This window comes from Monodelphis domestica, chromosome 4 (assembly GCF_027887165.1).
Source record: "Monodelphis domestica isolate mMonDom1 chromosome 4, mMonDom1.pri, whole genome shotgun sequence".
NCBI lineage: Eukaryota > Metazoa > Chordata > Mammalia > Didelphimorphia > Didelphidae > Monodelphis > Monodelphis domestica.
Genome location: NC_077230.1, coordinates 223,504,816 through 223,565,763, shown reverse-complemented (window position 1 = coordinate 223,565,763; position 60,948 = coordinate 223,504,816). Strand labels below are relative to the sequence as shown.

Genomic DNA, 60,948 nt, shown 5'->3' with positions numbered 1-60,948 from the left:
ATCATAAGTGATGTTTGAGATGTGGGGATCATAAAAGTAGGTAAATTATCTTGAGGAAACTAATGTGTCTGAGATGTAAACAGGAGGTATCCCCTTATGTTCAGACCTTTATCTTAAGGCTAGTGTAAATTTAGAGGTAGAAGATTCCATGTTTGTTCAGCTGCCAACACTGCAAGGTAACTCTTCACATAATTTTTGAAATGTGGTGTCTCCAGGAATTTGGGGTGGACTGGGAAGCCCTAGGACCCTCAAGATATTCCTTTCATGTAGATGACAGAAATTACTATTTGTCTTATTTTCCATCCATCTTCACTCCTTTGGACTTCTCCATCATGTTCCTAGGAACTTCACCGTCCTGAAAACAATATAATCCCCTCTGTTTGAAGAGCAAAAGTTTCCTCTCCAAACCTCCAGGTAAAAAAGGTACCCAGGCCAGCCAACTCTTCATTTATCCTTTGATGGATTTCTCCATCACATTCAATGTGCTGTCTTCTTTTCTCCCCAGGCTTCCTTTTTCCCCCCACCCAAATTATATTATAAACTCCTTGAGGGCAGAATCTCTCTCTCTGTCTCTCTCTCTGTCTCTCTCTCTCTCTCTCTCTCTCTCTCTCTCTCTCTCTCTCTCTCTCTCTCTCCCCTCCCCCTCTGCAACAGCAAAGTGGTCGACATAAATGCTTAATAAATGTGCGATTATATTCGAAATTAATTCCTAATTTTATGGAAAAGAAATTTTGATTGAAGTTTAGGAAGAAACCTGGCTTCACACAGCTAAATATTTGGAAAAGGGAGGGGTATTTTAATATACAAATGTATTAATTTCATCACAAAACAAGCGAGCTGGAGGGCCCCCTAAAAAAAAGATTTAGGGAACTCTAGGGCTACACAGACCACACTTTTGAGAATCCCTGAAGGGCTTTGTACCATAAGGCGAACATTTGAATTTGGGATGACTAATTTGTAGACAATCCCTTGAAAATGGATCCCGTGGTTTTTACTGTAAGTAAAGGAGGGAGGGACCTTCTCGGAAACCGAAACCACAGCTTCTTTCACTATGGCGAGAAACTAGAAAGGCCGAAGGACTTCTGAGCAGGTAACTGACCTCCATCCTCAGAACCTGAAATTCTTATAGGAGTTTTCTTCCCACCTTACCCCCTCTCAACCCCGACACTTCCCAGGGACTCTCCTCTAGAACGTAGGGGGCTAATTTGACGATGTGCACTAATTCTACCCCCTCCCCGCCCCACCCCATACGTCCCCCAAATTTCCCTGCAAGCCTCTTAAATTTAGGGTTCAATTTTGGGTCCATCCTTTCAGGGAAACCCCGGGAGGCTGTGAGGTATAGAGCAGCTTATTTTCTGCTATTCCTGGTCTCTCACGTCTTTCTGTATTCCATGCCCCCTCCTTCCCTGTCAGCGCTGGGGCTGAAGCAGCTTCATCTGTCAGGCTGAGCTTCTGGAAGCTAGGGAGGCTTACAGGCATGATTCTCTTAAAGAGACCTCGGCCCCTGCTTGTGCTATTACGCAAGGCCTACATGTCTCTTGGTTAACTCGTCCCTCCCTGCCAAGAGTCCCCCTTAAAAGGATTGGCACAGGCTCCTGGGGGCACTGACTGATTCACCCCTGCAAAGTAGGGAGGTTGAGGCCCTGGATGCAAGGAGAAAGCCCCCAATTTGGCCTTCCCTGTGAAGGTATAGAATCAGAATTATTTCCTGTCTTTGAGACCCAGTGTTCTCCATTATATGCCTTCCAAGCAGGGGGGGGAAGGGCTTGCATACTGAAAAGAATTCTGCATAGAAGCCTGCTTGAATCTTTTTTGGGGACGTTATCTCTGTGAGCAAATCACGTCTGTCTGGGCCTCAGTTTTCCTCTGCTAAGCTTGTGATGGAAGCTTCCAGCTCTCACATTCTGCCTTGATGAGAACCTGTCATGGAAGCCTTCCATCATTCAGCCATTTCTGTCAGTTGCCCATCCCACTGTTATTCTTGCGCAGAGATGCCACAGGGTCAGAGCTCTCCCCCCAGCCTCCGCAGGCAGGATTTTCCTATGGGGCCTCTTCTGGTTCTGATGCCATTTTGTGGGCCCAACTCAGTCTTTAGGACAATTTGGCTGATTGTTCCTGGTCACATTCTTGCTGAAGCTGGGGTTTGGATGTTTACCATTTGCTCTGAGGTTATAACATGGAGTAGGTATAGACTTTCCCACCTGCTGAGTTCTCTGGGAGAAGCTAGGTTTGGCTGCCTTCAAGTGATAGCCCGCAAGCGTTTATTAAATATAAATTCTGGTTTGCAATCCGTTCTGCTCTTCACTTGCATTTTATGTGTGAGTTTCTATTCATAGCAGAGATTACTAACAGGCCATTTTGCTCTATCCTATTTTCTTGTATTTATTCTTCTTTCTCTTCTCTAAAGTCTGTTTTGCTTCAGAATATTGACTTTTTATTTACCTTTCTATTAATCATCCTTCCCCACTCCCTTTCTCTTATTCTCTTTACTTCCTACTTTCATGTTAGGCAAGTTAAATTTCTATATGTAATGGAGTGAAATGCTGAGGATTATAAAGAAAAGCAAAATAGTCTCTACCCTCAAGGAGCTCACAAACTGTAAGGAGAAAAAAACATGTAAATAAAGCTGTTTATTAAAATATTGATTATTTAGTAGTTTTCCAAATTGGTCTGATCCTTTGTGATTCTTTTCAGGGCTATTTTGGCAAAAATGCTGAAGAAGTTTCTTAGTTCTTTCTCCAGCTTATTTTACAAAGGAAGAAACGAGCAAACAGGGGTAAAGGACTTGCTCAAGGTCACACAGGTAGTAAGTGCTTGAGGCTAAATTTGAACTCTGGATGATGTCTTCCTGATTCTGGGCCTTGTATTCTATCCATGGCAGAAACTAGCTGCCCTAGTATTAAATATAAAATATTATTAAAGTAAAAGTTAGGCTGAGTGTGGAGAGTGAAGGAATTGTGCCGCAGGTTTACAGCATGCTAGCGACACTTCCTATGACTCTATACTCTCTTGGTATCTTTGTGAAGTTTAGTCAAGGTTAGTAATGACTTCTTGGGTCTGTTTTGACTGAATTTTCAGTTGTCTTTTATAAAGTCAATTGTTAGATTTTTCTAAAGTAGTTCATGGCAACACTATTTCCACAGTTATTAGGGTGCCAGTGGGGGGAGTCTTGTCTTACTCAGAGAGCCCCCTTGGGAGTGATACAGTCAGTGGCAGCCCATGGCTCCTGGTAGAGACCAGGCTGGGAGAAGACTTTATTTATCATGATAACCCTGACCATACGCTACAGGATTACATATTTAGAAGATTCCCTGCTTAAGCATCACACTATACCCTTTCCCCTTCTTATCCTTTTTTTTTTTAATATCCTCTGTAAAGATTGGGATGGTGATTAAGAAGGAAGAAAGTATTTGCCTTGCTTCTTCAGTGAGGGCCCAGTTAACATTAGATAACACAGATTTGTAGTAGGACTAGTCAGGGACAGTTTAGTGATTTGCTCTACATTTATTGAGCAGCCTCTAAATAGGAGTGAAGGAAGAGGATGTAATCCAGGGTTGGAGGTGAGAAAGGCATGAGCAGCAGCAGGAAAGTAGGGTAAGAGAATCAAAGGTCAAGGATAGTGTTGAACATGGTTCCCCATGAAATTGAGATGGAGAAAGGAAGAGAGAATCCAAAGCATGGATGCTGACCTGGGAAATAACTGAAGAATGGAGGTTACAGTGAGAAAGAGAAAAAGATTAGAGGTTATAAAACAAATGAAGAGACAGAATTGTAAGCAGCTGGAACTCTAGAAGTTTTAATTTATTTATGAGTGTCCATTTTGACTCCAAAGTCTATAAAACATAATATACTTGTTTGGCAACAATAAAAGCAAAAGCAAAACAGAAAAAAATAAAGATTATCTGATGAAGAAATCCAGGAATTAGATGTGAAAAGTTAGATGGGGCAAAGAATAATTTTTTAAAAATTGTATTTAATTAGTCAATTTAGAACATTTTCCCTTGGTTACAAGAATTATATTCTTTCCCTCCCCTGCCTCCACCCCTTCATGTAGCCAACATGTAATTGCACTGGGTTTTACATGTGTCCTTGATCAAAACCCATTTCCATGTTGTTGATGTTTGTACTCGGATAAGTCTACATGGGAAGAAGAATTTGATAAAGACCATAGGCAGAAGAAAAAGGTATGTGCAATATTGTTATCAGATCACCATCTGAAGGAAGAAATAAATAAGGATTTAGAGACACAGCACAAATTTGGTGCCAAAATTTCATTTTTCTAGACATCTACTGGGACCTATTTCTTCTATTTTTTCCCCCAAACAGAACAGCTAATATATAGAGATATTACTTTAATGGTCATTTTATCCCTTCAAAAAGAAGAAAAAAAGCAACTGAGGGAAGTTCTTTTCTGAATCTGATGCTCCCAAATAAGGAAGAACTGGTTAGGTGAGAAGTGGTCACTCTAGCTTAGAGTTTGTGATAGCAAAGTAGGAAACCAGACATAGTTTAAATGTTTTACATTTTTAAAGCACAGTTCAAGGGGTGTAGAGACAGAATAAATTAAATTCCATGGCTTAGATTTTTTTTTAAACTCCTACCTTCTATCTTAGAATCAATACCATGTATTGGTTTCAAGGCAGAAGAGCAGTAGGCAAAGAGTGATAAGTGACTTGCCAAGAGTCACAGCTAGAAGTGTCTGATGTCAAATTTGAACCCAGGACCTCCCATCTCTCCCTAGCTGCCCTCATGGCCTAGATTTCCACAAGCTATCCAAAGAAATAGGAAATCTCTCAAATTTGTTGGAGCTTCCTATTAGACTGAGCCCCTTAAAAGACTATCATGCTTTCTAAACTTGCTAGCATAGGGCTTTGCACACAGTAAGTGCTTTATAAATGCTTTGTTGGGAAGTTAGGTGGCTTAGTGGAGAGAGAGCCAGACCTGGAGATGAAAGATCCTGGGTTCAAATCAGAATTCAAGCCTTTCCTATCTCTGTAACCCTGGGCAAGTTACTTAGTCCAATTGCCTAGTCCTTACTGCTGTATGGCCTTAGAACAAATATCAATTCTAAGACAGAAAGTAAGGGTTTAAAAAATAAATATAAAATAAAATGCTCAGTTTTTCAAACAACTAACAGTTCTAGAATGCTCTAAAAATGAAATTCTTCAGATATTCTCTTCAGGAAGAGAAAGGGGAGAAGCCCAAAGTGAACCCGGCTTTTAGTCCTTGAAGAACTCAACAGGCAACTTAGATTTTTTCATAGATGTACCAAAGGAGAAAACAAAATCAGGTAATGAAAGATGAATTCAAAGTTATGCTTTTTTCCTGTAAGAATAATATAAATTGTGCTGAAACATGGAATGAGCTATGGCTGGTAATGAAACCTAAGGACCATAAAATAGAATCTGGCCTTAGATCTAAGATTTAGATCACAGCTTGGTTAAAACATGGAAAGGATATTTCATCAATGTCACACTCTTCTTGGAAACAGTGCAGTTTCTAACACAGCCCCTACCTACCAATAGAAAAAATCCCTTTTGTTGACAATTGTTCCTCCCTGAATAAAGGAGGAACTGCTCACTTACATCATCAATCATCATCTTTCCCTTTAATTTACCTGTTCTAGGGTTGTAGGAACCTCTTTTCTTCTAGTGTCTGTGGGTTTCAGATGTGTAGAATTTAGTAAAATGATGGCTGTAAGTAAAATTGGCTTGGGGTCACTACCCTAAGGCTAAAGGAACTTGACTCACTTGGGGTCTCAGACAGAAAGAAGACATTCCTATTCTCTTTGATCACTTTTGTTCTGGTCAATTACCCTGCCTTCGATTCATAGATTGTTTCTGGCTTTGAATTCTAGTTCCACTAAAAAGTCAATTTGACAAGGGTGTTGGTACAGCATCTATGGATTTCTGTGAAATTTCAGTTTTCTTCCCTTTCTTTATTTAATAGATTACCAGCATGGAACAACCTTGTGGTCTTCTCACCCTCTCTAAGCAGCCAGGTAAGTCTACCATGAGTACAAACAAGGAGAAGAGAAAGTTGAGATAAGTTTAGAACTCTATAACCCTTGGTGGAGTCTTTGGTCCTGAGAATTAAGGGTTGATGTACATTTTCCTCCTCCAGTTCCTCTCAAGAGCATCTCAGTAGATGTGTCTATCAATCAGTTTGTGGCAGATGTGTCTGCAACCCTGGACTACAAGAATGAGGAAACAAGCCCTGTGGAAGCATTGTTTGTGTTCCCCATGGATGAAGACTCTGCTGTTTATAGCTTCCAGGCTGTGGTGGATGGGAAGAATATAGTGGGAGAAATCCGAGAAAAGCAGAAGGTAGTAGGAATGGGACCCCAGTGCTCCCCTTTTTCTTCCTCATGTTGGATTGGTAATTTTTGTTTAGTATCAGCTGGAAATGGTAAGTTACATTTGTTCTCTCTTGAGCTGCTGTTTTACCCGTAGGACTATCTGCTGAAAAATGAGAGAGTTGACCTAGGTAATCACTGGGGGACTTTCTGATCCTAAATTTCTGATTCTTGACTGAAACCATTTGGAGAGAACTCAGCCTGAGGGGCTGTTACCTCTATCCTTTGGCTTTTCTCTCTAGCTGCCTCCTCTAACTTCTCATTATTTCTGCCTTTCCCCTTCTCTCTAAAAGGGTTTTTCCTCTTCTTCTACTTGCTCCCAAGTCCTCCTCATTCCTGTTCTTCCTCTTTTCCCCCAGGCCCAGGAGGATTATGAGAATGCCATCTCTCAAGGCCAGGAAGCCTTCCTACTGGAGCAGGATAACAGCTCTAGGGACATTTTCAGATGTAGTATAGGAAATCTGCCCCCTGGCCAGAAGGCTACTGTCACCCTGAGCTATGTTCAGGAACTGTCCCTTGAAGCAGATGAGGCTGTTCGATTTGTGCTCCCAGCCATCTTGAACCCACGCTACCTTCTCCAAGGTGAGGAGTTGGGCTTCTCCAATAGCAGTGGCAGGAGCTTGAGGATGGAAGGACAGTGGGGGCATTGGAGTCCTACTAGGTGTTGTGGCCAAGGTGAGAAAAGGGACTTCAGCTCCTCCCCACATCCTCACTGTACTGAGAGTTACTTGGCTTCTCACAGAATCAGCTGAGACTGACAGCATCACCTCTCACATTTCCCGGATTCCTGGCAAGGAGCTGCCCTACACATTTAGTGTCAGCGCCAATATCTGCTCCTCTAATGGCATTGAGAAGGTCCATTCCAGCTGTGCCCTGAGTCCCCTGAAGTACTTGGCAGATGACAAGACAGTTGCCCAGGTAACTAACTAGACAGGGAGCACCATTGCCTTTGGTGCCTCTGCCCAGTACCCTCACCTCAAATCCCTCCTTGTTGTCTCATGGCTCACCCATAGAGCATCATATTGATGCTCTCCCCATCCTTCCTGAAATCTACAGGTAAGCCTTTCTGTTTTCATACCAACACCATCCCTGAGTATTATTCACCAATGGGAAGTTACTCTTTAGCCCCTGGTTCTCATCTGGGTAGAGAGTCCTGGAATTTCTTTCTCTTCCCATCATTCCTCTGCCCTCCTTCATCCTCCCTTAGGTTTCCTTGGCTGAAGGGCACAAATTTGATCGGGATGTTGAGATTCTGGTTTACTACGGGGGAAGAAACACTCCCAGTGTCTCCTTGGAGCTTCCCCAAGCTGGTGCCAAACCAGGTGAGCCAATCTCAGGAGGTCGACTTGTAGACATTGATCTGTACCTTTCTGTCACTTCTCTTCCTGTGAAATAGAGATTTCAGAGAGGTTTTGAAACAGTTGTGGGGTGTAAAAATGTCTGTCTAATTGTATTGTTATAATTGTGTGTGCAGCGGTGCTCTCAGGAATGCAGAGGGAGATTCATTTCCTTATTAAGAGGGAACTTGTTAAACTGAAATCATCTATTCAGGTAGTTTACAGTTAAAAGGAGTATAAAGAAGGAATTCATTATTATGCCCAATGTAGAAATGGAAAGGCTTTGATGCATGTATTACGCAGTGGAACTGCTTGTCAGCTTCCGGAGGGAGAGGGAAGAGGTGGGAGGGGAAATCGTGAATCATGTAACCATGGAAACATATTCTAAATGAAAAATGGAGGAAAAAAATGAAACAAAAACAAAGAAGAAATGGGGAGGCTTAAGATGCCATTCTGACTGTTGAATATTACACTTTGATACTTTTTTCTCCAGTATGATTTTATATTAGACCCGGAATGCCAAAATTGGAAGAGAGAGCTGTTTCTCTATAGCCTTTTTGCTATGTACTTATATAGTTCATTTTTTGATAGAACCTTTCATTTTATCCACGTTCAATTTAAGGTGATGAGATTGAGTGAGCACATAGCTCTAGCTGAATGCATCTTTTTATTTTCAGTCTTTCATGTGACTTTTTACTTATCTCTTCTGTTTTTGGGCCAGCCATTCTTTCCTCTAAGTCATTGATTTAAAAATATTGAACAATATATGGCTAATTACATATCCTTGGTTTGCTTCATTTGAAAACTCTCTGGATTTTGACCCTCATCCACTAATGACTATTTTGGGTACTGATCATTGATAGGATTTAGAGACAGGACTAACCAGTTATGAATGCATCTATCTACTATCCTGGAATGTGTAACTCTATTTTGTACATAGAGAAATCACATGAGAGGCTTTGAATTCTCTTGTTGAAATTCTGGGATAAATGTGTATGAGATTTCCTCTGATCCTCTGGCCTGTAGGCCTTTCTTTCTTTTCCAATTTGCCAAGGTTTTTCAATGAATACCAACTCTAGTTCACCTGTCAAATGTTAGTTCTTCTAATACCTTGTATGTATTACAGCACTCCCTACCTCACTTTCTTCAGCTATAAAATGGATATAATTATCTATCTCAGGGTTGTTTTAAGGATCACATGACAGAATATTTGTAAGGTTTTAGCACTGTTCTTGGCCCATAGTAGGACCTTAATAATTACTTGTTTTCCCAGCTTCTTCACCATACGATAGCCATCCTCTAGTTGCACACTTCCTTTTTGATTTTAGGGTAGTTTGTTTAGACCTGGTGATTTGCCCTATTTGAAATCAGCCAGGTGGCCCTTTATTTATCATTGAATTTTATTTGTTGATAAGTATTTTGTTCTATACTTTCTTAGTTCAAAATCATTCACGGAAATGAAAATGAAATAATACTTTGAGTGTAGCATTTTTTTTTTGTTCATTATCTTCAATTTATTCACTCTGAGTAAACCTTCTTTGGTCACTTTGTGTAGTAATCTTGTTCCTTCCCTCCCAATAAAGTTTTAAAAAGCCATTCCTATTTAAAAGCCAACAGAGTAGAATGGACCTATATGCATCATTTTAGTGACAAAATGGTATTGCTTCCATTCCTCCCCTAATCAGAGACCTGCCATACCCAGGAATTACTTGTAAGGCATTTCAGTATGGTCCAGTCTTAATGGTGAGGGATTAGATTGAACAAGTTCAGCTGTCCCTCGGGGCTGTAGGGTTGGCTTTAAAACCTGCGAGCCTTCTAAGAACCGGAACCAGCTTTGGTGACTGGGAAATACTGGTTCCATTTGCAAAAACCCTCATCCTCTTATGATGTTATTGGATCTGTACTCTTTGACAAAAAAATAAAAAGGCTCTCTATTTATATCTTTACATTAATTTACCATTACTGCCCCAAACTGAAATCTTGACCTCTTTTATGATGGCCACATTATCATATGGTCTGAGTTTTCATTTACCTAGTCTATTTCCCATTGAAGGATTGATAACTGAAAGTTGGAACTTAACATCCATCCTAGTGCCTCACTCTCCCAGACACCAGATGTAGGTGACTCTTTCCTCCCCAAAGAAACTAACTCAGCATGTAATAGCCTCTGTGAGACCCTGAGCTAGAGATTAGGTCTGTAATTTCATTCATGTAAATTCACTCCTAATTGAGAAAATTCTCTCCATTAATAAAAGATGAGGACATTGTCAGTAACCTAGTCTTAGAGAAAATTCTAGAGCATGGAGAGGTTCAGTTCATATATCTCTGAGGTGAGACTTGAACCTTGATCTTCCTTCTTCTGAGGACAGGTCTTTATCTACTACATTGTACTGCTTGTAAAACACTTATATAGTGGTTCTTTTTTTAAATATACTTAGAAACATTCCATTTGAACAGTGTTCTCCATGTGTTTTGCAAAAGTAATGTAAAACTAATCTTTGCGTTGTTCCATTTTTTTAATGCAAAAATCCATAATTTATTTCTCCTTGACTAGTTTCAGGAAAATATTTCTCTAGTTGTATAAATTAGGATAGACTTTGTGTAGGCACATAGATATGGCATCCAACTTAATTTTTTTAAATGTAGTCTATCAAGGAAACTGCAGGTAGATTTAATGCTCAATTGACTTATCTCAGATTCCTGGTGACATCTAATAATATAGTTGGATGCTCTTTCTTCTTTTATCCCTAATATTAAAAGTTAACATGAGGTTTACTTTTGTATTTCATGGATAATTGAACAGTGATATCATCAATATGGCTGCTCTTTCTGCTGATATTTATTAAAACCTTTTCATTTCTTCTCATCTTGGGTGACCCTTGTCCATTGACTACAAATACATCCATCCTCCACTATCTACTCTTTATTTTTAATGTTACTTTGTGACCAGCTCATTTTATTTTAGTCCTAAATAGCTCTCTGATGATATATTTAATGTAATGTCAATTTATTTAGAGGTATGCCCAGGATCTGATGGCTCCTTTTCCTATACAATTCTTTTTATTTTTTAACCCTCAACTCAATAATAAATCTTGATTCTAAGGCAAAAGTATGGTAAGGGCAAGGCAATTGGGATTAAGTGACTTGCCCAGGATCACACACTAGGAAGTATCTCAGGCAACATTGAAACCCAGGTTTTCTGGTCTCCAAGCCTGACACTCTATTCACTGGGCTACTTTATCCTTCCCTTCTCCAGAAATTTTTCATAGGTAAATTTGTAATTTTTGTAAGACCTCTTGCAATTAGGACAAAAATCCAAACCAAAAATAAAAACTTTAAGGTGTGATAATTGAACCCTCAACCCTCACCCTTCTCCCTTTTCATATCATTTTGTATACTACAGGACCCAAGGAGACATACATACATGCATGCATATGCATGCATGTATGTATGTATGTACTGATGTGTGAATGTATGTAGGTATGTATTTTTTTTTTTACTTTTTTCACCTCTGGGTAGGTTCCCTGATGGGAGACACAGCTATGATGGTGAGTTTCTACCCTAGCATCCCTGTGGCTGAGGGAGAGAGCACTTCTGGTGAATTTATCTTCCTTGTGGACCGCTCAGGGAGCATGGCCTCACCACTGAATTATGAAATGGGTTCCCAGTTACGCATATCAAGTGCCAAGGTACCAGCTTCTTTTCTCTTGACATCTCTCTTGCACATGCCTTTTGTCCAAAGTGCAAGTGGAACTTTGGGGATTCAGTTGATCTTGTACCATCGTGACCATTTCCTTCTCATGGGCTAAATCTGAACGGGACCACCTTGAGGGTAACTCACTGGGCTCAGAATCATGGAGGGAAGAACAGGTGAGAACTAAGTATCAGCAGGATGGAAAAATGACCCTTTTTTGGTAATATCTTCTCTGCCTTCTCACTCAGGAAACTCTGATCCTGCTGCTGAAGAGTTTGCCTCTTGGCTGTTATTTCAATATCTATGGATTTGGATCCTCTTTTGATTACTTCTTCCCGTGAGCCTCTGGATAGTGTCACAGAGGTTGGGAGGAGGGTGGAGGTTGAAAGAGAAAACTGGGAGGGAGATATTGCAAAGGCTTCAGCTTCCCAGTTAGTGAAGAGGCAATAGAAGGCCTGTCTTTGGAGTTGGGGGTTACGGGAGGGAGGGGAGTAGGCTGGAGTTCCTGAGACAGAGACTATCCCTCATGGACCTCTTCTGTGTGTGTATGTATGTGTGCATCTCAGAGAAAGTGTGGAGTACACACAGCAGACCATGGAGGAGGCTGTGCAGAGAGTAAAGTCTCTTGAAGCTGACCTGGGAGGGACTGAAATCTTGGAGCCACTGAAGAGCATTTACAGCAAATCCTGCAAACCAAACCACCCCCGGCAGGTGAGGGAAAGGGAGCCACAAGGCTTGCTTGGTTGATGGGTCCCCAGTACTAATCCTGGGTGCAGTCAGCAGTGATCAGCTTTGTGTTGTAGCAGGAGAAAGTTAGATCCATTGTAAGAGCAGAATTGGCAGGTTTAATGGAGTCTGTCCTCGCCTAAGAGGAGTCTCATCCCTTGCACTAGGAAGGAGGCCTTTGGTTCTCATCACAACTGAAAGTTCACTTAGTGATTGATATCATTTGATTCTTGCAACCACATGGTGAGGTGGATTGCCATGTTATTATCTCCCCTTCAGAGCTGGGCAAACTTGGGTTTGGACTGGCCCATGGCTAGGGAACCAGTGAAGTGAGAGATGACTGGGAAGCCAGGTCTTTGGTCCTGACACCCACATCCATCATTCTTTCTGGTAGCCCCCACTGCCTCTGCCCATCTGCAGGGCCCCAGTGCGAGGTCCCACTCACAGAAGCCCCTCACTGTGCTGTTTAGGAGGCTCTCACACCTCCCGAGTGCCTCAACGAACCACCTAGCTCATAGCTGTGATGATCAAACGAGAGTGTTTTTGTAGTGCTTAGCCCAGTGTCTGGCACATAGTAGGTGCTTCATAAATGCTTGTTCCCTGTCCTGCTCCCACACCCATGTCAAAATAGAGGTTCCTGGATCCTGGAGAGTCACCAACTCTGAGCAGGAGGAGAGGGAGATCAGGTGAACTTCAGGATGGGTTGAAGGCAGCAGCCAGAGCCCTTGGGAGGGATTTGGGTGTTTCTGTAGAATCTTTGGGTCATAAATTCAAGATCTTTCCAGTTGTACAAGTTCTTATGTTCAAATCCTTCATCGTACTGGTAAATCAACTGAGACCTGGAGAGATCAGTGACTTTCTAAAGTTCACACAGGTAATCAGTGACAGAAATTGAATCTACATACTGGACTTTTGACTCAAAATCCAGCCCTCTTTTCACTAGAATGCTCTGTCTCAGAAGAAGCTCTCAAGAATCAAGTACTTTGGGTGCAGTAAGAGTCAGGTGGGAGATCCTGGGTTCCAATCTGGTCTCAGTCACTTTTTAGCTGTGTGACCCTGGACAAGTCAGTTAATCCCCATTGCCTAGCCCTTACCACTCTTCTGTCTTGGAACCAATACACAGTATTAATTCTAAGATGGAAGGCAAGGGTTTAAAAATATAATTAGACAATCTTTTTTTAAAATAAAAATTTCCCCCTAGTATTTCACATACCCTCCACCCCTCACCATACCACAGAGAGGGCCAACCACCAAAAACAACGTGTGTGTATGTGTGTCTGTGTCTAAAATTTTTATCTTTCACATTTCTATTTATCAGTTCTTTCTCTGGGAATGGACTTTCACATGTTATTCTTTCAATATAAGTTCTTTATTCAAATATAAAATTTTCTTGCTCCTTCTTGTTTTGATCTTCATTATTTCATGTAGGTCTTTACAAGTTTTTAAAAAAATTAACCAGATAATCATTTCTTATCTCATGGTAGTATTCCCTTATAATCATATATCACAGTTTCTTCAGCCATTCCACAATTGATGAATATCCCCTCAATTTCTAGTTTTTTGCTACTTCAACAAGAAACGTTAGATCACCTTGGGAACAAACCTAAGAGTAGTATTACTGAGTCCAAGTATATACATACTTTTATAAATATGGGCATAATTACAAATTGCTCTCCAAAAAGGTTAGATCATTTCACAGTTCCACCAACAATTTATTAGCTCCCTGTTTTTCCACATCTCATTCAACATATGCCATTTTGCCTCCTTTTCAGTTTTTGCCAACATGATAGGTGAGATGATATCTCAATTGTTTTGATTTGTATTAGTGTTTTGATTTGTATTTCTCTAATCAGTAGTGATTTAGAGCAATTTTTTCATGTATCTTTATATATATTTGATTTTTTCATTCAAAAATCACATGTTCATATCTTTTGAGCATTTGGAGGATGTCTCTTATAAATTTGACAAAATTCTCTATATATTTGAGATATGAGACCTCTACCTAAAAAACTATCTATAAAAATTTACCCAAGTTTTCTGCTTTCCTTATAATCTAAGTTATATTAATTTATTTGTACAAAATATTTTTAATTTAATGTAATAGAAAGTATCCATTTTCTTTCACAATTCACCTTCTTAGTTATTCATAATTTCTTCTCCTATCCATAAATCTGACAGATAATGTGTTCCATCTTTTAATTTTTTTATGATATCTTCTTTTATGCCTAAGTCATGCATTCAATTTGATCTGATCTTAGTGAATGGAGTAAGTTGTTGTTTTATAAGTAGTTTTGGCCCTAGCAATTTTTACCAAATAGTGATATCTTACCCCTGTTAGGGGTAGAAATTGAGGGGGTTTATATAAAAGGTTGGACTGTATTATTTAAGAATAGGGTTGCCAGGAATTTAATTAATTCCAAAGAGATTTATTTATAAAATACAGAAAGAGTGAAAGTTAGAAAAATCAGAGAGAGGATAGGGTAAGACATCTAACCTACATACTAAGTATTTTGCTCCCACCCCTGGCTCAACCCAGGCAAGGCTAATTAGTTCTTAGATGGAGAGGCCTCAGCTTTGAGCCAAGGACCAGGGGATGCAGAAAGCATCTCTCAAGAGGGTAGGCCTCTCCTGAGGCTAATCCCTTCAGAAAATCCAGAAAAGGAGTCAGCCTTTTTCACTCACCACATGTCAGTCCAAAGGGAGAGATTTAAGAACAATCTCATCAAGTCCAAAGTTTCAAGTCCAGTGAGCAGATTCATCATCAGCCTCGAACTCGAACTCAGAACTCCGAAGAATGAGAAGTTGTAACTCCTTTTAAAGACGCTTCTTTGCGTCATTTCCTATGCCTTCCTCTACTTTTTATGTGGACAAATTATAGTCTATAGTTTTGCTTAGGACTGCCCATGGGACCGTCAGTTGATTCTGATTCATCACCCACTTTCACACATGTGGGTCATAGACCTTCCCCTCCCACTTAAAGATTAAGTGGGATATGTATACTTTTGGTGATTAAATCTAAAAATGGGCAGGGGAGTTAATTTAATCTTCACAATCAGGGGAGAGTTAATTTAATCTTCACACCCCAAATCCTTGAATCTGTACTTTTGTCAAATACAAGGTTATGATAATCTATTTTTTTAATGTTACCATAATCTTTTCCACTGTCTGCTTTTTCCACTGATCTACCTTTTGTTTATTATACTGTACCAGATAATTTTTTTTTAAACCCTTACTTTCCGTCTTGGAGTCAATACTGTGTATTGGCGCCAAGGAAGAAGAGTGGTAAGGGCTAGGCAATGGGGGTCAAGTGACTTGCCCAGGGTCACACAGCTGGGAAATGTCTGAGACCAGATTTGAACCTAGGACCTCCCATCTCTAGGCCTGGCTTTCAATCCACTGAGCTACCCAGCTGCCCCCTATACCAGATAATTTTGATAATTACTAATGTATAATAGAGTTTAATGTCTGATACTGCTAGATCTCCTTATGTTATATTATTTCATTTATTCATTTGTTATTTTGATCTTTTGGCCTTACAAATGAATTTTATTATTTTTAGTTTAATAATTTTTTTTGGTAATTTAATTAGAAGGGCATTGAATAAGTAAATTAGAATAGGCAAAATTGGGCTCTGCCTACCCAGGAACAAATAATTTCTCCAATATTTTAAATATAATATCTCTTTCCATCTCTTCTTACAGATTTTTGACAGTAATATCTAGGATTGCTGATAACTTATGTGGATTTATATTATATATACTGCTACTTTGCTATGATAGTTTCCGCTAACTTTTTAGTTAAATCTCTAGGATTTTCCATATATAATCTCATATCCTCTGCAAAAAATAGGGTTTTTTTTGCCTATTTTGATTCCTTTTATTTTTTTCTTCTTTTGTTGCTATTGCTAGCATTTCTAATACAGTATTTAAATAGTATTGGTGGTAATGGGCACCATTGTTTCAGTCTTGATCTTAATGGGAGGGCTTCTAGCTTATCCTTGTTACAAATAATGCTGATTGTTTTAGGTAGATGTTTCTTATAATTTTAAGAGAAAAATCCATTTGTACCTACATTAACAGTATTTTTTTTAATGGGAATGAGTGTTGTATAGTGTTGTTAAAGTATAAGATAGTTATGTGTGAAAGATCCATTGGGGATCCTAGTCTCCCAAAAGATATGAGGGGATAGTTAAAGGCATTTTCTTAATCTCTCCTTCTGTCTCCTTAAGAGGCTAGTAGAGAGCAGGATTTCTAAGTAGATCAGAACTAACAGTAGAGCTGAAGATTCTGTTACCTAAGAGACCAGGACCTGAGGAGAAGGAAGTAGCCTGGCCTCTGACAGGAAGTTAGGGGGGATAGTTGGTCAGTGAGGAGATAAGGAAGCAGCCACTGACAATTGGGAATCTTTTGCCTCTGGGGTCTCCAGAGAGAAGGAGGTTTGTCTCTGAGGCAAGGGGCTACTGGCAGTTAGCTGCTGACAGTTGGGTTGCTGTAGAAAACTGATTGAAGGAGTGAGTGGCTATCTGTTATTTTAGGGAGGTAGTTAGTGAATAATTTATAGACAGAGTAGGTTAAGATAGGCCTGGCATGCCAGGCAGAAGAAACTGTCCTCAGAGGACAGTTAGAGGTATGTTCATGAAATTTAGGAATTGTGGGTATATTTATAGGGTATAAGATTAATAATCTATCTTTCCTTTTTTCTATCTTTCTATCTCTACTTCTTTCTCAAATTAAACAAAGTTTCTGTTAAACTGCTCTCCTAACTTTGTCTAACTCCTTAATTTAACCCTTACAGTGTCCTTTCTTTTTGTGTTGTTCTTCCTCATAAGCCAATTTCTTGTGATCACTTCTCCACTCCTCGCCCTTCTAAAATTCCCTCTTTTGTCCTCTATCCTTACTGTCCTGGTTATAAATCAACCCACCCAGGGTCTAAGAATCAGAGGCCCTTACCTTTAAATTTACCTCAGAGATCATAATCCATATCCCAGCTGAAATTGCATCTATAATATTGCTGGCAAGTGGCTGTGGAGCCTCACTTTGTATAATGAGGCAACCTGCTCTATAGTAGGATAGCTGTCATGGACTGGGCCAGCAGAACTTTGTCTGAGGAACCTGACATGGCTCTAACAGGATGTGTGGCTTCTTGTCTCCCTCTGCAGCTCTTTGTCTTCACAGATGGAGAAGTTTGTGATACAGGTTTGGTGATTGCTGAAGTTCGACGCCACAGCCAGAATCACAGGTATGGTTTTCAGGATTCAGCTTCTGACACTTATTTACTGTGTCTCTGGGCCTCAGTTTCTTCATCTGCAAAATGAGAAGGTTGGACTAGATTGCCTCAGAGATCCCTTCTAGATCTTCATCTGTGTTTTGGTGGTGATGATCTGTTGATGGCTCTGATCTCTAACCAGGTCCCATCCCTTAAACTATTTGTACTCTTATTTCCCCAGTGAATCAGGAGTTAGGAAGCTCGTTCTAAAACTGCTTTGGCCAGCCTGTTCTGTTCTCTTTATAGGTGTTTCTCTTTTGGAATTGGAGAAGGGGCTTCTACCAGCCTTATTAAAGGCATTGCACGGGCAGCTGGAGGCACTGCAGAATTCATCACGGGCAAGGACAGAATGCAGCCCAAGGTGTCATGGTTCTTGAAAATCATCTGCTCTAGATTGAGGCAGAGTAATAGCTACCTGAACAGGGAGAACTCTTTTTTTTTTCTCATGTCCTATATTCTAGCACTATTTTATATTTAGTTACTATGGAAATGTGCCAGGGTGAGAGAGGTGGGAACTTTCTCTTTCTGGACCTTGAGACTTTGCAGCTCCAGATCTGAGAGCACTTCAATCTGATGTCTGTGAAGCAAGGGTGACCTCACTGTGTGCTGAGGGATCCAGGAGATTTTCTGGTCATGACAGATAGGTACTTAGGGGAAATGAACATGAAGGTATATTGATCAAGTCTAGCCTCAGACACCAGGACCTTTCCCTGCTTTTCTAGAGGTTCTAGCTCTACAACTTAGATTTAGCTTCGTTTTCTAATGTAAAAATCCTACTATCCCAATAGTAGGATTTTTACATTAGAAAACGAAGCTAAATCTATGTGATCTCTAAAAGGTTCTAAAAGGTTCACCATCATTCCCCTAGGCTCTTCGGTCCCTAAAGCAAGCCCTGCAGCCAATGGCCCAGGATATCTCCTTCACCTGGACTCTGCCTCCTGGGCTGGAGACCACCTTGCTCTTCCCAGCTCCTACTATCATCTTCCAGGGTCAGAGGTTAATTCTCTATGCCCAGTTGAAAGGGACCAATGCAGTAAGTCCACATTCTTACTTTTATATACTATAGTTGTGGTAGCTAATGTCCAAACACTGTCTTGGGCTTTTCCTTTTCTCCCAATGAGTGCGCTTGTGGGGTTATCAAGAGGACGAGGGCATGCGTAGGTCGCATTTCCTTTCCCTCCTGGTATTTCTAGACCTTGATAATGTTTTTTACCTGAAGAGTATTCTTTCTGATCTAGTATTGTATGTGGGAAAGAGTAGTGGCTTTGGGTCAGGGGACCTGTGTTCAAATCTCACTTCAGATGCTTATGACTTATGATCAAGAAAAATCCACCAAGCTCCCTTTGGGTCTCTGAATACTCTTCCCCCAGCATTGTGTTAGGTAAAAATGAAGGAGTGAGACTAGATGGCCTCTAAGATCACTTCAAGCTCTAGAGACATGAGATTATGCTTTTGATTTAGGCCTTGACCCTTCCCTTAATGGACTGTCTACTTCCTGATTTCTCTGCTTATCTTATTTAGCCCAAAGGAGCAGCAGGTGAGGTATGTCTTCAGTACACACTCCGTGGTAATAGCGTCAAGAGCACAGTGCCATTCTCCTTGGATCCCAAGGCAGATGACAAGTAAGAATCCTTCTTTTTTCTCCTGCCTTGCTTGTACTTAAAGCTTCTCCTTCATCCCTTTTCAGTAATCTTTCTCTTCCCTTTTTTCTCATCTGCTTTCCTTGGTTATTGAGGGAACTCTGTGGAATTAAGGGTTAAGATTGCCTGACAAGGTCTGCATAAGTAGCTCAGAAGATTCTTTCATTTCCAGACTTACCATTCACCGCCTGGCTGCCAAGTCCTTGATCCAGACCCTAGAAGGAAGTTCAGAGGATGCTGCAGAAAAGAAGAAAAAAGTGATGGATATCAGCCTCCAGTCAGGAGTTGTCTCCCCTCACACAGCCTACATTGCTATCAATAAGGAGCTCAACGAGCCCATTCAGGGGCCCCTAATTCGGAGGGATATTCCATTGGCTCAGATGGCCTATAGGCCAATGAAGTGTATGGCAGGTTAGAACAGGATGACTTATTATAACTTCCTATAGCATGAGTACATAGGGTAGATCTGAGCCCCTTGGATCCTATTAGAGATAAAAAGGTCATGGAAGATCATAGTAGGTTCTTAGGCCTTTTTCAATGTCTGGAAGTCCTATGTGTTGTTTTGAGATTTTATATTGGAGTGGCCTTCCTGTTGGGATGGGAGGAGGAGAAAAGCATCTCTTGGGTAGAGGGGAGATGGAAATTTTAGAGAAGAATTAAAGAGGATATGGGAATATTAACATTGTTAGCCGAAATCATAGCTTAAAACAGTCATAATTGCTAAAATTGCAGTCATTTTATTCCTGTATCTCATGTGCTATAGTTATATAGATGGGTACCAAATGATGTGTGGATGGCAAGTAAATAAGTATGACCTTCCAAGAGGATCTCAGGAACTCACTCAACAGTTGGCATGGGGGCCAGTTTGAGAACTGCAGAGGCAGAAGCTCTTAGGAGAGGATCCCATAACTAGAAGAGAGAGTATGCCAGGGGACACATCCCTAAAAGAATAGTATTCCTTCCTCTGGATTTCTTGGCTGACCCTGGGATCCTGAGTCTGTTCTGATCTCAATTATTGTTCTATTGGATTTCAGCTCCTAAGGCATTTCGTGGTCCTCTGATGGCTAAATCACTTTCCAATTGTGCTGGCCCTCCAGTTTTTCATTCTGGTAAGGATGATAAATGGAGTGATAGCTATCTCTGTGAATTGAACTGTTCTATTCTTATATTTGCCAGAGGTAACATTCCTTTTTAAAACTTTCCTTTGGTCTATTCTCCCTGTAGCATCTTGTGGACCACTCGTAAAAAAAAAGAAGTCTTCCAGGCATGAAAATTTTGCAAGGTCCTCACTTTTAATGCAATGTAGCATTATGGAATCCGATACAGGTGAGGTGTACTCAGCTTTGTGTTGTTACTCCTTATCTGCAGCAAATCTCTTGCTCCTAACTGTTACTTCTTTGTAGCTTTATCTCTGAAAAGTATTTGGGGAAGTTGATTTGTTTCCATGTCACCACTGTGGCCCTTGCTTGGCTGCCTTGTCCCCCAGACACATATCATTTCTTCACAGAGATCTGCTCTTCCTGCTGACTGAGCATTCAGCTCTTCCTTCCTCTCTCTTCTCTGCTCCAATATTCAATACATATTATGATTCTCAGTAAAAGGAGAGGAATCTCGTTCATGCAGATTGACACCAAACAGTCCCATCTTTTCCTAGGATCTGCTATTACTTATTCCTTAGTATTTCATGTGGGAGCTTCTAAGGAATCGGTGGAGTTTATCAAGAAGGGAAGCCATGGTCAGGCCTACATTACATGAAAATCACTTTTGGAGATGTTTGGAGGATAGACTGGAGAGAGGAGAGACTTCAGGCAGTGAGGCCAGTAAAGAGGCAATGCAAGAATGCATTCAGAGGCCCTGAATTGGGTTGATGATCATTTAGGAGGATAGAAAGGTATGAGAGAGGTATGGACCGGAGACATGATAAGATGTGACCACTGGTTTGGCTGTGTGGGGTAAATGAGAGTGAAGACTTGAGAATAGCTCCAAGATTGTAAATATGTTGACTAAGAGGATAGATATGTCATAAATGGAAATAAGCAAATTATGAAGAAAAATTGATTTTGAGAGGAAATTAATGAATTCTTTTTGGGGCTTGTTGAATTTGGTATGCCTACAGGATGTTCTGTTTAAAATGTCCACTAGACATTTAGTTATGTGTGTCTATAGCTCCAGGAGGGAGATTAGGACTAGATAGATAGACCTGGGAGTGATCAGCATGAAGAAAATTAAATACAGAGGAGCTGGTTATATCACCTACTTAAATATAAAGAGAAAATAGAAGGTCTAAAACAAAAACTTTATATATAACTGTACTTAGGGAGGTAGCAGGATATAGGTGATGGTCCTGGAAGGGAGCCTGAAAGAGGTTGGTCAGATAAATAAGAGAACAAAGAGAGAACAGTGTCACAAGAATCCTAGAGAATTGTAAGTATCCAGAAAATAGAAGTGCCTCCCACAGTATCAGTTGCCTCAGATAGGTAGAAAAAGACAAGGCCTGAGAAAAAAGTCTATTTTTTTTGGCAATTAAGAGGCCATTGGCAAGTTAGGAGAGAATAGTTCCAGATTTATAATAAGTTTAGAAGGCAAGAAGTTAAGAGGTGATAGAAGCAGGGAAATAGTGGCAGAGATTGTAAATACCTTTTTCCTCATATTTCCTAGTGAATATCTAGAAATCTAAATCCTGGTCACATACTCAATTTTTTTAAACTCCTATCTTTTGTCTTAAATATTTGTTCCAAGTGGAAGAGTCATAAAGGCTAGGCAACTGGAATTAAATGGCTTGCCTGGGGTTACACAGCTAGGAAGTATCTGAACTTGGATTTGAACCTAGGATCTCCAGTCTCCATGCTTGGCTATCTAGCTGTTAGACACCTACCTGCTCTCAGACTCATTCTTAATCTGGTGTTCGCTCCCATTTCTACTTTTTCCTCCTGAATTAAGCATGTAACAATGACTGAAACAAACAAAATACAAAAGGACTTGTGGTCCTAAGGTCTTCAGTTTCTTGCTCATTTTTTCATAATCTCAAGGAATGTATTCCTGGTTTGTTCTGGAGACATCATTGCCTCCATGGTATCAGCAGGAGTGGAAAAGGATTTTCTAGTTAGATAATCTCAGGAGATTCACCCATCATATACTTGAATAGTTTTATATTTCAGAATTACAGACAAGATTTTTATTGGTCATATTATGTGGATAAATGATTCTATAGGACAAAATTAGACTCCATAGTTAGAAGGTGCAAAGACACAAATTCAAAAATAGAATGTAGTACCTGAAAGTAGGGGGCACCCTTCTACTGGAGGTCTCTGCCAGAAGAGAAGGTGAAAATACTTGAACTCCGCAAAGAAAGGAGCCTTCATTCTTTCAAAGAATATTTCCTTCTTCATGATAAACTGAAGAACCAAGAGGCATTTTGCCAGCATTTTCACCTTCTCTTTGGGTAGAGAAATCATTTTGTCATTTATTGCATGAATATCTATTACTTGGCACTGGTAGAAAGAAAGAAAGGAAGAAAGGAATAAAGGAAGATAAATGTTTTGTTCTCAGAGGTCACTGAAAAGTTCCTCTAATCTCCATACTTGTTACTCTTCCATTCCTTTAGTAGATTTCTTGGTCAATCCTTTTCACTGTGCTAGGTATACTTTTTACCTAATTTCTTTTAAGAGCAGTTTCAAATCCAAGCTATTTAAATTTTTAAAAGAACAAAATTGTTTTCAGTGTCTACAAAAAATTACTCTCTCCCTTGACTTCCAAGATTTCTTTTCTGGTAGAGAGATCCTTTAGTCTGGCTCCTTGTGGTATTCATTAGTGCCATGGCCCTTCCCAGCAAAGCCTTGGGAGGTTGATATGGGGTGGTGCTGATTTTGGCCTCTTGAATAGGAAGTCTGAGGACTCTCAAACCAGAGATACTACAAAGGCCACCTCTATATCCCCTTCCTAATGTAGCTTGCTTTGTGGCTAGTGTAAGTGTGAAAGTCCCTACCACCTTTTATTGTGGATTTTAAAACTATTCCACCCTAATCAGACCGTACTTTAGAAGATCTGATTATCTATTTCCTGATCAATAACAATAGAGATACTTGGACTAAAAAAATCGATCTTGGAAACCCTGAATTTCTCCTTAGTTTAACAAGACTAGGAAGGTCTGCACCAAACTCTAGATTTAATTATCTGAGGAAATGGCCTTCAACAGACATGTGCAGAAAAATCGGACAGACTCCTGGCCTAAGTCAAACTAAGCTATTATTGGTACAGATCAGACACAGAAAGTGAAGTAAAATCCTCTATATAAGGCACGTCATTTCCTCTCTCTTCCTCTTTCCCTGGAGAGGGGACTCTGGCTGGCAGTGTGCTAGGGGTTCCGACAATCTTGGAGTGGTGGCAGTTAATTTGTCTGGGTTTGGTGGTGAGTTTGCCCTGGAGCTGATTTCAGGTTCAGGCATCTTGGCTTAGCCCTTTCCATTTTGGAGTTCAAGCTGACTCCTTCCTCCTTCATACCCTAAAACCTTATCTCCTAATCTCACCACTCTGTACTAGCCAGATGTGGGGGAGGAAACCTACTCCTTTCCTTCTTCCTTCTCCTTAATCTCCTCCACTATCAGTTAAATCACCATAAAATTTCCAGCTGACTTGGGTGTTTCATTAGGATTTTATAAATAAGATCCTTGGCAACCAAAATAATTATTACACTCAGTCTCAACCATAATTTTAACCTTTACAATATGGATATTAGATTTTAATGTTAGCAATAGTTTTAAGTTATAATTATACAATTATAATTTTATAATTGTGATTTTAAGATAGGTAACTAATGATATCATAAGTGATAATATTAATAGACTCTTGGTTATTTTAGTATAAGTATCAAGGATTTGATACTTATAAGTAAATATAACTAAGATAAATAAAGATAAGTAAATAACTGTTTTAGCATCAACCACCTTTAGTGTCAGCCTCACCCTTCAAAATTGCTATGTCATACACCCTCAGCAATCATGATCTTGAACTTGTGACGTGGCCTTCATTAGCATAGAGGCTTTTGCCTTGGTTAGAAGCCTAGTGACACCCCTTCACCCTTGTGTACACCCTATACATCCTAGTATATATCATCAGGCTTTTGCTCTGCTTTTAGGCCTGGTACCTCCTATTTACCCTAGTATACATCATCCTTGACATCATCAGGCTTAGAAAATAGGGTTCAGGCTTACCACTCCTCCCCTTGTCTATCAAGTGACTTCTACCAATAAGAAGTCTTTCCCAGTTGTCCTAACCAATGAACATTACTTCCCCATGCCTTTATTTTTAGATGGCTATAATTATTGTCTTGGATTATTTTTGTACTTGTATAAAAGTTCTGATATTCCTTGGGGATAAAAGAAAGTCTCTCACAGTGCTCGGGGTTTTTTGGTCTTGACCAGAAATCTGGCTTTATTGTGAAACTGGCCTTCTTGCTATAAAACTATTTTCATTTTTGGATTTGTAAAAATATAAATTTAGGGTTTGACTAAAATATATGAGAATCCTAAAGTAATATTGTGATCGCTGATTAAAAAATATTATAGCTCAAGTCAAAATGACTTTTAGTAGCTTTTATTTACAAAGGGGTAGAAAGAGTAAAAGTAGAGAAATGTAAGAAGAGGGTAGAGAAAATGTCTAGCCTTTCACACTAAATATTTCTTTGGTATCCGGCTCAGTCCTGGAAGAGCTCCTTAACCCTCAGTCAGAGGATCCAGTGGTGTCTTATGAAAAAGTTCCACTAACATAGCCTCCAGGAGAAGGAGGACTCCCCAGAATCAGTCTCTCCAGAAGCCAGGAAGGGAAGGCCAGCTACTCGCTCACCCAAGTTGAAGTCCAAAGGAGAAGATCCAGGAGCAGTCCTCCAAGAAGCAGTCCAAGAGCCAAGGTCCCAAGTCAAAGCTAGAGTCCAAATTCAAAGCCACCTCAAGAGGCAAACTACCAGCCCAAGATTCCTGGACAGGAAGTTCAGGACTTTTTATAGTCCTTTTCATGTCACTTCCTGTCCCTGCCTCCACTTTACAGGGACCAATTGCAGTCTATCAATTTGCTTAGCACTGCCCAGGGGGTGGTCAGTTGTCTCTGGAGTTGTCACCCACCTTAGTAAGTGACTTGAGAACTCCCTTACTTAGTGTTAAGTAGGGTGTTTAAGTTTTTGGTTGATTGATAGACAAAGTTTGACTCACTTTTCACAGGTTAGAACCTAAGTTTATCTTTTTTGATTTTTCTGTTAAAAAGGATTTTCCCACATTAGCAGCTCTTTAGAGAATGACATCTCCACTCTCCCCCAATTGTCTTGAGGTTATGTGTGATAGTATAATTTAATATTTTTCACCCCTCAGTTCCATCCCCTCCAGAGTCTCCACTTCTACAGCTGATTTCCCTCCAGAAGGCAGATGGTTCCTGGGAACTGGACGAAGCTCTGGCTTCAGTCCTGGGTGTGAGTGTTCAGGCTGCACTGGCTGCATTGCCTGATCAGGTGAGACTCCAGAGAGGAGAGGGGACAGGGTGAGGGGTGTGGAGAGGGAAATAGAAGAGAGAGGGAGTAAGGGAGAACAACCCCCCTCTGGGCAGAATGATGGGAGTCAGTGCCTACAGACATGGGGTCTGTGAATGAGAGAGGTTGATGGAAACCCTTTCTGGGACTTACAGCTTAGTGTAGTTTCTTATGTTTAGGTGCTCAGAAAGGGACCAGGAAGGAGAGATAGATATTCTCTCTGGGATCAGTTATTTCTTTAGCTGTGATTGGGCCAGGAGTCAGGCAAAGGATTGTCTGCTCCTTTCTGGGGTACCCTGACACTAGGGCTTGGGTTCTGTATATCCTCCAGAGTAAAGATGTCCCAAGCTGGGCCACTATCTTGGCTGTGCTGTGGCTGCACAGCAGCTTTTGGGGCCAGAGAGAAGAATGGGAACTTCTGGAAAAGAAGGCTGTGGCATGGATCCAGGCTCATTCTGGTAAGCATTTCTTCATGAATCAGGAGACTTTACTATTATACTCCCTCATTAGTCTGTGTAGGGTGAGAGATAGAAGACTGATCCTCTGATTCCCTTCTGCTCCCCCTTTTTGGTCTCTTGACCAGAGGAATGACTCAGATCATGAGGGACCTAGAGGGGACAGGAGAAGCCGGTTGTAAATACCAATGGGAAATGGCAGTGGGATAGCAAGAGTTTTAGACAGAGTGGCCTTGCCTGTCTTCACATTTCTTCTGTCAGGCTGGCTGCCTGCATCCTTCCTACTTTAGCCCCATAGATGAGCCCAAGACTGATCTTGGAGCTATTTGCTCCTCTGGCTTCAAGAATATTTACCTCAGAAGTGTTTGTGGGACCCAGGAAGGTGACAGGAGAATTTAGGAGATGCAGAGAGAGGAAAAGAGCATGACTTGGGGTAGACAGCCTGCCTGATACAGCACCTTCTGTTAAGCATAGTGAATGCTGACTGGATGTTTGCTGGAGGTCGAAATGGTTGGGGGAGGACAGAAGGGGAGAAAGAATGACTAAAGGAAGGAGGGATGAAAGGAAATATGCTACAGGCTGGGGAAGAGAACCCACTTCCCTGCTTTTCCAGCAACTAGTCTTCTCATCCATCTTCTTGTGTTTGCAGACTCCTCCCTGGGTGAATGTATTGAAGCTGCCAATGCTCTTCTGAAATCCTCTGTGGATCCTGCAGTCTTTGGCCTGTGAGAGTAGAGATGGAAGATTTTAAGAGTTTATCTCTGGCTGCTTCTCCCTTAGCCTCTCTGCTGCTGAGAGGTCTTGGTGTGCTTCCCTTCCCAGTTATGGCTCATTCCCCATAGGAAGTGGTCAGTCAGATTCAGTTTGTTTTAATTCAAGTATTTCTTTAGTGCCCTGCTCTGGGCTGGACACTGCTAGGAGCTAGCATTACAGAGACAAAGATGATAGTCCCCTCACACAAGCAGCTTGCATTCTTCTAGGGAAAGCAAGAAGTTTACAGATAAGCAAATTCCAAAATATGTGCAATAAGTAAAAATATTTCTTTTGGTGGATGGAGTGGGAAATGACAAGAAGAAATAACAATAGTTAATCAATAAAGGCTTCTTTAAATTCCCCATATTCTTTCTAAGCACTGCTGCTCTATGCAAGATCATTCTTTGTGGTTACCAGGATCTCTGGCACTGTATAACCCATTAAATTTCAGATTTGATGAACGCAGACATTATTCTAGCTTTCCCCTTTGAGATTATCTCATAGAATATTATAGAAAGAATGCTTCCCCTTCTGTTTTAGATGATTAAACAGAGGAATGGAGGGACTAGTTTGAAGTGTCTTTAATCTATGTGCTGATAGGGATTTTACTTTTGATGAGATAGTGAAAATTTAGAAGGCATTAGGACATGTATCTACCATGACATGTTATTGCATAACAATTAGAATTGCTTGTATTAAATGTCATTAACATAATTCTTCTATCACTCTTGCATGCTATCTGGAGAAAGCTAGTTAGTAAAGACCCCATGCACAGAAAGCTAGATTTAGGAGACAGATATTGAATTTAACCTGACTCTGTGCCGGAGGAATGAGTGTGGAAAGAGATACCTAAAATTCCTCACCCACAGGCTCAACTCTGCCCTGAACTGTTCTGATTCTATGTGAGGCTTTACATATTCTAATTCAACATGCACTTAGGAGCTCCTTTTGCTGCCTGTGGGAACTACTGGAGACAATTCTTGGTAGTCATGGAGGTGAAGTCCTATGATGGCTGCAGGTCCCTTTCCTTTTATGCCCTGTTCTCTGCTGAGCAACAATAATAGGAATATATAGAACTAATATAGAGATAAATACCACCCTGTCTCTGAAATGAACGGAAAGGCATTCTTTGCATTTAATGACCTGGCTCTTATATTTCCACTTGCTTTGTCATGGATACTTGAGCTTTTCAGAAAAATGTTATTTCCTGAAAATATTCTAGTAACAAGAATAAAGTGACTTGCCTATTAATACTTGTTCTATCTGGTATTTTCTTCCATCTAGTTATAGTATCTTTCTTGGTCGTTACACCCCTAATCTACTGTCCTGATTGCTGGTTTTTCCCATTGGGCAAACTCTACCCCTTCCTTCTTTTCATCTTCAGTGCTCACTTGCTCCATCTACCTCAAGTAGCACCCCTTATCTAGTCTCTCACCTCAATTTCTTTGAGTTGGAAATTCTCTTGCCAGTATCTTTGCAGAGTGTCTAAATGAGCCTGTAATTCATCACATTGCTGGTAGAGGAAGAGCAATGATATGACTTACAGTCTTAAAAATCCCTCTAGTTATCTTGGTATTGGGAGAATATTTCCAGTCTGTTTAATGGCAGTTTTACAATCCTTACTTCAGCTGTTCTCACCTATCTCATTTACTTACCTACTTAACACTTTCCTAAGACTGGGTAATATTGAACAGTCTTTTAAAATCTTAACTTTAAGTTAAGTAGTTTCTGTAACAATTTTAGGGGTTGGCAACCAGCCAATTAAAATATTAATGTAGGAGCTATATGCTAATCACAATGCTAAGAGCAGTAGGGGAATTAACATGCATAAAACTGAATTTTAACCCCTGGGATAGTTGATATTTTATTTGGAAGAGATCTCTACACAAGAGAAAGAGCAAAAACTCTGTGCTTCAGGTCATGAAATCAGAGTTATAGTCCTATTCTGCCATTAACTTATTTTGAGAAGTTATTTCATATTAAACTGTGGTGCATTGTAGGTGGAAGAAAGACTATAACAGTGAGGACAAGGGATAGGAACTGATCATTTCTACAACTTAGTATTAAAACATGATCAATGACTTAAAATTATAAGCACTTATATTTTATACATATAATCATTTGAACTTTCACTTCAATTATTATCTCACTTCCATTTTCTCTTTACTCACATTTATTGTCTTCTATTATTTGTTATTTGTTGTTATTGTTTGTTATTAGTTATTCTCTTAAGTCTTCTCAAATTCTTATTGTAATAGTCTTGTCTTAGGAGGATGAGATTCTGCCAAAGATCTTATCCCATATGAGAGCCATGGATGACAAGCAAACATGTGACTTCTATGCCTAAGCTTGATAGCTACATAAATGAATTTACCCCAAAGATGTTTCAACCTTTTAGTATAAAAATAGACTTGGGATAAAATTCTTAAAAAGTTAGGCAAATTATTCTTCATGGTATCAAATATGTTATCTATAGTCAGATACAATAAATTTCTAACCATGCTAGATATTCTAACCATAACTAGATATTTCACTCATCTAGACTAATGCTATCTGATCTTCTCTATACACTTGTATAATATGCTTATATTACAGAATACATCCCATACACAAATGTTAGTCTTAAAACTTGTTTAACAAGTCTTAGTAGAATTAGATGTCACTTAGAGACAATAAAAGATCATAAATAATTTTTTTACAAGATAAGTAACTGCACAAAATTCTAGTCTAAAACAAAAAATGTAACCTCATTAAATAGTGGAATTATACCTTGTTTTTTCATACTCCAGATCATTTTCCAATTGTCCAGTTATTCTTACAGCTCTATGAGGTACTTGAAGGACTTTAAATAATTAATGACAGATAATAAGGCCTAAAACTCATCTGTTTAATTGTGTCCAGAAGTATTAAAAGAATGACAATTTCTAGTTGAATAGCTTTGATCTTACAAATGAATAACCGACATTTTCCCCAATCTATTAGATAAAAATATAATATAATCTTTATATATTTCACTGTTCAATTGCCTTAACAAGAAATTGGTATGATAGGAAGAAGCAGGAACATAATGAAATCATCATCAAAACTTGGCCCTCAGGCCTAAATCTATGGGCACCGAATGAATGATGCCAGGCCTTAGCTCTGCTTGATTTCAGGTAAGTGTTGTAGTTAAGTTCCACTTCCATTCCTAGGGTGCCAATGCCAGACTCAGGATTTAACCAAGAGGTAAACATTCCTGTTTGAAAGGAAGCATCACAATGGGGAAATCAAGAGAAGGGAATCCTACCTTTTCCTTCACAAGGTAGTTCCCTCAGTTTCCCCAGGGACAATCCTCAGTCTGCCAGAGCACATGGCATTTCCCTTCAAAGAAGAAGTAATTTCAGACTCATCTCTAAAATCGTAATTTAGAGTAGTAGGTTGAAGTTTCCAAAAACTTTTCCTCAGAAGCAACATCTTCATCCTTTACAGCTTAGGTCTATAGTATTGCCATTTTCCCTCTATCTTAATGTCAAGCAGGGTATACTACTGATTTATCATAAGAATAATTATAAGCTAAACTTATAGTTAATAGTAGGATAAGAAATTCAGATTTGCTAAATTCTAGTTATTAACAAATACAATTAGATGATTTTTCAAGTGATCTGAAATAAATTCACTTATAATAATAATAATAACAGGGAGAAAAACCTAGTTCTTCAAATGTGACAATACAGAGTTTCACAAAACTACTGAAGGCCTGATAAGATCTGATAAGCAAGTCTAACAAAGATCTAAGAGGAATTTAATATGACTTTTTCAACATTAAATCATCAAGCATCCTCAACACTTCCTCAACTTCAAACAAAATGTACCTATTTTAAAACACAAAGCAGCATCATATGACATACTTTTACAAACCAACAGCATTCAGATTATAAGAGGAAGTATCTTGAGCTAATAGCCCCAGTTAAGTGATAGCATTTACATGTTGATTTAGCATTGGCTAGACTTATATTTGCAAAGAATTTTGCCTCTTGTACTTCAAAATATTTAGCCAGATTTATTTTTAGTTATGATTTAAGTCTCTGAAACATATCAGTACATTTGTGCTTTCAATACCAATTTTAAAAGTACATTCTTAGGTGGCAGGGTATTTTTCTCCAACTGAATTCCTATAAAGTCTGAGAATTGCAGAGTTTTTGCACCAACTAGGCAGTTATACTACTTTACAAATTATAAGCTTTTCTCCAAACAACACTGGAAGATAGGTGCAGATATGTCACCTTGCTGAAAATAAGATCATATTACATTTCAGTCAAGTTATTTCTTGATTAATTACTAAAAGCAATAGTTTAACCTCATCTTTCCCCAAAGTTCCCTCTTTCTCAATTAATATACATAATAAAAAGTAAGACTGAAGTTCTTTGAGGATAAGTAATCTCTTTTAATATTCAATAGTTTACCTTACACAAAGGTGCTATCCCTTAGCAACCTAATACATAAGATGTTAATTACCTTAGCCAAATTAATCTATCTCAAAGTAACAATCCAAACATAGTTATAAAATTAGATTACAGCCTTCATTAAATAGATCAAGGAATTGATTGCATTTTGGAATTCCAAATAGTATAAGTAAAAGAAAAAATTTTCTCAAATCTCTAGAACCAGACAATATATAACAAACATTTATTCTAGATCATAATTGCCCTACAGACTTAACTTCATAATTCAAAATTAAACTTCCATAAAATAAATTCTTAATTATATGTCATCTGCTAATAACTTTCCCTTCAATTAAGAAGTGGCTGTAATGGAGGATGGGATAAGAATTTTTAATTGATGTTATAAATTTTAAGCAACAGAGATTTAAATACATCTCTTCAATTTTCTCCTTTAAAAACAGCTACCTAAATATCTGAGGAGCTTTAACATTGTGAGTATTATACAATAACCTTAAATTATTTTACTGTTTTCAAAAGTACCCAAATAACTTCAGAATAAAAAAGTGCTTCAACATTAGAATTTAGAATCAGAATGCTGTAGATTACAACACATGATCAAAAGGGCTGATAAAATAATACCACAATTTCCCAAATATATAACTTCTTTTAAAAGTTATTTAATAATTTTACAACATACAAATTAAAGAAAAATAAATTTTAAACAGCATTTCCACAATAGTTTACCAATTTAAACAATATTTAAGAATTTAAAATATGAAACAGAATATTACCAAATGTTTAAAATTATCTTATACAGAATGACTTCAATTTTTACCCTTTGCATTGTTTTATTGTATTTAAAATCCTGTATAAAGTTCTAACATCAAGAAGTTAAATTCCCTTAAAAAATACTAATAATAACAACAATAGTTAACATTCATATAGTGCTTGCCATATACCAATCTTTTTTTGCAGAAGATATGATGATATATGTGGAAAATCCTAGAGATTCAACTAAAAAGTCAGTTGAAAGTATCAATCATTGTAGCAGTATATGAATAATAAATCATCAGCATTTTTGTATATCACTAACAAAGTCCTGCAAGAAATAGTGATTCTCCACTTAAAAATAATCACAGACAGAATAAAATACCTGAGGGTATTCCTACTAAAATAAACCTAGGAACTCTGTAAACATAATTATAAAATTCTCTATACAAATGAAGTCAAATTTAAATAATTGGAGAAATGATGCTAATTGTTCATTGATAGGCAGAGTCAATATAATTAAAATGACCATCCTATCTAATCTATTTATTCAATGCCAACCTAATTAAATTACCAAAAAAATTAACTTATTGATTTAGAAAAAAGTAATAACAAAATTCATATGGAAGAACAAAAAATCAAGAATTCTAATGAATTAACTTAATAAAATATAAAGGGAAAGAGGTCAGATTTTAAACTATATTATAAGTCAGCAATTAAAACTATCTGGTTAAGGGCTAAGAAATAGAAAGGTAGATTATTGGAACAAAGTAGATATGCAACAAACAGTAGTAAATGATTATAGTAACCTTGTATTTCCTAGAAGTATAGATCAAAGTATAGGGGATAAGATCTCACTCTTTGGTAAAAATTGCTGGGACAATTGAAAAGTAGTTTGTAAGAGACTAGGTATAGACCAAAATCTTACATCATTAAATAAAATAAGATCAAAATGTATACACCTAGAAATAAAAGGAGATACTCTAGGCAAATGAGAACAAGAAGCACACTACCTATCAGTACTATGGATAGAAGAGGAATTTATGGTTGTAAAGAAATTGAGAGTATTGTGAAATGTAAAATGGATAATTTTGATTAAGTTGGTTTTTGTAGAAATAAAACTAATGGAGCCAAGATTAGAAGAAAATCAGAAAATTGGGGAAACATTTTTTAAGTTTTTTGGTTAGAGGTCTCATATCTAAAATATATAGAAAACCTAAAATTTATAATAAGATTTTCAGGGGGAACCAATCATTAACAGGATTAAATTTTTTACCATCAGAGAGGCCTCATAGACACAAGATGAGCAAAAAGTTTTGAAATGTGTTGGGGTTTTCCTAAAACCCAAACTACATTTAAAGATCCAATGGAGGAAATTCAGAATCAGGCTTGCTCACTAAGACAGATGTAAAAGCCCAAGTGTCTAACAGACAATTATTACAAAATAATTGCCCCAATCCTAAGGGTCAAATGGTATTTTTTTTTTAATTTAAGGGAGTAGAATGGCCTGGAAAAAGTGGGAATGGAAATTAGATTCTGGGAAAGTAAAATCATTATACTCAGACTCCAGTGTCCCTCTCTTTCCTCCACACCTTCATGCATCTTTGGGATTTCTTGCAAAGGTTATCGCCATTTATGCAAGAATTCCTATGTTTATTCCTACTTCTAATTTTGAAATCCAGATACTTTCTCTTATAATCTCTTATAATCTATTGCCCTTGCTTTTTGTAGTAAAAACAGTGTAATGGCTCTTAAGATTTGGGGATACTTTCAGTTGCCTATGTCAGAGTCCTAGACACTTTTTGAAAGGTGGCTACAATTTCCTTGACTGCAGTTGTCAGAATTGGGGCTATGGTAGATGTTTCTTTTTCCTTCTCTTGTTTATTTTTTTTTCTGTTTCTCCCTTTCAGCTTTAACTTTCTCTTCCCTTTCTCATCCTTTGTAAGCATATGTAGCTGTATTTTTCAATTATTTTATATTCATAGCATTTTAGCATTGGCAGTTTATGACAATACTCCCCTATACTTGGTAAGGAATGAGTTATGAAATAATTACTTATGATATCAGTGGATTTGTTGGGATCTAACCCACCATATTGCTTACTGCTAGGAAAATGCAATTGTAAAACTGACATGAACAGAACATACCTCCATTCCTTTTAGCAAGGTTTCCCTAGCATAATGTAATATCACATAATCCTCAAGTTTATTTGCATCTCATCAAGGATCCTTTAAAAGTCACTGTTTCCCAGTGTGATCCTAAGGAACTGATCCATTTGTTGTGCTATGCTAGTTTGCCTTTCTTCCTGGGAGAATAAAGTATGTATCAGATCTGAAACCTCTAAAAATTGTCTTAAATTAAGCACTTTGAATTGCAGGATCCTTATCAAATTTAGGGGTATCTGCTTTTTGTGTGCTGAAACTGGTAAGATAAAAAGGAAAATGTTGCTTTAGCACTCCAATTTTACCTTTACAGTCATGAGTGGTAACTTCCCTTAAAGGAAACATAGCTTTAGGTGTTTTCCTTTCTTCTACTGAGTTCAAATTCTGTGTCAAACCAGAGAAGTAGGGAGAAAGGTGAACAGAGAAGGAAGGGAGAGAAAAGAGGAGTTGAAGGAGTCACAAAGGTTCTGTAATGTCAGAACTGTCATATTGAACTTCTTTGGACTTGGGATCAGGGTCAGAATGGGATATATCAGAAAGGAGCTTCACAGAAGAAACTGGCAAGATAACTGGGACAGGGAGAAGTTGCTACAAAAGAAGAAATTAATATAGATCACCAGTTTGGAGGAGCAACTAAGGACTTAGAAGAGATGAAATCAGACTAACTGGTGGTGAGATTGGGGGAGTAGGCATGGTTAGGGAAGGAAATGAAAAGTTAAGAGAAGTCCAAGGAATGATTAAGATAGCTGATTGAATCTTAGTGGAGGGATCTCTTAATCTTCCTTATAAATACCAATATGACAAGTCATTGAAGTTTTTGTCCCCTATGCCTAGTCTCAAATCTTTTAAAATCAAAAGAGCCATATTAGGACCAAAAAAGGTTTCCTAGTTGAAATAATGTTAATCTGAAACCACTTATCAAACAGAACTTGATTACTTGTTCCTTTGTCCTTCATGGATCTATAGGAAGCTCTCCTTTAACTTGAGAGAGAAGGAGATTCTCTTTTTCTTTCTTTAAAAAAAAAAAAAACTATCTTCCATCTTAGGATCAATGCATATGTATTGATTCTAAAAAAGAAGAGCAGTAATGGTGGACAATGGGGATTAAATGACTTGCTCAGGATTACACATCTAGGATGTATTTGAGGCTAGATTAGAACCCAGGATCTCCTGTATCTAGGTCTTGCTCTGTATCCACTGAACCACCTAGCCGATCACTAGCATCCAAATTTTTAAAAGAGAATTTATATAGTTTACAGAGGGAATGTAAAAGGAAAAAAGTAATATTTCATGGGAAAAACAGATGGCATGGAAAATAAATCCAGGAGAGAGAATTTAAGAATTATTGGACTATATGAAATCTGTGATTAAAAAAAAACAACTTCTTTCAAGAAATCAAGCAAAACTGTCCTGATATTCTAGAACCAGAGGACAAAATAGATATCCAAAGGATCCACTAATCTGCTCCTGAAAGAAATCCCAAAAGGATAATTCCCAGGTCAAGGAGAAAATATTGCAAACAATAAAAAAGAAACATTTCAAATATTGTGGAACCACAGTCAGGATAACATAAGACAGCAGGTTCTACATTAAAGGATCAGAGGACCTGGAATATGATATTTCAGAGGGCAAAGGATCTAGGACTTCAACCAAGAATCACCTATTCAGCAAACCCAGACATAATCTTTCTGGGGAAGAAATGGGTATTCAATGATATAGAGGACTTTAAAGCATTACTGATGAAAAGTCCAGAGCTGAATGAAAAATTTTACTGTCAAATATAAGAGTCAGGAGAATCACAGAAAGGTAAAGAGGAAAGAGAATCAAAAGACATTCAATAAGTGTGCACATTAAATTGTGCACATCCCTAATTGGGTAGATGACTCAATGCCAAAGAACTTTGGACTATTAGAAGGAGTACACATAGATAGAAGGTGAGGGCATGAATTGAATATGATTAGAAGATATGAAAAATAAAATAAAATTAAGGCATGAGAAAAAGGAATGCATTGGAAGGAAGGGGAAGGGAAAAATAGAATGGGGTAAATTTTTGCACATAAAAGAGGCAAGAAAGAGTGCTCACAATGGAGAGGAAGATGGGGTAGGTGAGGAGGAGAGAATGTGAAACTTATTCTTCTCAGAATTGGCTCATTGAGGGAAGAACATATATAATCAATTGGGTATAAAAATCTATTTTATCCTTCAGAAAAATAGGAGGGAAAGGGAATACGAGAAGGGAAGTGGGGCTGTTAGAAAAGAGGACAAATTGGGGTAGGTGGAGGTCAGAAACTAAATAGGATAATTAAGATAGAAAGTAATACATAGTAATTATAATAGTGTAAAACTTTTTTGCAAGAGTCTCTAATAAAGGCCTCATTTCATAAATACATAGAGAAATAAATGGAATTTATAAGAATACATGTCATTCCCCAATTGATAAAAGTTCAAAGAATTTGAATAGGCAGTACTTAAAGAAAATAATCAAAGTTCACTATAGTCATGCAAAAATGCTCTAAATCATTATTAAACAAATGAAAATCAAAACAACTCTGAAGAAACACCCCACACCTATCAGATTTGCTATTATGACATAAAAGGAAAATGACAAAACCTTGAAGAGATATAGGAAACCTGGGCCAAAAATGCATTGTTAGGGGATTTGTGAATTGACTTAATCATTCAGGAAAGGAATTTGGACCTATGTCCAAAGGGTCATAAAATAGTGCATAGCATTAGTAGGTTTGTATCCCAAAGGTTTAAAAAATAAAAAAGGAGAAGGACCTATATGTACAAAATATTTAAAGCATCTTTTTAGGGGGGCAAAGATTTAGAAAGTGAGAGAAATCATCAATTGGGAAATAGATGAGTAATTTTATAATATATGACTTAATGGAATAATATTATGCTGTAAGAAATGATAAGCAGGAAGATATCAGAAAAACTTGGAAAGACTTAGACAAAATGAAGCAGAGTGAAATAAGCAGAACTAGAACATTGCATAGTGACAGGAATACTTTATAATGAAAAACGGTGAGCAACAGGTGTTTTCAGCAATAGAACAAACCAACACTATCCCAAAGGATTCATGATAAAAAAATCAATGCCATCTATTTCCAGAGAAAAAGAATTTAGTCTGAATTCAGACCAAAGCAAACATTTTTAACTTTCTTAATTTTTTTTCCATTTGAGTTTCCTTCCACAAAAAGATAAATATAGAACAATGTATTACATGATTGCACATAAAAAAAATCAATATGAGATTGCTTACCATTTCAAGGAGAGAGTGGGAGTTTGCAGGGGAGGGAGGGACAGACTTCAAGACTCAATAGTCTTTGAAAAATGTTGGAAACTTTTTTATATGTAATTGGGGAAAACATAAAATTAAAAATACCCACAAATATAGAATAAGAAACTCCAGTAAGGATCATAGGACAACTTTGAAGAAGTTTTCCTTGTAGATCAGCTTCTCAAAGTTCAATGTTCCAAGGAAGGTTTAAAAACATTCAGGAATATTAAATTAAGGAACAAAATTTAAAAGACTTACAGATATTGAATTTTTGTGCTACAAATATTAAGACGTGTTGGAATTTGTGGTACCAAATTAAAGAAACCTTATTGTAGGATTAATAGTATTGCATAGATGAATGATATTAACATACAAATTTACTTCTCTGACACTGGCAAACTCGTAATCGATTTTTTCTGGAGCAAAGGTAACATATTCTTTAATCATTATAACACTGGCATCAACAATGGAATCAATAAGTTTGGTCTTATAGTTGATATTTTTAGAAATCTCTTTAACTTTCTTTTTTTAAACTACTAAATTTTTTTTAGGGCAGTGCAGATTTTGTTAGACCTGTAAATGTGCAAGAGAAGATGTTGAAGGGTTGGAACTCTGCTCATCCTGATGTCAAAACATTTTGAAAGGTGACATGAGGGACAGTCCCATCTAATGATAGATGTAATAAGACAACTCCCACTTGAGGCCCAATTGAGTGTCAGGTGTTTTTTTTTGTTTGTTTGTTTGTTTGTTTTGTACCAGGTTTTCTTTAAAAAATTTCACAATTAAGGTCATAAGTTATCATTCCATAATTGTGACTGCTTGCAATGTCTACACACCTAATAGTGCAATAAATTCAGTGATGATGGAGCCTTGGGGCTTGAAGAGATGAGATGCTTGCATATGGAAGGATAAGAATATCAGGAACTGCTGCTGAAGGCTGTTGTTGGGGCTGTCAGTTGTTAGTCTGAAACAAATTCATCTGGCAATGGGAGAAAGTTATCTCCTTGCAGGGTAAGATAGGAGAAGAGATTAAGGAGGAGATAATGACTGCTGCTGGTCCTCAACAGAAACACAGATTGCTGATTGCTTGTAGTTTTAAGTTACAGGAATGGCTAGCAGAGGATACTTTGCAGTGATACCTGTGAACTGGTAGAAGAGAGAGAGACCTTGGCAGTAGCAATGTCATGAGAAACAGAAAGCTGATGCTGTTGCTGGTCTAGAGTAGAAGTGACAAAGAAAGGAAACTTATCTGCAGTTTCCAAGCACAGCATCTGGTACTGAGAGTGACTCTTCATGAGAATCATTGCTGGAACAGTTGTAATGGTCAGTAGAATTACAATCAGAATTCATGAGTCCAGTTTGTATTGGTCACTGAAGCAGTAGATACTACTAGGACAGAATCAGACTGAGAATATTAAGATTTTTTTTAACAGACTGAAGGCTGTGAATCAGATCTGGAGTCATAATGAAGAAGACAACATTTTAAGAGAGAGAAGTAGTCTTTCAACAATAGTCAAAGGGTAATAAAGAGAAAGAAGAAAAGGGAGTTTCTCTGCTAGTGGAAAACTTGGAGGCTGGCTTAAGTATAAGTCATCAATGTAAGGAGGAGAAATTTCAAATTTCAAAACTTCAAAGTCATTGAATTGAGATACTTAACAACTTTGATGAGAGGAAATATCAGGAGCAACCCATGCCTGTTTGGTTGTGTCCATCATTGCCTGAGTACTAAAGTGTCTTTCTTTGTGAACAGAGAGGTCATACCCTGATGGCAAAAGCTTCTAGGAAGGAGAGGCTTACCATTCTCTGGAATCCAAACATCATAAATATGCTTTGTATTCAACCTAGTTTTCCAAGTCTCCAAATGTAGCCTCATGCTACAAGGACCTTAGGATAATTGGCAGGCTTGGTAAGAGTGATAAACTCAAATGCTTGGGTGCTGAGGTGTGATGGAAGAGATACTGACTAGGAAAAATGAAGAGAACAGGTAGAGCAGATATCAATATATCATTAGAAGAAGTGTCCCAAACTGACTCATGTATTATGGATGGAATTGGCCATGCCCCAATGAGGGGAAATATAGTGGTAAAATATGGGAAACATTGAAAGAGACTCTTCTGGTAGGTATAGAAACAAGGAGTCATCAGAAGAGCAAGTAAAAGTGACTCAGTTTATATATAAAAACTCTTTCCATAATATTAACTGATTCATCAGGCATATATAAAAAGGAATGATTAACTGAGAGTGGATCAATAGAGACATGCTTGGGGAACAGGACATCCACAAGTTGGTATTTCCCCATGACTGTAGTGATAGCCTGATGGTTCAGGCAATATGGTTGTTAAACATGGAAGCACCATCATCTGACAGACAGTCATAAAAGGTGTCCCCAGTTTTAACAGAGGCATAAGGTTCACTGATGTGGGAGGAAGCAAAGACAGGTATTGTAGGTGTTATCAGGATCAGGAAGGTAACATTATCTTTCTCCTATTGAGATCTCCCTTCCTTTCTGTACCTTCATGCTAGGTCTAGAAATAAATCTCAAGCTTAAGTCTACAGAGTGAAAAGGATAAATTTCAAAATTTCAAAATTTTGCCATGATCATCAAAGATTCCTTCCTTATGAGAAGAGATTATAGGATCTATAAAAGGACTATAAGTTAGGTGACAATGAAAAAGGATAGAGACATAAGAAGAAACAAAGTAAGAAATGTATGAAAGAAACTTGTATATAACTTCACATATGAGAAATAGGAGATTACCTTAATTGTGAGAAATGGAGAAACCATTATAAGAATGGCCAGGCAGAGGAGAAAATTAAGCCACACATTAAAAAGATTTGATAGATTTTTAGGAACAAACAATTTCTAAAAATAGTGTGTCATACAAATGCTTCTGTATGTGTTACAGCAAGATGGGCCATTATTTATAGTTACTGAGTTTGTTGTATGAGAAGAAAAAGGAGATACAAATATGTTCTGTTTAGTCTCAGGCAGAAGTTGGAGAAAGAAAATATAACTATTTCTAGCTCAGATTTGACTCAGATAGTTGAAGAATCTTGTATGGGAATCTAAGTCAGGAGAGTCTTCCTAAAATTACTCACTTAACTGTTACTGGGGATAGAAATCAGCTGATAGGCACCATATGTATTGAAGTCATTCATCTTGATGGGCTGTTTGATAGTATCATAAGAGATTAGACATTCGTGCCTGAAAAGAAAACTTTAGAAGGATTTTGAACATGAAGTCTTCATTATTTTGCCTGAAAGAGGTAATGTGTAAAATTTAGATAAGATACTAACCTTTTAATGCAGTTAAAAGAGAATAGATGTGTTATGTGTGCCCATATATTCTTGGTCAAATAAGTGTAAGAAAAGAGGAAATAGTGGTGAAATAACATGATAGAGAGGAAGTATAAGAAGTTATAGTATTCTGATTTTTGCCCAGTAAAGAATATGAAGCCATTTCTTCAGGAATAATATTGTTTATTAACACACATATACATCTGCTAATGAAGAATGGCTTTTTCATTGGTCTCCTAAGTGAAAAGAGAATGTGAATTCTGTCTCTTGTTTGTAAATGGAGTTGTATCCTCTTTCTGATTGTCCTGCCAAGACAAACCCAGAAACTATATGAACTCAATTACAAAACACTTTTCACCCAAATAAAGTCAGGTCTAAAAAACTGAAATATATTAATGACTTATGGGAAGGCTGAGCAAATATTACATAAATGACAATTTTACCAAACTAATTACCTATTCAGTGCCATAGAAATAATTTTTTAAATTTTATCAGAATGTTTGTATCAGATCACAACTCCACTAACAGTGCATAAATGTTCCAACTTTCCCACATTCCTTTCAACATTTATCATGTTCCTTTTCTGTTATGTTAGCCAATCAGATATTTATTTTTATTGACGCAAAATTATTTTATAGATGTGGAAAAATGATAACAAAATTCATCTTGAAGAACACAAGGTGAAGAATTTCAAGGGAATCAATGAAAAAAAAAGTGTGAAGGAAGGTGACAGAACAGTACCAGATTTCAAACTATATTATAAAGTGGTAATTACCAAAACAATCTGGTACTGACTAAGAAATAGAGTGGTAGATCAATGGAATAGGTTAGGTACATTATACCTAGGAATAAGTGAGCATAATAATTTAGTATATGATAAATCAAAAGACTCAAGATTTGGGCATGAGAAATCACTAGTTAACAAAAACTATTGGAAAAATCAGAAAATGGTATAGCAGAGACTGAGATAAATCAACATTTCACACCACATTCCAAGAAGAATTCAACACAGGTACAAGGTTTAGGCAAAAAGGATGATACCATAAACAAATTAGGGGAGCATGGAAAAGTTTACCTGCTAGATCTATGAAAAAGGGAAGAATTTATAATCAAACAAGATAAAGAGAGCATTATAATATATAAAATGGATAACTTTGATCAAATTTAAAAAGGTTTTATACAAACAAAACAATGCATTCAAGGTTAAAAGGAAAGCAGGAAGTTGGGGAAAAATTTTTTTTACAGAAATTATCTCTGACAAAGGTCTCATCTCTTCAATATATAGAGAAATAAGTCAAATGTATAAAAATATGTCATTCTCTAATTGATAAATGATTAAAGGATATGAACAGGCAGTTTTCAGATGGAAAAATCAATCTATAGTAATTTGGAAAATGCTCTAAATTGTTCTATAAATTTTTTTTCTGATTTACATGTAATAACGGCATTTTATATAACCACCATTACAATAGCTAAATTATCTCCCCCCATTGACCCCTCTACCCCCTGAGATGGTAACCAATTTGATATACATTAAATATGTATCATTTTTAGAACATATTTCCATATTGGTCATTTGTGAAAGAATACTCATAAAATCTAAATCTAAAAAAAAAACCCATATAAAATATAAATAGTATGCTTTGATATGGTTTCAGATTTTATCAGTTCTTTCTCTGTATGTGCATAAAATTATCTTTAATCCTTTAAAATTGTGTTAGATCACGGGCTTACTGAGAATAACTAGGTCATTCACAGTTCTTCATCAAAAATAATATTATACTTATATATTATATTATATTTCTGATAGTGGATATGATATTCTTCTGGTTCTGCTCATTTCACTTTGTATTAGTTCATGTCAGTCTTTCCAAGTTTTTCTGAAATCATCCTGCTCATCATTTCTTATAGCACAATGGTACTCCTTTACAATCATACACCATAATTTGTTTAGCCATTCCCCAATTTGTGGACAACCCCTTAATTACAATTCTTTGCTACCATAAAAAAGAGTTTCAATAAATATTTTTCTACAAAATTGTCCCCATTCTTTTAATATATCTTTGGGATACAGACCTCACAGTGGTATTTCTGGATCAAAGGGCAAGCACAGTTTTGGAGCCCTTTGGACATAGTTCCAAATTGCTTTCCAGAATGTTTGTATCAGATCACGACTCCATTAACAATGCATTAATGTTTCTCCAATTGAAAAATGGGCAATAGGCATGAATAGGCAATTTTCAGTTAAAGAAATCAAGACTATTAACAAGCACATGAAGAAGTGTTCTACATCTCTTATAATCAGAGAGATGCAAATCAAAACAACTCTGAGGTAAGCAGATTGGCTAACATAACAGCAAAGGAAAGTAATGAATGCTGGAGGGGATGTGGCAAAGTAGGGACATTAATTCATTGCTGGTGGAGTTGTGAACTGATCCAACCATTCTGGAGGGCAATTTGGAACTATGCCCAAAGGGCGACAAAAGAATATCTACCCTTTGATCCAGCCATAGCACTGCTGGGTCTGTACCCCAAAGAGATAATGGACAAAAAGACTTGTACAAAAATATTCATAGCTGCGCTCTTTGTGGTGGCCAAAAACTGGAAAACGAGGGGATGCCCTTCAATTGGGGAATGGCTGAACAAATTGTGGTATATGTTGGTGATGGAATACTATTGTGCTAAAAGGAATAATAAAGTGGAGGAATTCCATGGAGACTGGAACAACCTTCAGGAAGTGATGCAGAGTGAGAGGAGCAGAACCAGGTGAACATTGTACACAGAGACTGACACATTATGGTACAAGGGAATGTAATGGACTTCTCCAGTAATGGCTTTACAATGTCCCTGAACAATCTGTAGCGATCTACGAGAAAAAAACAAACAAACAAACAAACAAACAAAAAAACCTATCCTCAAGCAGAGGACAAACTGAGGGAGTAAAAACACCGAGGAAAAGCAACTGCTTTACTACAGAGGTTAAGGGGACATGATCGAGGAGAGATGCTAAATGAGCGCCCTAATGCAAATACCAACAACAAGGAAATGGGTTCAGAGCAAGGACACATGTGATACCCAGATGAATCGCGTGTCGCCTAGGGAAGGGGTGGTGGGTGGTTGGGGGGGAGGAAAATAAAATGATCTGTTTCCAATGAACAATGTATGAAAATAACCAAATAAAATAATGTTTTAAAGACTAAAAAAAATACATTAATGTTCCAATTTTCCCACATTCCCTCCAATATTTATCATTTTAATTTTCTGTTATATTGATAAGTATGAAGTAAAACCCCAGAGTTCTTCTAATGTGCATTTCTCTTGTAAGAGAGGAATTTACAAGGGAGAAATATTTTGCCGAAATCAGCTGTAAAGAAAAAGCACAGGGGGAGGGGAAAAGGAAGAACCAGTGAGAGAACAGAAACTGAGAGAACTCAGAAACTGCCAGTTCACTCACTTCCAACTGAGAGCCTGAGAAGAGGATCTCTGAGGCTGGGGGTCCCTCTGTACATCAATTGCTTCCCAGTGAACCCTGACATCTCTCACTCACCTTAAATATTGGGACTTTGAAAGAAGTAGATTGGGACTTTGAAAGAAGCTGCCTAAAGAGAAATTCCTCTCTAAAAATTATTCTACACCTCTCCCTCCAACTTGTCCTGGACTCCATTACTCAAGCTAGATTAGATCAGGAGTAGGGACCAAACCAGCAGCTGACCAGAAAAAGGGTCAAGGCCAATTGCCTTCATCCCTCCTTTCCCTGAGTGATCCCTAACAAAGTATTATTATTTAGATCAGGTCTGCCCAGTTTCTGACACTAAAGAAGGGGACTGAAGATTTGGGGAGAACTATACCTCTCCCCAAAAAGGAGGTTTAGCTCAGATCCTAAGGATCCAACAGCTAGGTCCAAAGAGTTTCTCCCCTAGGCTGGGGAGAAACATCAAGTCTTAAGGGGAAGAAGTGACAGTTGGAGTACTGGAATGACCCAGAGGCAGGAAAATCTATCCTAACTCTCAACAATAGCTGAGATCAAGAAGGGAGGTAATGGGTCATTTTACCAAAGCTCTATCCTCTAGTCCTTAATCTCCACCTCCCAAAACCACTGTCTGAGGAGACATACTCTGTCTCTCAGAGAAACAGAAGCAAGTTGCAAGTTATCTTAACCAAGGAGAAGAGAGAAGAAGAGCAACTTCTCCCTCTCATTCTCTCAACCCTTTTTTCCCCTCTCTCCAGTTCCCCAGTGTATGTATGTGTGATCATCTTACTGACCATTAATTACACTCTAATCAAGAGAGATTTTGAACATTTTCCCCATGACTATATATAGCTTTTATTTCTTTATCTGAAAACTGACTTTTCATATCCTTTACTTATCAATCGAGGAATGATTTGTATTCTTACAAATTTGACTTAATTCTCTATGTATTTAAGAAATGAGATCTCTATCAGACAAATTTGCTATAAAAATTGTCCTCACAGTTTGTTTTGTTCCCCTCTAATCTTAGTTGCATTGGTTTTGTTTGCACAAAATATTTTAACTTAATATAATAATAATAATTTTTAAATAATTTTTTCACCTCTGGTTAAAGACTATCAGGACATTTTTCTTTAATAATTTCTTGAAATATTATAACCACATTCTTTCTTTTTTGGATCATGGCTTTTAGATAGTCCAATAATTCTTAAATGATCTCTTCTGGATCTATTTTCCAGATCTATTGTTTTCCAATGACATATTTCTCATTTTCTTATATTTTTTTATTCTTTTGAATTTATTTTATTGTTTCTTTTTTTTAATATATTTAATTTGATCATTTCCAAGCATTATTCGTTAAAGACATAGATCATTTTCTTTTCCTCCCCCCCCACCCCCCATAGCCGACGCGTAAGTCCACTGGGCATTAGATATTTTCTTGATTTGAACCCATTGCTTTGTTGATAGTATTTGCATTAGAGTGTTCATTTAGAGTCTCTCCTCTGTCATGTCCCCTCAACCCCTGTATTCAGGCAGTTGCTTTTCCTCGGTGTTTCCACTCCCATAGTTTATCCTTTGCTTATGAATGGTGTTTTTTTCTCCTGGATCCCTGCAAATTGTTCAGGGACATTACACCACCATTTATGAAGTCCATTACGTTCGATTATACCACAGTGTATTAGTCTCTGTGTACAATGTTCTCCTGGTTCTGCTCCTCTCTCTCTGGATCACTTCCTGGAGGTCATTCCAGTCTCCATGGAACTCCTCCACTTTATTATTCCTTTTAGCACAATAGTATTCCATCACCAACATATACCACAGTTTGTTCAGCTATTCTCCAATTGATGGGCATCCCCTCGTTTTCCAGTTTTGGGCCACCACAAAGAGCGCAGCTATGAATATTTTTGTACAAGTCTTTTTGTCCATTATCTCTTTGGGGTACAGACCCAGCAGTGCTATGGCTGGATCAAAGGGTAGATATTCTTTTGTCGCCCTTTGGGCATAGTTCCAAATTGCCCTCCAGAATGGTTGGATCAGTTCACAACTCCACCAGCAATGAATTAATGTCCCTACTTTGCCACATCCCCTCCAGCATTCATTACTTTCCTTTGCTGTTATGTTAGCCAATCTGCTAGGTGTGAGGTGATACCTCAGAGTTGTTTTGATTTGCATCTCTCTGATTATAAGAGATGTAGAACACTTCTTCATGTGCTTGTTAATAGTTTTGATTTCTTTATCTGAGAACTGCCTATCCATGTCCCTTGCCCATTTATCAATTGGAGAATGGCTTGATTTTTTGTACAATGGATTTAGCTCAATATAAATATGAGTAATTAAACCTTTGTCAGAGGTTTCTATGAAGATTTTTTCCCAATTTGTTGTTTTCCTTCTGATTTTAGTTACATTGGTTTTGTTTGTACAAAAGCTTTTTAGTTTGATGTAGTCAAAATTATTTATTTTACATTTTGTGATTCTTTCTATATCTTGCTTGGTTTTAAAGCCTTTCCCCTCCCAAAGGTCTGACATGTATACTATTCTGTGTTTACCCAATTTACTTATGGTTTCCTTCTTTATGTTTAAGTCACTCACCCATTTTGAATTTATCTTGGTGTAGGGTGTGAGGTGTTGATCTATTCCTAGTCTCTCCCACACTGTCTTCCAATTTTCCCAACAGTTTTTATCGAATAGTGGATTTTTGTCCCAAAAGCTGGGATCTTTATCGTATACTGTCTTGCTGAGGTCGCTTTCCCCCAGTCTATTCCACTGATCTTTCTTTCTGTTTCTTAGCCAATACCAAATTGTTTTGATGACTGCTGCTTTGTAATATAGTTTTAGGTCAGGGACTGCAAGGCCCCCATCATATGTGTTTTTTTTTTTCATTATTTCCCTGGATATCCTTGATCTTTTGTTCTTCCAAATGAACTTTGTTATGGTTTTTTTCTAAATCAGTGAAGAAGTATTTTGGTAGTTCAATGGGTATGGCACTAAATAGATAAATAAGTCTGGGTAGGATGGTCATTTTTATTATATTGGCTCGTCCTATCCATGAGCAGTTAATGTTTTTCCATTTGCTCAAGTCTAGTTTTAGTTGTGTGGAGAGTGTTTTGTAGTTGTGTTCATATAGTTCCTGTGTTTGTCTTGGGAGGTAGATTCCTAGGTATTTTATTTTGTCTAAGGTGATTTTGAATGGGATTTCTCTTTCTAGTTCTTGCTGCTGAGCTGTGTTGGAGATATATAGAAAAGCTGATGATTTATGTGGGTTTATTTTGTATCCTGCAACTTTGCTAAAGTTGTTGATTATTTCAATTAGCTTTTTGGTTGAATCTCTAGGATTCTTTTTTTTTTTTTTAATATATTTTATTTGATCATTTCCAAGCATTATTCGTTAAAGACATAGATCATTTTCTTTTCCTCCCCCCCACCCCCCATAGCCGACGCGTAAGTCCACTGGGCATTAGATGTTTTCTTGATTTGAACCCATTGCTTTGTTGATAGTATTTGCATTAGAGTGTTCATTTAAAGTCTATCCTCTGTCATGTCCCCTCAACCTCTGTATTCAGGCAGTTGCTTTTTCTCGGTGTTTCCACTCCCATAGTTTATCCTTTGCTTATGAATGGTGTTTTTTTTTTCTCCTGGATCCCTGAAAGTTGTTCAGGGACATTACACCGCCCCTAATGGAGAAGTCCATTACGTTCGATTATACCACAGTGTATTAGTCTCTGTGTACAATGTTCTCCTGGTTCTGCTCCTCTCGCTCTGCATCACTTCCTGGAGGTTGTTCCAGTCTCCATGGAACTTCTCCACTTTATTATTCCTTTGAGCACAATAGTATTCCATCACCAACATATACCACAGTTTGTTCAGCCATTCCCCAATTGATGGGCATCCCCTCGTTTTCCAGTTTTGGGCCACCACAAAGAGCGCAGCTATGAATATTTTTGTACAAGTCTTTGTGTCCATTATCTCTTTGGGATACAGACCCAGCAGTGCTATGGCTGGGTCAAAGGGTAGATATTCTTTTGTCGCCCTTTGGGCATAGTTCCAAATTGCCCTCCAGAATGGTTGGATCAGTTCACAACTCCACCAGCAATGAATTAATGTCCCTACTTTGCCACATCCCCTCCAGCATTCATTACTTTCCTCTGCTGTTATGTTAGCCAATCTGCTAGGTGTGAGGTGATACCTCAGAGTTGTTTTGATTTGCATCTCTCTGATTATAAGAGATGTGGAACACTTCTTCATGTGCTTGTTAATAGTTTTGATTTCTTTATCTGAGAACTGCCTATCCATTTCCCTTGCCCATTTATCAATTGGAGAATGGCTTGATTTTTTGTACAATTGATTTAGCTCATTATAAATATGAGTAATTAAACCTTTGTCAGAGGTTTCTATGAAGATTTTTTCCCAATTTGTTGTTTCCCTTCTGATTTTAGTTATATTGGTTTTGTTTGTACAAAAGCTTTTTAGTTTGATGTAGTCAAAATTATTTATTTTACATTTTGTGATTCTTTCTATATCTTGCTTGGTTTTAAAGCCTTTCCCCTCCCAAAGGTCTGACATGTATACTATTCTGTGTTTACCCAATTTACTTATGGTTTCCTTCTTTATGTTTAAGTCACTCACCCATTTTGAATTTATCTTGGTGTAGGGTGTGAGGTGTTGATCTATTCCTAGTCTCTCCCACACTGTCTTCCAATTTTCCCAGCAGTTTTTATCGAATAGTGGATTTTTGTCCCAAAAGCTGGGATCTTTGGGTTTATCGTATACTGTCTTGCTGAGGTCGTTTTCCCCCAGTCTATTCCACTGATCTTCCTTTCTGTTTCTTAGCCAGTACCAAATTGTTTTGATGACTGCTGCTTTGTAATATAGTTTGAGGTCTGGGACTGCAAGGCCCCCATCATATGTGTTTTTTTTCATTATTTCCCTGGATATCCTTGATCTTTTGTTCTTCCAAATGAACTTTGTTATGGTTTTTTCTAAATCAGTGAAGAAGTATTTTGGTAGTTCAATGGGTATGGCACTAAATAGATAAATAAGTTTGGGTAGGATGGTCATTTTTATTATATTGGCTCGTCCTATCCATGAGCAGTTAATGTTTTTCCAATTGTTCAAGTCTAGTTTTAGTTGTGTGGCGAGTGTTTTGTAGTTGTGTTCATATAGTTCCTGTGTTTGTCTTGGGAGATAGATTCCTAGGTATTTTATTTTGTCTAAGGTGATTTTGAATGGGATTTCTCTTTCTAGTTCTTGCTGCTGAGCTGTGTTGGAGATATATAGAAAAGCTGATGATTTATGTGGGTTTATTTTGTGTCCTGCAACTTTGCTAACGTTGTTGATTATTTCAATTAGCTTTTTGGTTGAATCTCTAGGATTCTTTAAGTAGACCATCATGTCATCCGCAAAGAGTGATAACTTGGTCTCCTCCTTGCCTATTTTGATGCCTTCAATTCCTTTATCTTCTCTAATTGCTACTGCTAGTGTTTCTAGTACAATGTCAAATAGTAGAGGTGATAATGGGCATCCTTGTTTCACTCCTGATCTTATTGGGAATGCATCTAGTTTATCCCCATTACAGATGATATTAGCTGATGGTTTTAGATATATACTGTTTATTATTTTTAGGAATGACCCTTCTATTCCTATGCTTTCTAGTGTTTTTAATAGGAATGGGTGTTGTATTTTATCAAAGGCTTTTTCTGCATCTATTGAGATAATCATGTGGTTCTTGCTAGTTTGCTTGTTGATGTGGTCAATTATGTGGATGGTTTTCCTAATGTTGAACCAGCCCTGCATCCCTGGTATAAATCCTACTTGATCATGGTGGATGACCCTTCTGATCACTTGCTGGAGTCTTTTTGCTAGTATCCTATTTAAGATTTTTGCATCTATATTCATTAGGGAGATTGGCCTATAGTTTTCTTTCTCTGTTTTTGACCTGCCTGGTTTTGGAATCAGTACCATGTTTGTGTCGTAAAAGGAGTTTGGTAGAACTCCCTCTTTGCTTATTATGTCAAATAGTTTGTATAGTATTGGGATTAACTGTTCTCTGAATGTTTGATAGAATTCACAGGTGAATCCATCAGGCCCTGGGGATTTTTTCTTAGGAAGTTCTTTGATGGCTTGTTGGATTTCATTTTCTGATATGGGATTATTTCAGAATTCTATTTCCTCTTCTGTTAGTCTAGGCAGTTTGTGTTTTTGTATATATTCATCCATTTCTCCTAAATTGGTGTATTTATTGCCATATAATTGGGCAAAGTAATTTCTAATGATTGCCTTAATTTCCTCTTCATCGGAGGTGCTGTCCCCCTTTTCATCTTTAATGCTGTTAATTTGCTTTTCTTCCTTCCTTTTTTTAATTAGATTGACCAGTACTTTGTCTATTTTGTTTGTTTTTTCAAAGTACCAGCTTCTTGTCTTATTTATTAAATCAATACTTCTATCACTTTCAATTTTATTAATTTCTCCCTTAATTTTTAAGATTTCTAGTTTGGTTTTCTGCTGGGGGTTTTTAATTTGATCGCTTTCCAGTTTTTTCATTTGCATTTCCAATTGATTGATCTCTGCTCTCCCTTGTTTGTTAATATAAGCATTCAGGGATATGAATTTATCTCTGATTACCGCTTTGGCTGCATCCCAAAAGGTTTGAAAGGATGTTTCGCCATTGTCATTTTCCTCGATGAAATTATTAATTGTTTCTATGATTTCTTCTTTAACTAAACGGTTTTGGAGTATCATATTGTTTAATTTCCAGTTGGTTTTAGATTTTGTTTTCCATGTACTATTACTAATCATTATTTTTATTGCCTTGTGATCTGAGAAGGCTGCATTCATTATTTCTGCTTTTCTGCATTTGTGTGCTATGTTTCTGTGACCTAATGTATGGTCAATTTTTGTGAATGTGCCATGTGGTGCTGAGAAGAAGGTGTATTCCTTTTTATCCCTATTTATTTTTCTCCATATGTCTATTAATTCTAATTTTTCTAAGATTTCATTCACTTCTTTTACCTCTTTCTTATTTATTTTTTGATTTGATTTATCTAAATTTGATAATGGTTGGTTTAAGTCTCCCACTAGTATGGTTTTATTGTCTATTTCTTCCTTCAATTCTCCTAGTTTCTCCATTAGAAATTTGGGTGCTATATTATTTGGTGCATACATGTTGATTAATGATATTTCCTCATTGTCTAGAGTCCCTTTTAACAAAATATAATTACCTTCCCTATCCCTTTTGATCAGGTCTATTTTTGCATTGGCTTTATCAGATATCATGATTACCACTCCTGCCTTCTTTCTGTCAGTTGAGGCCCAGAAGGTCTTACTCCATCCTTTAATTCTGACCTTGTGGGTGTCAACCCACCTCATGTGTGTTTCTTGAAGACAACATATGGTAGGGTTTTGGATTCTAATCCATTCTGCTATTCGTCTACGTTTTATGGGTGAGTTCATCCCATTCACGTTCAAAGTTATGATTGTCATTTGTGGACTCCCTGGCATTTTGATAGCCTTCCCTAATTCTAACCTTTTCTTCTTTGGCTCTACCTTTTAGTCCAGTGATTTACTTTGAATCAGTCCCCCTTGTCCCCTCCCTTGATGTTTCCCTTTTTAGTTCCTTCCTTTTTTGTTCCCTCCCCCTCCCCCCTCTCTTTCCCTCCCTTTTTGTTCTCCCTCTCCCCCTTCCCCGCCTTGGTTTTCCCTTCTCCCTACCCTTGTTGGGTAAGATAGAATTCAAGATCCCAATGGATCTGGATGTTTTTCCCTCTCAGAGTTGATTTCCCTGATATTGAGGTTTAAGTTAAAAAAAAAACCCTCTCTTCCTCTCCTTCTTATAGGAGTTTTCTTCCCCTCCCCTTCCCATGTGAATCTTTGTGTGAGAAAGATTATTCTATTTGGTCTTTCTTTACCCCCTATTTATACATTACATTTCCCCCACATATTAGTATACATAGATTGATATAAATGTAGTCCTTATAGAAGAGAGTTTGAGTAAAAGAAGAAGATAACATTTTTCCCCTTTCCTTAATATTTACCTTTTCAGGTATTCCTTGCTCTTTGATTTTCGGTATCAAACTTTCCACAGAGCTCTGGTCTTTTCTTTGCAAAAAGTTGAAAGTCTTCTATTTTGTTGAATGCCCATACTTTCCCTTGGAAGTATATAGTCAGTTTTGCTGGGTAGCTGATTCTTGGTTGGAGACCCAGCTCTCTTGCCTTTCTGAAGATCATGTTCCATGCCTTAAGATCATTCAGAGTAGAACTTGCAAGGTCTTGTGTGACCCTGATTGGCATTCCTTTATATCTAAATTGTCTTTTTCTGGCTTCCTGTAGGATTTTTTCTTTTTTTTTGATAGCTTTGGAATTTGGCAATTACATTCCTGGGAGTTGTCTTTTGGGGGTTTAGTGTAGAAGGTGTTCTGTGAGCTCTGTCAGTGGCTGTATTGCCCCCTTGTTCTAGAATCTCTGGGCAATTTTCTTTGATTATATCTTGTATCACCATGTCCAGTTTGGTGTTTATTTCTGGCTTTTCTGGGAGTCCAATTATTCTTAAATTATCTCTTCTCCCTCTATTTTCCAGATCTGTCATCTTGTTGGTGAGATATTTTATGTTCTCTTCTAATTTCTTGGTATTTTGGCTTTGCTTTATTAATTCTTGCTCTTTTACACAATCGTTGTCTTCCAGCTGCTTGATTCTGGCCTTTAAAGCCTGGTTTTCCTTTTCAGTTTTATCACACTGGTTTTATAGATGCGTGAATTTCTTTTGCATTATTTCCAACTTTTCCTCCCAGAAGGCTTCCATCTTTTTGGTCATTTCTGATTCAAATTCTTCATGGGTTTGTGGAGAGTTTCCATTTCCTTTGGAAGGTTTTGGAGCATTTTCTTGTATATCATATTCTATCTGCTCTGTATTTTGTATTTTGGCTTCATAGAATGTGTCCAAAGTTGCCCCTTTCTTCTTATTTTTCTTGGTATTTTGGGGCTTCTGCGCTTCTGTGGAGTTTGCCATCTCTGAATGGGGAGGATTAGTTTTTCTTATCTCTGTCTGGTGTTCAGAGGCTTTAGTCCTGGGCAGATTGTCGGTTCTATGCGCTTTCCCTGGGTTAAACTGAATATGCCTCACTGGAACTGGAATGGAAGGGTTGGACCAGGAGGCCACACTCTCCTCCACTCTCTGGGTCGGGTTGCTTTCCGGAAGTTGCCTTCAGAATAGCTGGCCGTGAGGCTGTTTTGTGGGCCTGCGGGGGGATGGGCTGCGGCTTCCGGGAGCTCCGAGGGCAGGGAATTTCACTGAGACTTGGATAGCAGGATCCAGCTCGTGAGACTGTCTTGCCCACCCTGAAGGTTGCTGTTGTTTCGACCTTGTTCTCTGCCGGGGGAGCTCCGAGGGCAGTGACTTTCACTGGGACTCAGATAGAAGGCCCTGAGGGTTGTTGTTGTTTCAGAGACCCTGCTCTCTGAGCAGGGCGGGGCTGCGGCTTCCCGGAGCCTTGGACTCTGTGCTCCTACCCCTTAGGTCCGAGTGATCTCGGGTTCTGGCTTTTGAGTGGGGCCGTACCTTTTGATCCGGGTCCAGGTCCAGGAGGAGGATTCCCAGGGTCTATGCTGTTGATCGTCTTGAATTTCGGCGCCTTAGGAGCTTATAGTTTGAGATCGGTCGGGAAGGGTTTTCCGGATATCTGAACTTTAGCTTTCTCTAAGCCGCCATCTTGACCGGAAGTCCCTTTATTGTTTCTTTATGTCTCATGATGTCATTAGCTTCCATTTGCCCATTTCAGTTTTTGTGGAACTATTTTTTTCAGTGAATTTTTGAACCTCCTTTTCCATTTGACCAATTCTACTTCTTAAGTTCTTTTGCTTCATTGGAGTTTTGTACTTCTTTTTCCATTTAGCTAATTCTGTTTTTTAAGAATTCTCTTCTTTAATGAATTTTTGTGCCTCTTTTAAGATTTGAACAATTCTGCTACTTAAGGTGTTATTTTCTTACATGTCTTTATTTCTTTCTCCCATTTTTCCTTTGCCTCTCTTATTTGATTTTTTAAATCCCTTTTGAGCTCTTCCAGTATCTAAGTCCAATTTCCACCTTTCTTTGAAGTTTTGGAGTTAGCTAATTTGATTTCATTGTCCCTTTCAAAATTTGAACATTGCTCTACCTTGGCTCCATAATAATTTTCTATGGTAAGGGGCTTTTTCTGATGCTTGGTCATCTTCCCAGCCTTTTTCTTGACTTTTTTATCTTAAGGTGGGCTCTTTTCCAGGATAGAGGTGGTGTTCTTTTACACTTCAGTGTTTTCTTGCTTCTATCCTTAGATCTAATTTAGTATATGCAAGATTCAGTTCTTGAATAGTGGTAGTATGAAGGCCTATGGATTGAGAACTCTAGAAGCCATCTCCCACTGATGTTTCAACCTTCCTCAGGGTGTGATGTTGGTTTGAAAAGCAGACACAGCATTGTAGCTCAAGGTCTCTTTTAGGGCTTGCACAGGTTCACTATGGCTTACCTTGTGCTAGGGCTCAGGACCTCACTGTGGGCTTGTTCTGGGGCTCAGGGATTCACCAAGGGTCTCAACACAGCCCTGCACTGTTCAGGCACATTGAGTGATTAAGCTGGGGCTTAGAACTTTAAGGGGTGGCTATGGGGGTACTTAGGCAGAGTCTCGGGTATCACTGCTGGTTTGGGCTTGGGTTTGGAGCCCTGAATATTGGGGAAGGGAGTTTTCTTGCTGCTGGCCTATGCTGTTGCTCCAGTCTTTGTACAGATTGTACTCCCCTCTCACCTCAGTGAAAGAGACCTTCTCTTTCTATCTTTCAAATTTTCTACTGCAGGAAAATTGCCTCACACAATCATTTTCTTGGTTCTGCTACTCTATTTATTTTGATCGAAATTTCTGTCTAGAATGTTGAAATACTGGTAGAGAGTTCTATGTGTGAGAATATCTTCAGCTAATTATTTTTATTAATAAAACATGAATATCCACTGATAAACCATTTTTATAAGGTTCCTAAAAATGCTTGAAATTCACAGTGCTTAGGAACAAATCACAACATGACTAAGACCAAAAAAGTCATTTTTTTCCCTCTCAGTCATATTATGTTCATCTTAGGTGTGTTAGTCAAATTTCCTGGTCAAATGAATGGTAGGGAAGGTTGAGAACTAAGGGAAAATTATGTTCAGGATCACCCTGTGGGAAGAAAAAAAGTATGAGAAGAATCTGTATATCTTCTTGTTTATTTGGAAAAGGGAATGAAAAAGAATGATGGTTTTTTTTTTCTTATGGTTTCGCTTTTCACTCTAACCTCCCAAACCTTCTCAAAGATATTTGTTTATACCCCTGTGCCAGCCCTTTAAATTGTTAAAGGTAAATGATTATTTATTTTAAATCTTCTATAGTTCAGGCCAAGTCTCCATTCCCTTCAACTGGTTCTAATATGACATGCATTTCAGGGTTCCCCATAATTTTTTTTAGCACACTCCCAGGAAACACTCTAGTTTCTCTCATTTTCCCTTAAAGTATAGCACCCAAATACTTTCTTGATGCTTAATACATATTTGTTAACTAATATCAAATAAATTATTTCCTCAAATTGAGACAAATTTAAATAAAACTGAAATAAATAATAGCAAAAATATAGCAATTTACATTATAATGGAAGTGATACAATTTGCATCACTTACAAAGATGGAGAGGGTAGAAGAAAAACTGACAGTGAGCATGGTGAATGTGGATATTAGGTTCAGCACTGAATGTTATCACACAAAGCAACCAGAGCTGGGAGTTACACAAGGTATTACTCATTTCAGATTTTTTTTCCTATGATTTCCCCATTGTTGTTGCTCAAGAGATGGAAAGCTGATAAGAACAAGGAAACTCTCAACTAATTGCTCCCTCAGAGGATTCATTGAATGCATCATGTCCCAAGAGCTACATCAGGAGCTCCAAAGACCTTTCTGGCTTCTAGAGCCTCTGAGGAAATAGTTCAGGAGGTACAAACAGAGGTGAGTCTTGATTATACAATCCCTCAGAGACTCTTTCATTGATAAATAATCATAGCATTGGGGCTCCTCTGGGGGGAACACAATCCTCCGTGCTTTCAGTAGCCAGGAGTCAATGGATGTTAGGACACAGATGAAATTCTTACATCACTAGGCAGGGGAACAACCTTCTACTAAGATCTGCCACATTCATACGTGAGCAGTGTAAGTACCTGGCCTAGTGGTCCATCTTTCTTCCTTGTTTTCATACTGAAGAAAGGAAATGAACAGGTCTGTTAGATGATTCTTCAATGGTACTGGGTTTCCTTCCTACTGGGAAATCCATAGTAATACAACAAAGCCACAGATTAACTACTAAAGTGGGCAATAGGTTGGGTCCTAAGAATGGGGAGTAGGAGGTTGGCTTTCTTGAATCTGAGTCTTTAATGGATATAAAGTCATATAGTAAAGAGTGATAAATAAACTCAGCCCTTCCCTCACCTACCTCCTTTTAGAATTTTATGCTGGTTTATATAGCCTCCTTTTGTCCTCTGCTCCCATTCTCTTGATTGAATATAAGAAGGAACATACTTTGAAATAAATCTTGATTTAGAATCATAAAATTGTAAACCTTAAGTCTTATCTAGCTCCAAAATTAAGAAAAGCATCTGACACTTGTTCAGTACGGTTAAGTTTATAAAATACTCTCCTCACAACACAAATTAATTGTTGTTTTTCTTATTGTGCAGTCATTTCAGTCATGTCTGACTCTTTGTGATCCCATTTGGGTTTTCTTGGCTAAGACAATGGAGTGGTTTGCCATTTCCTTCTCTCACTCATTTTACAGAAGATAAAACTGGGGAAACAATGTTAAGTAATTTGCCCAGGGTCATATAGCTAATAAGCGTCTGAGGCCGGATTTGGACTCAGATTTTCCTGACTAGGCATAGCATTCTACTCACTGTGCCACCTCGCTGCCTACTGCCAAGTTAATAATACTAAGTAAATTATCCTCATTTTACAGACACAAAAACTGATTTCAGAGAATGGAAGTAACTTGATACCTCATAAATTTCAGAGTTTAGAGTCAAACCAAAGTCATTCCCAACATAAAGGCCTTTCCATTACTCTACATTTATTTTTTCTCATGACTAATGGAACAAATATGATAAAAATGTATGGTTTTCTCAAAGAGAATAATAGGAGTTAACTCCCTTCAATCTAACTCACAGGCAATTTATGACTTAGCAATAATAGACATTATAGCATTTCTATAATACTTTAATGCTGGTCTTTTAATTCATTATCTCATTTGCTCATTTCTATCTTCATTTTATAACTAAGAAAACAGAAGTTCAGAAATATTCAATGATTGGACCAGGCTGACAGAGCCAGAAAGAGGCTGAGGCAAGATGCAAAATCAAGTTTCCAAAACAGACATTTGATTCATTATACCATGCTTCCTCCAGAGCAGATAAGTCCTAGACTTGCTTAAGGTCCTGTGAGTTTTAAAATTAATATTCAATAGCTAAATATTATATTTTATAAAATTTTATTAATAATAGCTAAAACAAAAGAACTGCCTGACTTTAGCCCAATCACAGGTCAAAGAGAGGAAGAGGGAGGAGTTACAACCACTTAAATACAGTCATGCAAAATGTGGGGATGCAGGAAAAGGGAATTTTGGGAAATACTAAGGGACTTCTGGGGGATGAGGTCCAAAGGCTCAAAATCTCCATTTATACCATCCATAGCATTTAAATGACTTGCTGATGGTCCCATGTGTCAGAGGTAGATTTGAAACCACATCTTCCCGATTCTAAGCTCAACATTCTACTTATTATTGTGACAAGGAAATCACTTTAAAAGACTGAAATTACATTATATCATGCTGCTTCTATATGATAATGATAACTGAAATTTCATATTTTCCATCTATTGGGAAGGGACATAGAGGTAGGAGAAAGTAGAGCTATATGCAGCAGAGAAAGTTGTCTGAAGAAGATAGCCCTTGGATCACATTTTAATGAATTTTTACTTTCAAGAGGCTGTGAGATCCTGGGTCTTGGGGAAGATGGGTCTACAAATTGGGCGTATGATGAAGCAAGCTGCCCTGTTTATGTATCTCTACTCACTATGGCTTAGAATGATGCTGATAACAACAGCAGAAACACACACACACACACACACACAAACATATATAATACTTCAAGGTTTTTTCGTGTTTTTATAGCATGTAGACAAATAATTTGGGGCTTCTCATATGTAGCTACATTAGAGATGTTTTGAGTTATAGTTTAAGTTCGTTGCTCCGGGGAAACAGACTTGGGATGAATATGAAAATATTCCTGACAAATGTCTGAATGGGCGTAAGGTCTAAAAGAACTTAGGGGGTATTTCTGGTAAGAAATGGAATCTCTTAATCTATTTTGAGACACTCTGGGTTTGAAAACCCCAGATTTGCAATCAGTGAATGGATGTTGGCCTTAGAATCAAGGATTATCCATTTCAAGCCTTTGGTTCACATTAGCCAAACATGGAGGACCCCTTTTGATTATCAAGAGTAATTCAGAGAAGGTTTTGATTAGATGCTTTGGTAGGAGGAGGGTGGATTCAGCTTCAATGCCCATATAGCTAGGAATCACTGATTTGGCATAATGAATCTCAATTCCAATCCCTAATCTTATACTTGCCATTTGTTTTACCATACCTCTCCTTTCTTTTTGGGGAAAAGGAAGCAAGGAGGAAGGAAAGAGGAGAGAAAAATCATGTTTTTAGAATAACTCAGTGAATTTTCAGTGTCCTGTTAGCTTTGTCATACCAAATCAGAAGAGTGAAGTTATACTTGCCATTTGTAAAACCCTGAACAAGACCCCTTACTTCCCTTAGCCTCAGTTTCTTCATCTATAAAATGTGAATACTTATATTACTTACCTGCCTCATGGAATTATTGAAAGCCTTGAGAAACTATAGAAAATGTGCTCTTAGTGGTACTTTTCAATCATTTCAATCATTCAATCATTCAAATTCAAAAATGTTGTACTTAAAATGAGTCTTGTTAATTTTGCAGAGATTGGCCACAACAAACTCAGAAGGTCTGCTATAGAATGTGGTCATCTCCATCAGCAGATAGAGAACACATATGAACTTATGGGTCCTCCTGTGTATTTGGAATCTATTTGCATTGCCACATTCAAATTCCAATTTTTTAAATATTAGGATTATAGTATTTGACCAAACTTTGATTAGTACTATTAGTAATAAAAAAGTTAATAGGGAAATTTCTTTCTCTGGTTTTGTCTGTCCCCATACAATATGGGTCCTGATTTTACCTAGTGTTGCTCTGTAGAACAGGGCTGCTCTCCAGTCAGCAGTCTTACTACCCACTATATTTGAATGCCAATCCTGGGCTTTCTTGCATCTGTTAGAGCAGGTCAGCTGTATGTGACACACTTTCTCTGCCTTCAACTATTAGATCATCAGTTAAGGATAGAAGAAGGAAAGGAGAGGCCTGTGACCAGAACTATAAATAATGAAGGGTAGCTTAGACTTTAGTCCAGGGTGCTGACAGAGGGGCGGCATTTCCAGGATGTGATGGGAGGTGTTTACTTCCTGTATGGGATGACAGCCAGACCCAGACCTCAGCTTAAGGCCCATTGCTAGTCTATACTACTTACACACCACTCGTGGGACCCCTTTTCCATAGAACTTCTCTTCTAGAATCCAACACTCCCTACCAACCACAACTTGGGCACAGGCCAGACTCACTGATGGACAGTTTCTTGGTGCTCTCACATTCATGATCCAATTTGTTCTTAGGACTAAGTGGTATTGTGCTTCTCTTGTCACTGCATTTACCCTAGGCACCTGGATTGTTATAGTACTAGATCTAATTGTACTAAACTGTCCCTGTCAGATTTCTAACAAAATATTGCACTTAGTGACAAATGTTCTCCTCATTGAAAGAAACATGAGAAATGATGGTAGGGTCTTCAGAATCAAACCTGAGGAGAAAATTAACAATAATAATAGCTAACATTTATATAGTACCCTCTATGTGTCAGTCACTTTGCTAAGTGCTTTACAATTAATAATATTTTAATAATGATAATTAATTACACATAATTAATCACATATAGTAATATTAATTATATTAATAATAATATTTAATATTTACACAGTGCTTACTAGGTGCCAATCACTATGCTAAGTGCTTTACAATTATTATTTCATTTGATCCTCACAAAAACCCTGGGAGATAAATGTGATTATTACCCCCATTTTTATAGGTGAGGAAACTAAGGCAAAGAGAAGTTAGTATCTGAGGCCAGATTTGAACTCAGGTTTTCCTGATTCCAAAACCCATGCTGTCTCTACTGCACCAATATAATTTACAAACTTCTCTGTGAGTCCTACTATGGGAAGGTTAGGAAGAATTTATTGCATCTCAGGTAACGTTACATTTATAATTCATTTTCAGTAATGCTTATGTTTTAAATCACATTTAATCTAGACTGTTATTAGCAGTATATCATCATACCTTCCAATTTGAATTTTATATATTTATAATCAAGGGAAAGGTCTAGTTCTTATTTGTATATGACTCACCATATAACTCAAAACTGTCATGATAATAATACCTTACTTGTCTTCTAAAGGGAGATTATTTTAGGTTATAATACAAAACTATGGGTCCCTTTTGTAGTAAATGAGCTCTGAGGCAGTTGTCTAGTCTCTGATATTCTGAATGAATAAAAGTTGAACATAATTCTTCCTGGAGGCCCCCTTTGTAACTCTAAGGTGACCTTGAATTCTCAAAGGCAATAAAAGCATAGTACAAATTC

General features: G+C 37.8%; 1 protein-coding gene across 5 annotated transcripts; it reads left to right on the top strand.

Moving 5' to 3' along the window:
* Positions 1–939: 939 nt before the first annotated feature.
* Positions 940–27,990, top strand: LOC100030181 (von Willebrand factor A domain-containing protein 5A-like). Of its 5 annotated transcripts, none has more exons than XM_007494594.3 (20): positions 962–1,090; positions 2,695–2,803; positions 5,950–6,001; positions 6,124–6,326; positions 6,715–6,937; positions 7,098–7,273; positions 7,563–7,677; positions 11,212–11,381; positions 11,635–11,723; positions 11,953–12,097; positions 17,271–17,350; positions 17,624–17,738; positions 18,246–18,410; positions 18,899–18,999; positions 19,190–19,428; positions 20,052–20,126; positions 20,242–20,343; positions 25,377–25,513; positions 25,863–25,989; positions 26,636–27,990. In XM_007494594.3, the coding sequence occupies exons 2-20, from the start codon at positions 2,711–2,713 to the stop codon at positions 26,713–26,715; spliced, it is 2,487 nt and encodes an 828-aa protein (XP_007494656.1). In that variant the 5' UTR covers positions 962–1,090; positions 2,695–2,710; the 3' UTR covers positions 26,716–27,990. The 5 variants fall into 5 exon arrangements, with proteins under 5 accessions (XP_007494657.1, XP_007494656.1, XP_056650152.1 ...); XM_056794174.1 differs by having other exon boundaries at positions 2,695–2,806; XM_056794175.1 differs by lacking the exon at positions 2,695–2,803 and adding an exon at positions 5,170–5,290 and having other exon boundaries at positions 1,029–1,090.
* Positions 27,991–60,948: the final 32,958 nt, after the last annotated feature.

What these genes read in the sequence shown, in the direction of transcription:
- LOC100030181 (XM_056794174.1), top strand. Translation starts at nt 2,711, where the DNA reads ATGCTGAAGAAGTTTCTTAGTTCTTTCTCCAGCTTATTTTACAAAGGA. An exon ending in TACGCATATCAAGTGCCAAG is followed by an intron (nt 11,382 to 11,634) that starts GTACCAGCTTCT and finishes CTTCTCACTCAG; the next exon opens with GAAACTCTGATCCTGCTGCT. An exon ending in AGGACAGAATGCAGCCCAAG is followed by an intron (nt 17,739 to 18,245) that starts GTGTCATGGTTC and finishes TCATTCCCCTAG; the next exon opens with GCTCTTCGGTCCCTAAAGCA.